Raw genomic sequence first — 71,001 nt, 5'->3', positions numbered from 1 at the left:
TGGTGGGTGAGATGTTGGCTGGTAGGTCAGGCCCAAAGGATTAGAGTCAATGGGTTCCAACAGGCTGGTAGATGGTCACTAGCAGGGTTCCCCAGAGCTCCATTTTAGGGTCACTTCTCTGTCATGTTTTTGCGAATGACTTGCATGCAAGACTTTTTGTTGATGTTCGCTGATGATACCAGATGAGGAGGTGCTGCTGCCTCCACTGAGGGTGGAGAGGACTTGCAGAGAGATGTGGACAAGTCAGAGAAGTGGGTACCAGTTGGTACTAAGCACCAAGTGAATAACGTCTAACAAGAACAAGTGCCTGATTGTGCGACTGGGTAGGGGCAAACCTGGACATAAACAGAGAATGTATAAGGGACACTGGAGAACGCTCTGACTGAAAAGGACTGGGGGTTCTGGTCAACATCAAATTGGAAGTGAGTCCGCAATGTTCCCAGGCAGCCAGGAAAGCTAACGGTCCCCTGGAGCGCATCAGGGAATTTATTGCCAACTGGGTGAGGGAAAGGGTTGTTCCTCTTTGCTCTGCATTGCTACAGCCTCACCGGGAGCACTAGGTGCACTTCTGACCAATGCAGAACATAAAGGACATCAAGCGATGGGAGGGTGTGCACAGGAGGGCACTGGAACTGAGAGATCTGAAGTTCAGAGTTTCACTGGGATTGACTGCTTGTTTAGATGGGGCCCTTCTCACACCCCACATCCTGTGATGAGACACAGGGCACACATGGGACATGAACTTGACATTATCATTGTACCCAATGCAGAGCCTGGGATCTCTGTCCCCATGTCTTTCATTTAACATCATACAGACCTCCATCCCACTGCCCCAGGAAGGGCCCTGAGCCAACATGAGAGACAGGATCTCCCTGCCAAGGGTCTTAAGACAAAAAAGGATTTTCTTAGCATCAGAGCCACCATGCCAGTGCCTTTACCTGACTGGAGTCATGGTTTACAATTATCTGCTCTAACTAGTGCCTTGGGAAGCTTGCTTGCTAATGGCCCTCAGTGGTCCCATTAATACTCCAAGAAACTTCACTGTTGCTTCTGACTTTGTCTTGCTGAGCACTTTGTTCAAACTTCTCTCTGCACTGGAGGTTGATGGATGCAGCACCAAATACTCCCTGGGGCCCATTATAACCTAAAGAGCCTCTTGTGCCTTGTACCTTCCTGTTCTCTTCTTCAGGTTTTCAGAAGTTGTTCAGCAAAATGGAGACAGCTTAAAGAGCAAGAATCCAAAATGCATTTATTATCTATTTATTTATAGTTTGTTTTATACAAGAAGTTAAAGAAGCACTTTGCAACTGATGTCAATCCAGGATGTGCCCAATGAGTTCTATTCTGTTTCTGTGTGGACAAAGTTCCTCCTCAACATCTTCAACCCAGTTCTACTCACATTGGCCCCATGGGACTTGCATCACTTTTCCTCACATCACTCTTCTCCTCTACCGTCACCCGCTCAGTGTTAAACCTCCTTTGTACCAACTCCCACTGGCTTTCCACAGAGAACCAGCTGCACACAGAGAAAGAAAGAATTCTCTTTATTTACGGCCAACAAACAGAAGGAAAGGTGATGCAATTGAATGAACAGTCAAACACAGTAATCAACTGCATGCCATGTCCAAGCTGCTTCTATTGAGGTTTATCTTTCATAGGGAATATTTGCACAATAAATGAGTTAGACACAGATAGGAGGGGATAGATAGAATCACGGTGAAGGATTTGACAACAGACTTTTGAGGAATGGAGCAAATTTCAGTAATCTCCCTGGGATAGATCAGCCAGGGAGTTGGGAGGTATCAACTTAGAATTGAACAGGACTCATGAGTATTTCACACACTGAGATGGGCTGACATGTTCTTATTGATTTCTATCTTTGTCTTCAACTCTTTTTTTCACTTTTACTGATATTAATGAACATCTTTCAAAATTCATGCTTTTTTTAAAGCATGAAAAAATAAAACAAAGGAAGAGAAAAAGAAAAAAAAAATGAAAGAGAAAGGGAAAAATGAAAAGGAAAATGAAAATGAAAAGGAAAAGGAAAAGGAAAAGGAAAGGGAGAAGGAAAAGGAAAAAGAAAGAGAAAAAGTAAACACAGGAAGGGCTAGATAGAATCACGGGGAAGGAGTTGACAGCACAGTCCATCAGACTTTGGTGAGATGGAGCAAATTTGAGGCATCCCCCTAAAAGTCAGAAATCAGACAGATAATTGGGAGGTATCTGACTGAACAAAGAGCAAGGGATGGGGAAATCTGTAGGCTGTGGCAGGAGCGTGTGTCTAAGTGGCCTGCTGAAAACATGCCCTTAACCACAGCCATTTATTTAGGAGAGCTGGAGACACCTGGAGCATGAGGGACATCAAATAGGCATCAGGGAAGAGCAGCGGCGGGCGCCAGGATTTAGTCACAGGGCATTGACACTGGCACTGCTGTCTGTGTCCCCGAACTTGGAGGTATAAGTGTCCATCAAACACAGTTCTGGAAAACATCGTAGTTTCAGAAAAAGAAAAAAAAAAAAGAAAAGACATAAAATCACCTCAAAGATTCATATTTACAACTTAAAATGGAACAAGACTCATGAGAATTTCACATGTTGAGAAGGGTTAACACATTTTCATTGATTTTGATCTTTGTCTTCAATTCTTTGTCTTAATTTTATTGACATTAATGAACATCTTTTAAGCTTGTAGCCTCAAATAAATAAATAAATAAATAAATAAATAAATAAATAAATAAATAAATAGAGATCCATTTGTGTCTTGCACTTGGCCTGATGCCCCTTTGATCTTCACAGTTCCCACCAGACCTTCATTGACGAAGAGTATGAGATCCAGCAGAGAACTTCTCTTTGGATCCTCCATGGCTTGGTCAAGAATCTGTCATCTGTGCTCTCCACGGATCTGCTAGATGGCACATGCCCTGCTGTGCTGTCCCTGCAGCAGATACTGGAGTGAAAAATGCTCCAAAAGGGGACAATACCCTGACAACATCAGGCTCCCATCTGTCTGCAGAGGGCACCTTCCACTTGCTCTCCATGATCAAGAAGCCAGGATCAGACACTGATGGTCTCCTCTGTTTGCCATTTCCATTAGCTCTGACCTGGCTGCTCTTCCATCCCCAGGCAGAGCTCAGTGCACTCTCACAGAGGGCAGTCGCCCTTCTTTGATTCTTCGCTCAACCATTGTAAAGACTCTGTATTCCCCTTCCGTTACAGTGCAGTTGTAGAAGCCATTTAACTGTGTCCCTATGGTCCAAACAGGAGCTCAGGCCCGCAGCTCATATATGGTATCAGTGTGCAGAAGTTGGCACACAGACATTAGAGCGATCATGGGTCTTGGAGTTGACAAAGCAACATGGACACTCCTAGGGCATGGCTTTCCTGAAGGTCCTGTGCTGCTCCTGCAGCTGCGAGTGAATTCACCGGACAGCCGGTGCTATCCCCTCTCTGGCCCCCAGCCGATGCCCAGGAAGGAGGTGTCTATCTCAGGGATTTCCCACACGGTTTACAAGCACTGGCACACATCAGGAGCAGCCCAGGCACCTTGGGCATCACCCAGTGTCTGTGTGTAAGCATCTACGTCCCTGCTGAAGGGTCGAGGACTCAGAGCAGGAGCTCACATGCAGACAACTCCTTGTGCACTTCTGAAGTGAACCAGAGGAATCCCAGCTCCTGTGGGTGTGTAGGGAGCTAAATCCCATTTCAGCTCCAGGATTTCTGTCAACGGATGAGACTCCTGCACTGCCTCAGCTGGATCACTGTCCTGCACAGGGAAAGTCCAAACCTCCTGTCCTTGTCTGGTTGCCCTTTGTGCTTCATCAAACAAACTCTATTAGTACTCGCTGTATGTCTCCAATCAGTCACTGACCACTGGACATGTGGTGGTTAATTGAGCAGATTTCAAAGCACAGTCATGATGCTGTTGTCTTTCAGGAGCTGTTGGCCATGAGGACCCAGGGACATGTCAGGGGAGATGAGTGGGAAGGATAAAAATGACATAATCTGTAGCTGAGCTGGGCTGGGCTCCTGGGACACAGGGAGCTCATAAAAGTGGGCAGAGATGCAGAGAGACAGCTGTGCCCAGGAGCAGCTCTCGTGCACAGCACAGCCTGCAGGTGACAGAAGAAGAGAGAAACTGGAGAGAGCTTACAGGACGTGTGTGGGGTGAGAGGGCTTCGAGCTCACTGCAAGAGGTTTCCTCACAGATCATGACAGGGTAAGTCTCACTGCAGACCATGCAGATGCTTTTCATAGAGGGTTAACTTAATCTGGGACATCCCGTAGCAGATCTGGCTGCAGGCACTGCATACTCCTTTACTGTGTTAAAAGCCTTCTGCTCCAGCAGAGGTCTTCCCTGCTTCAGTGTAAGAGCACAGCCCTGAGGGCTGCGTGTCCCAGCACGGCTGCAGGCTGTGCAGCCGGGGCTGCAGGGCGGGTGCCCAGGGCTGTCCTGCAGAGCAGGGTCCCTGCTGTGCCCCAGGGGCTGTGTGCCGGGTATGGGACTCTGCCGCCTGCCAGGCTCAGCACTCAGCCTGCCCGGGGAGCTGCCCAGGGCGCTGCGGGGAGACGGGTGGGGGGGAAGGAGCCCCCGGCAGGGCTTGTGCTGCCACAGCTGCTGCCTGGGGCAGGGGATCACAGCTCCACTGCACAACAGGATGTTTGTGAGGGCCCTTTGCAAGAGGAGAACGAAGGCAGGTTTCCATTTCCTATTCTGGGGCAAAAAGGATTGGAGTCAGAAACCTAAAAGGGGCTGTCAGAGATCTGAGAATTTTTTTCAGTCATTTGCTTGTTTTGTGAACAGTCACACATGATGTGCTCTCAGTCTACGCCTTTTCTAAGAATGGAACCAATTGTAATTATCTTCAGTTTCTGCAGGCATGAATAATTTGCTTATCATAAAAACAGGCAGCATTATCTAACTGAAACTGTATGTCACTGAAGCTGGGGTAGGGGGCTCTAAGAGCACTTGGGGTAAAGATAAGACAAGAAACAGAAGGAAATATCCAGGGAGAAGGGATAAGAAAAGAAGAGGAAGGTCAGAGCTCGATATGCTGCTTCTGCTTTAGGAATGCTAAAATACATGAAATTAAATGCAAGTAATGGTGCTAAATGTACACTGTTGTAGGAGAATTAAAACATTTCATATTATAGCAGGAGGAGTGTGTCTGAGAATGGTCTGGACTTGTCATTATCTTCTGCACTCTGAACAGGACTCCAAGCACAACAACAGCAGATGCCCAACAGCAGCTCCATCAGTGAGTTCCTCCTGCTGCCGTTGGCAGACACGCGGCAGCTGCAGCTCCTGCACTTCTGGCTCTTCCTGGGCATCTACCTGGCTGCCCTCCTGGGCAACGGCCTCATCAGCACAGCCGTAGCCTGCGACCGCCGCCTGCACACCCCCATGTACTTCTTCCTCCTCAACCTGGCCCTCCTCGACCTGGGCAGCATCTCCACCACTCTCCCCAAAGCTATGGCCAACACCCTCTGGGACACCAAGACCATCTCCTATGCAGGATGTGCTGCACAGCTCTTTTTCTTTCTCTTCTTTGCCTCAGCAGAGTGTTCCCTTCTCACCATCATGTCCTATGACCGCTACGTTGCCATCTGCAAGCCCCTGCACTACGGGACCTTGATGGACAGCAGAGCTTGTGCCACCATGGCAGCAGCTGCCTGGGGCGCTGGGGTTCTCAATTCCCTGCTGCACACTGCCAGTACGTTTTCACTGCCTCTCTGCCAAGGCAATGTTGTCAACCAGTTTTTCTGTGAAATCCCCCAGATCCTCAAGCTCTCCTGCTTAGAATCAAGTCTCAGGGAAGTTGTGTTTCTCTTTTTTAGTGCCAGTTTAGCCTTTGGGTGCTTTGTTTTCATAGTGGTGTCCTATGTGCAGATCTTCGTGGCTGTGCTGAGGATGCCCTCTGAGCAGGGACGGCACAAAGCCTTCTCCACGTGCCTCCCTCACCTGGCTGTGGTCTCCTTATTTGTCAGCACTGGCATTTTTTCCTACCTGAAGCCCCCCTCCATCTCCTCCCCATCCATGGACCTGGTGGTGGCACTTTTGTACTCAGTAGTGCCTTCAACACTGAACCCTATTATCTACAGCATGAGGAACAGAGAGATCAAGCAGGCTCTCTGGAAGGTGTTGCAATAAGCACTATTCCAGCTTCAATAATGTGCACATCTTCCTCACATAGTTCCCAGTGATGGTTCTTTATGTTTTATTGATACATTGTTTGATTGTGAATGGTACAGCAATCTGTAGGAAAAAAAATTTGCAAATTATTTCACTTCTTTCCTACCCACTTTCTTTTTTCTCACTCCAAGAGCTCATATAAACAGATCTCCTGAATAGGTTAAAAGATACCTAAAAAGCTTTCAAAATTGACTATTCCTTAGCCCTTCTCTCTTGCTACCTTGTTTGGGTCTTAGGGAGGTACAGCCACAGACAGCAGAACACAGTGCTCTTTTAAATCCTGCTCTATTTACACTACCACAATGCTCTGAAGTCCTCTCATTTGTGCAGGCCTGAAGGTCCTATGCATCTCAAAACAGTCCAGTTGTCTCTACAGCAGCACTCCGGGGCTGCAGTCAGTAGCCAGCAATATGAACGACTGTGTCAGAGCTGGTCTCCTTCCTGGTACTGCCATAACAACAGGGCCCCTTCAGAGAAGGACCAGAGAACTGGAGGCCTCTTCCAATGCTGGTGTAAGGAATATATTTCAGGAGCTGCTCCCTGAGAATGCTTCGAGATGTTTTGGTGCTCTTTACTGCGTGACTAGGTCAGATTGAAGGGTCCCAAGGAGATCTGTAAGGGACTCAGGGCAGTGCTGTGGTTTAAAGTTTATGGGTTGAGATAAAGAGAAAAAGAAAATGATAATAATTATGACAAATGTATTTATATATACATAATATATTTAGAATATTTTCTCATATATACAACATATGAATTAGCAAACATATATGCACAGATAATAATACGTATGCAAAGCTGTTTGCAAGTCCAGGACTTGTTGCAGGGGTTTTAACAGCCACAGGGTTCATGTAGGAGCTGAAGCGGCTGTCGGGGTATTGCAGGAACTGGAACAAGTGCAGAGCTCATTGCCAAAGCTGCAATCACCACAGGACCTGTGACTGAATTGGAGCAGCCATTGGGCTCTTTGGAGGGGTTGGAGTGACCACAGGGCTGAACCTCCTGGCACAGTTCACCTCCCTTTGGAGGAATTTGTTTCATTTCCTTATCACAATACCTGGAACAGCTACAGGACCTGTAGCAGGAGTGACTGCAGAGCTCATTATGAGGGGTGGAGTGACAGCGGGAGCTGTCCAGAGCATGGAGCAACTGCAGAACATGTAGCAAAAACATGCATCTACTGCCTATGAATATGTAGATGAGTTCTCGTAGATTTGTTGAATATGTATGAGCTTGGTTTTGAAATATATAATGATTCTGCATGCTTGTGTGCAAGACAGGAGGAGTGATTCCCCTTTGTACCCTGCTCTGAATAAACACATCCCTGCTTTATAACCTAACTCTGGGTTTCAGAGTTTGATTCCACAAGTCAGTTTGGTGACCCAGATGGAACCTGCTCTGTTCGGCTGCTGGACCAGCTGAGAGGGGGAACACTTTCGGCTCACCCCAAGATTTCTCTGCCCAACTGGAACGAAAGCAGTGTGCAAACTGCAGTGGGACACTGGTGGAGAAATCCTACCAAGCTAAGTGAGAGGGAACCTTCTCTGATTTCAAAGTTTCCCCTAGCAGATCCACTGGTGAAATTGTAGCTAGGGAAGCAGGATAAGGTGGTTTATTTCCTGGTGGATATGGGTGCTTCTTACTATGCATAAATGGCTTTTTAACAGCAGCAGAAACTATTGCCCCAAAGTGAAAAGTCTTGCTTTCTTAAGACTTTACAATTTATTCTAGGTAAACAGGTAGGAATACACAAAGGTTTGTAGATGCCACATTCACCAAAGCCTTTGCTAGGGCAAGAATTACTAGAAAAAATGGAAGTTGAAATAAAATCACACAGAATCACACAGAATCACACAGAATTACCCGGGTTTTCATGCCAAATTTGCTTGCCTTTTCTAATCAAATATTTACAAACAGTCTCACCATGCTGTCTGGCACCATGCTGTCTGGCATCATGAGGCAGCTCTCTGAACGAAACCATTAATTTTATGCTGCTCAGCATCGGCTGATTAGATGCTTTGTGGAGGAAGAATTGATATGAAAGCACAGAAATGAAATCAACAATAGTCTTGCCAAGCACTGTAGCCTCTTGCTACATGTTGCTTTCATTCGCCAACTGGTTTTATTCATTTATCTGAGGGAACAGTGAGTGAATCTTACTAGAGAATTGCACAGGCTGTGAAGCAGCACTCAGGAGCCTGACAGTGTGTGGCTTCCTTGCTATTTTCTTTCTGCACCTCTGCTCCCATCACTGGAGGTCAGCTCTCTGCTGTTTGTTTGAAGCACATTCTGCAACAGCTGTGACACCTAGCCATTACAAAATATAAAGAAACAAACAGGAAGATCTCAATCTCCTCCAGGCCAAACATTATTTGTGAGAAAGGTTGAAATAGGAATAGCTATGGGCCAGATAACCTGCACTGCACTTCTCCTACAAGTGCTAATTTCTAGTTGCCTTTGCCTTTCTGCCTTGTGCTGCAGTTAGTTTGTTCAGACTTACTTCAAAGCCCGTGGATCTGAGGGCTTCTGGGTGGTGTCCTGGGGTTGCAGAGGGAGCAGGATCTCTGCCTGTCTGTTTTAGATGTGTAAATAGTCTTTACTGTTCTGATACCTCAGTTCTTTCTGCCTTGATAGTCCATGTCTTTCCAGATGAGGCCGAGCAACCCTGCCTACATTCTTACTGATGAAAAAGCCAAGCCTGCATGCCAAGGGACATGCAGAAGACAGCATGTATCCAGAGCTGCATTAATCTCAAAACCCACAGGGTGGTCCTGGCAGCAAAAGGCTCTATTCCTATAATTCCCATTGAGGGAGAAGTGTCTCTGGAGTCTTGTTTTTCAGAGAGGTTATTCATTGTTGAGTGCTGCTGCTCTGGGCCAGTACCCCATCACTGTGTATGTGTTTTGGAGAGCTCCTAAATAGTCCAAACCATCTTCTGTTCCTACAGAGAGCAGAAAACTCACTCACTCAGCTGTTCATCATCACTGGCTACTATCTAGCTCACGACCTGTCACAAGGCAGTTTTGAAAACGAAGTCTTATTTTGGTTTCATTTAAAACCTGCTAATTACATAGACTGAGTGTTATAATCATGTGATATCACCATTCGTGCTCTAAGATGATGATGCCATTCAAAATGAGTGGTTTTCATGCAGTTAGCAAGCACAGGGTCACAGAGTTAGAACAACAAGGGGTAAGAAGAGATGGCAGAGAGAAATAGATGAGCAGCCCATATTTGGATTGTGTTGTGTCTGTCATGAAACTGGACTTGACAATATTACAGAATCACAGAATCACACAGAATCACAGAATTACCCGGGTTGGAAGGGACCTCAAGGATCATGTAGTTCCAACCCCCCTGCCTAGCAGGGCCACCAAACATACGCCTTTACTAGATCAGGTTGCCCAGGGCCCCGTCCAACCTGGTCTTGAACACCTCCAAGGACGGGGCATCCACAACCTCACTGGGCAGCCTGTTCCAGGACCTAACCACTCTTCTAGTAAAGAACTTTCCCCTAACATCCAACCTAAATCTTCCCTCCTTCAACTTAAAACCATTTCCCCTAGTCCTGCTATTATTAGCCCTTTCGAAGAGTTTACTCCCCTCCTGGGAGTAAGTTCCCTTCAGGTACTGAAAGGCTGCAATGAGGTCACCCCGCAACCTTCTCTTCTCCAGGCTGAACAAACCCAACTCCCTCAGCCTGTCCTCATAGGGGAGGTGCTCCAGCCCCCTGATCATCTTTGTGGCCCTCCTCTGGACCCTTTCCAAAATCTCCATATCTTTTTTGTACTGAGGGCTCCACACCTGGACACAGTACTCCAGATGGGGCCTCACAAGAGCAGAGTAGAGAGGGACGATCACCTCCCTATCCCTGCTGACCACCCCTCTCCTGATGGAGCCCAGGATCCCATTTGCTTTCCGGGCTGCCAGAGCGCACTGCTGGCTCATGTTAAGTTTCTCATCTATCAGGACCCCTAGGTCTTTTTCAGCCGAGCTGCTCTCAAGGACAACTCCTCCCAGCCTGTACAGGTGCCTGGGGTTCTTCCGGCCCAAGTGCAAAACCTTGCACTTTGCCGTGTTGAACCTCATTAGGTTCACCCGAGCCCAGCTTTCCAGCCTGTCAAGGTCCCTCTGAATGGCATCTGTTCCCTCCACCGTATCGACCGCACCACTCAGCTTGGTGTCATCAGCAAACTTGCTGAGGGTGCACTCCATTCCCTCATCGATGTCATTAATAAAGATGTTAAGGAGCACCAGTCCCAAGACAGACCCTTGAGGGACGCCGCTCGTTACCGGCCTCCACCTGGACATAGAGCCATTGACCACCACCCTGTGTCTGCGGCCTTTCAACCAATTGCTTATCCATCTAGTTGTCCACCCATCAAATCCACCTCCCTCCAATTTGGAGATGAGGATGTGATGGGGGACCATGTCAAAGGCCTTGCTCAGGTCCAGGTAAATGACATCGGTCGCCTTCCCTTCATCCACCAACGCCGTCACTCCATCATAGAAGGCCACAAGATTAGTTAAGCATGACCTTCCCCTGGTGAAGCCATGCTGGCTGTCTCGGATCACATGCTTGTTCTTTATGCGATCAAGCATAAAGATGGGTTTGGGATGAGGGGTTGGGAGCGAGATTTGGAATAGGGATTGGGATGTGGGATTTAGGACGTGGGACTGAAATGCGGGATTGGGGCGTTGGATGTGGGATGTGAGATTTGGGATTGGGATGTGGGGATATGGATATGTGATGGATATGGGATGGGATATCGGGAACTGGGATATATATGGGGTGGGCTGTGCATATGGGATGGACTTGGGATGCATATGGGATCACGGAATCCTAGAATGGCTCAGGTTGGAAAAGAGCTTCAAGGTCCTGATATCCAACTGCAGCCCAACCGTAGAATCAATGCAATCAATCTCTCCAGCTGCATCTGCAGCGCCTTTCTCCCCTCCAGCAGATCAGCACTCCCTCCCAGCTCGGTGCTGTCTGTGGACTTACGGAGGGCGCACTCAATGCCCTGGATGAGATCCCTGATCAAGGTGTTCAATAGGAGCTGAGCCCTGGGGGACACCACTCGTGGCTGGCCACCAGCCAGCAAATGCTGCTCTGGGTGTCCAGGCTTGGCTGAGTGAGGACAAAACTGCCTGGCCTCAAACGAGGCAGAGGAGCCACGATGCCATGTGAGGTATCTTTATGGCTGTCTGTACATCGCACAGCAGGCCCGGCTGCCCCTGCTTCTCCCCTCCATGGGAGCTGGGGGGCTGTGACACGGCACAAATGAATGCAGGCAGAGGGATACGTCAAAGGAAACACAAAGCATTTAATGACAAATCATAGAAAACAATGAGTAACAGAAACAACAATATTCCTAAAATTGCCATCCCACAACAACTGAGTGTCCAGACAGTGTCCCATCCCACTGCAATGATGACTTTGGAGGATGGCTCTGTTCTGCAGGGGAGGGATGGGGCTGCTGCTGGTGCCCCTGGAATGCTGCCGCTGCTGCCTGGTGCTGCAGGGCCGGCGAGGAGCTCAGGGTTACAGGTAGCCGTACATGTCAGCTATGGCCATTTCTATCTCCCGCTGCACCAGGAACTGCACGGGGCCGATCTTCATCTGCTGGGCCGCCCGCTGCCGCTCCTCCTGGGCCAGCCTCTTCATGCGCTCCCGCTCGAGCCGCTGCTCGGCTGTGATGGGCAGCGATTCCTCCAGCACTCTGGGTAGCGCACGGCCACCTGCCCAGGGCCCCACGCAGGGCACAAAGTCCATGGGGCGCTGTGGCCGAGGCTGCTGCTGGTGCAGCTGTGGCAGTGGGTCCCTGCACAGCACGGAGCTCCTCCATGGTGTCTTCTTGGCAGCGTTCTCCTTCCGCGCCGTGCTGCCTGGAGGTGCCGGCACTGCCTTGGCTGAGCCTCTGCCTTGGGGCTGGAGGGCAGCAGGGCTGGCGCTGGGTGTGGGTTGGGGCTGCACAGAGAGTGGCTGGCGCACCGGCCCCACCGCAGTCACTCTCTGCCCCAGCGGGTGCACGGCCTGGATGGATTTACACAGGTGCACGTGCAGCTCGCTGGCAGTGCCCTTTTGCCCGCTGCTGCTGGCTCCTGTGTTGGCCCCAGGCTGCTTCACTTGATGTGGGCGTTTGCAGCCTTTTCTTTCTTTTCCTTCCTTGCTTGGCAGCAGCTTCCTTTTCTTGGCTGGAGCGCTGCTGGTGGGCTGCTCCTGCTGGGAACTCTCCCCTTTCTGGGCCATGTCAGCAGGCGCAGGGCGCTTGGCCCGCTTGGTGCTGCCCCTCTTTTTCTTATCTGCCACCCGGCAGATAGTAGAGCCCAGTGATGGTGGAAAGGGAGCATGAAGAACCTGGGGCTGCTTTGGCTGCACCTCCTCAATGAGCTGTGCGGGTTGGGCTGAGGGAGGTGTGGTGACAGCCAGCGTGGTTGGCAGCGGACTGAGCCGGGCACTCGCTGGTGGCACGACAGGGCACAGCCGTGTCATCTCATACTGCAGCTCAGACAGGAACCCAGGGGATGGTGGAAGCCCCCAGAAGGGGTCGCTGTGGGTCCCGCTGGCAGCCTGTGCCTCCGTGCTGAGCTCTGTGCTTTCCCAGGGGTTGTCAGGGAGCTCAGCGATGAAGCATCCTGGGGCAGGGCTTCTCGGCTTCTTGTGAGGCACCTCAGCAGCTCTTGACACATCTGAAAATGCAAGATGATCACCGTTTTGGGGACTTCCCACACACACTCTGTGCAAACACACACCTGTGGGCTGTGCAGCCCCCAAACTCACCACTGATCCAAGAGAGCAAACCCTGAATGCCCGTGATGTCCTCCGGCACATCCGAGCTGGTCGCCACTGCTGGGAAAAGCAAGAAAATGTCCAAGGTTCAATGCCAGCTCTCCAGTACCATGTTCATCCCGTACCAAGGGATCTCTGGTGGACGTTGTGTTCCCATTACAGATCAGGACGGCAAAGTTAAGTGTCAAGCCCGGGGATTAAGACCCCAGGAACAGACAATGAGAACAGTTCCAGGAAAGAATGGACAGAAAGCCAAAGTAGAAAGACAGTGCACCAAAGCCAGACGTCCACTGTGTGTCTGTACCTCTCTTGGGTGCTGGGCCACACTCTGTGCTCCTCCCCTGGCTTTCGGCAAGGCTGCGCTTTGATAGAATGCTGCTTGCATCAGCTTCTGACACGAAGGAGACAAGAAAGACATGAAGAGCATCTCAATGGAGGAAGATTTGAGCACAGCCAACAACAAGCTTCTGGTCTTCAACAGCAGTTTCTTCAGTTTGCCTTTCTGCTGCCACAACATTGTGCCCTTTCTGCAGTCAGCAGAGATCTGCAGAGTCCTTTCTTCTCTCTTCCATCACACACACTGCCCTTCATGCAGCCCTATTTAGAGGCAGGTACCCACACCACAGCTCACAAGAGCTTCTTACCCATGGAGGCTTTCCGTTTCCCCTCTTGTTCCGCACCGTTCCATGGATTTGCGGTCTCCGTCCCTACAACAACAGATCAGGTGTTGATTTCACAGATACCAGCGAGAAGCTGAAATACTGTCCAGTAAGCCCATGCTCCCCCAGAGAACAGAAGGATGCTACTTTGACAGCCCAAACACAATCTGTTTGATCACTTCTCGCTGCGCCTTCCTGCAAATCTTAAGGTTTCTTGACATTCCCTGCAGCACTGCCCCCGCCCAGAAGTAACAGTCAAATATCTCCACACTTCATGACAGAGGGCTGAGGACACTCACTTCTGCCTGGCAGTAAGGACAGGCCATCCCCATCGAGTCCCTCTGTGAGCTGAAAGGCGACGCTGGATCCTTGGCAGCCTGCTGGCTGCTTCTGAAGAGAGAAAGGAAGAAACATGGGAGGGAACGTGCAGCCACGGTTTGCAGAGAGGTTCCAGATGGTGCCAGAGATGGGATATCAGAGTGCTGAGACACTATTTATCACTAAGGGAAAACAGCCTGAGCCACATTCCTGCCATTAGCCCAGGCTGTCAGCAGTGAGCACAGAACCCGACCACTTATTGAGGGCACAAAGGACCAGTAGGGCTCCTCCCGCTCCGTCCCTTCCCTTAAAAATGAGACAAAGGAAGAAGAACCAAGCAAAGAAACCCAGCCATACCTTTCCACTCACAGAGCAGAAATAGGAATAGCAGTCATCTCCTGGCTGAGACATGGCTGGTGAAGTCTCAGAGGAAGCTGAAGCTCCCAGGGCTCTCTCCACAGGAACGTGCCCCGCTCTTGGAAAGAGCTGGCTTCACTCTTCCTAAGACTGCCTCGAACCCCGAAATCTCCTTTTGGACAGGAACCTTGCAGAAAGTTGCAACAAGTGAAAAACTGTCAGGAAGAAGCATTTTCCCAGCTTTCTTATGCACCCAGCCATCTGCGGGGCAGCGCAGCACAATTTGCTCTTGGTGAAGGTCGCGTTTGTCATGTCTGACATGAAGCTGGGAACCCGGCAGCAGTTTTCCAGGGCAGGAATGACATTTCATCATCCTCACCGTAAGATGGGATGGAATTTCCACAAGAACCCATTTCCCTGCAAACAGCCATGCTGAGGGGCACCGCTGGAGCTGGGAACTCCTCCCCAGCACAGCTTTTCTGCTGAGACACCTCCTGGCAACCACCCAGCACCAAACCCAGCTCACCTGCTGGGCCTGCTCAGCCCAAGCTGTGCCCAGATCACGCACACGCCGCAGCGCTGCTTCAGATGGGCTCTCACAGGGTGATCAGCTCCAAGGAGGGCCCAGAGCTCAGTCTGCGTGCAGACACTCACCAGAGCACCAGCTCTGCTCACCACCTGTGGTACAAATGCTCCCACCCGGCAACGGTTGTGACCTCAGCGAGTGTCTGCATCACTGCTGTGCTTTCATCATAGGCGAAGGGAATGGACTCCTTCTAGATCCAAATGGTAGGAAACCAATGCCAGGGTCATCCAGTGGGGTGTTTTTAAGTAAAATAACAGAGAAGTGAAGCTGAGTCTAGTGCAGCCCAATAAAAACCGGTAAAGGCCAATATGGCCTCATAGTGGTCAATGGAGTTCCAGAGGAACCTGTAGGAAACAAAACCCAAGGCCAGTGCAGCCATCTCTGGTTGGGGTTTTAAGCCCCAGGGCTGATATCGGCCTCTCAGACTGTGGCTTTAAGTCCCAGGGCAGTGCTGGCCTCCCCGGCTGTGTCTGCATCTTCAGGCTCTCAGGCTGGTGCCGGCCTCTCTCAACTGTGGCCATGGCTTCAAGGCCCTGGACTGTTTCAAGCTTTTCAAGCTGTGCCTTTAGTCTCCAGGGCCTTTTTCAGCCCGTCTGTCTGTGGCTTTGGCTTTAAGCACCATGGCTGTTGTCCAATGGGCAATACTCCCACATTTGCCAATGACCATCACTTTACAGGAGGTAGTGAATGTTGACAGTTCCCCTTTCATTTTTCCTTGGCACTTAGGTTACAGAGTTCTCCTATGCTATGTGCAGGTGCAATACCTCTGAGCAACCATTTTGATGGTTTCAGCAAAGCTCAGGGCAACAGGCTTTGGTCATCCTCAGATTTACATGATGAGAGAGACAGAAAGACAAAAGTTCAAGGTAATAATCATTTCTCTTCTTCTAGTCAGCGTGCCATAACTAAACCTGCCATACTAAGACTTTTGTCCTGATAGGGATGTTTCCTTAATCTCACACTCTTAGCACAACTATTTCTGCTGAGATTAATAGAATCATAGAATCACAAGGTTGGAAAGAATCTACACCGTCATCTAGTCCGTCCAACCACCCTTTATCATACCTACAGAAAACCACTAAACCATATCTCCTTTCTCCCTATCCAGATGTCTCTCGAACACTGCCAGGATGGCAACTCCACCACCTCCCTGGGCAGCCATTCCAGTGCCTGACCGCTCTCTGAGAGAAAAAGTTCCTTCTTATGTCCAGTCTAAACCTCATCTGATACAACTTGTGGCCATTTCCTCTTGTCCTGTTTGTTGCCTGGCCCGTCCTATCATAACCTCCCTTCAGGAAGTTGTAGAGTGCAATGAGGTCTCCCCTTGAGCCTCCTCTCCTCCAGACTGAACAATTCCAGCTCCCTCTGCCTCTCCTTATAAGACTTGTGCTCCAGACCCCTCACCAGTTTTGTTGCCCTTCTCTGAACACGCTCCAGGGCATCAATGTCTTTCTTGTAGTGAGGAGCCCAAAACTGAACACAGTACTCAAGATGTGGCCTGACCAGTGCTGAGGACAGAGGGATGATCACCTCTCTGCTCCTGCTGGCCACAATATTTCTTATACAGGCCAGGATGCTGTTGGCCTTCTTGGCCACCTGGGCACACTGTCAGCTCATGTTCAGTTGAGCATCGACCAACACCCCCAGGTCCCTTTCCTCTTCACAGCCATCCAGCTACTCTACTCCAAGCCTATAGCGCTGCATGGGGTTATTGTGGCCAAAGTGCCAGACCCAGCACTTGGTCTTGTTGAACCTCATCCCATTCACCTCAGCCCAGTGATCCAGCTTATCTAGACCCCTCTGAAGGGCCTCCCTACCCTCCGGCAGATTGAGACCACCTCCAACTGGGTGTCATCTGCAAACTTACTGAGGGTACACTCAATCTCCTCATCTAGGTCATCAATAAAAATATTAAACAATATGGGCCCCCGTACCGACCACCGGAGACACCACTGTTGCAGAACGGCGGGAGAAAAGCAAACGACCACACCTGTCATTGACATATGATCAGCTATTCTCGTTTATTCCTTGGCTGCATGTACCTTTATAATACGGATAATTAGCTCATACATATTGCAAAAGTGGAGCTCATCATTGGTTCCCAATTACATACCATCCCTGAGTATCTTAACAGCTTGTTGTTATCAACTGAAAGCTACTCCTTTGCTGAGTTCCCAGAACCATGGCTAGTTCCTCACCATCCCTGGGCATCTTGTTGTTCTCGCTGTCCTTGCAGGTGGTATGGCTGCTTGATAAACTGCACCGTGTTTACGACCCTTCTCAGCTAACTAGCTGTAAAAAACACTCTCTACATTTCCCCTGTTTTCTTTCTGGCTGAAAAAGGGTTTGATTTAACGACTGATTAATCATATTTAACAAGCAGTTCAGTTCATTTGTTCAATCAGTTCTCATGTAGTTTTATCCTGCTTCGTAGCTGCTCTTTGAACTCCTCATCTCGATCCATGGCTGCTGCTCCGTAGAATTCTTCTTGTATTACAACAATTTCAAGATACTGCCTATAGAGTAACAACACTATTTAAATTAATAACATAAGTATTATAACTCAATCAAAGCCTCAATTGACAATACTCTAAAAGTGAAAAAAGAGACAAGTCAAATACAACATAACAACATTACTGTTAAACCCACTAAAAAGAACAAATATGTTTGTACTGCAACCTAAGTTTCTGCAACCTGAAAATAAATCCGTGAGGGTCCCATTGTGTTAATCTGTAACTGATTTGGAAAATTCTTCAATTTTCATATACTCTGATACATTGATTTTTAATGACCACTAAAATTTGTGCAATAAATGCTTTTAGGATGCTCATAACCATGCTCTACCAACTGAGTTATCTGGTCTAATAATTGATTAATGATCGCACAATTTAATGGAATAGCATGTCAAATAGAACCAATTTTAGAGGACAAATGTACTAGAGTATCACTAGGGGCATTAATACTTACTGACCCTTAAGAAACAGCAAGCCATGTTGGTGGTGGATGCGACAGGTAGTGCCAGCAGGGAGTCCCCTGCTTCAAGGTGCACATTTCCTCTCTCACCCATCACAGATTCTCTCCTGCATTCAGGGTCTGAAGGATTTCTTCCAGTTGTACACCATATCCGCATGGCCAGTGTGTGATACAGAGCCCAAGTGGAACACCTGCTTGGAAAACAGAATAAACTATCAAATTTAGTTCTATTAGCGTGCACTTTTGTCTAAAATGATGCATGGTTATATTTTAAAAATCCCAATTAGTTGGATGTAAGAGAGGTATCTATTCTATGATACAGGGTCTTCTCTTTGACTGGGATTCCTTTCCAGGTTTTGTCTTTGCAAATTAAGAAAAGCTAATTAATAGGCTAATAACATCATAACCAAACAGTACTAAAACATTGAAAGAGCTATTCTGGTAGATTCTAGCATTGATTACATCACAGAATCACAGAATCACAGAATTACCCGGGTTGGAAGGGACCTCAAGGATCATGTAGTTCCAACCCCCCTGCCTAGCAGGGCCACCAAACATACACATTTACTAGATCAGGTTGCCCAGGGCCCTGTCCAACCTGGTCTTGAACACCTCCAAGGACGGGGCATCCACAACCTCACTGGGCAGCCTGTTCCAGGACCTAACCACCCTTCTAGTAAAGAACTTTCCCCTAACATCCAACCTAAATCTTCCCTCCTTCAACTTAAAACCATTTCCCCTAGTCCTGCTATTATCAGCCCTTTCGAAGAGTTTACTCCCCTCCTGGGAGTAAGTTCCCTTCAGGTACTGAAAGGCTGCAATGAGGTCACCCCGCAACCTTCTCTTCTCCAGGCTGAACAAACCCAACTCCCTCAGCCTGTCCTCATAGGGGAGGTGCTCCAGCCCCCTGGTCATCTTTGTGGCCCTCCTCTGGACCCTTTCCAAAATCTCCATATCTTTTTTGTACTGAGGGCTCCACACCTGGACACAGTACTCCAGATGGGGCCTCACAAGAGCAGAGTAGAGAGGGACGATCACCTCCCTATCCCTGCTGACCACCCCTCTCCTGATGGAGCCCAGGATCCCATTTGCTTTCCGGGCTGCCAGAGCGCACTGCTGGCTCATGTTAAGTTTCTCATCTATCAGGACCCCTAGGTCTTTTTCAGCCGAGCTGCTCTCAAGGACAACTCCTCCCAGCCTGTACAGGTGCCTGGGGTTCTTCCGGCCCAAGTGCAAAACCTTGCACTTTGCCGTGTTGAACCTCATTAGGTTCACCCGAGCCCAGCTTTCCAGCCTGTCAAGGTCCCTCTGAATGGCATCTGTTCCCTCCACCGTATCGACTGCACCACTCAGCTTGGTGTCATCAGCAAACTTGCTGAGGGTGCACTCCATTCCCTCATCGATGTCATTAATAAAGATGTTAAAGAGCACCAGTCCCAAGACAGACCCTTGAGGGACGCTGCTCGTTACCAGCCTTCACCTGGACATAGAGCCATTGACCACCACCCTGTGTCTGCGGCCTTTCAACCAATTGCTTATCCATCTAGTTGTCCACCCATCAAATCCACCTCCCTCCAATTTGGAGATGAGGATGTGATGGGGGACCATGTCAAAGGCCTTGCTCAGGTCCAGGTAAATGACATCGGTCGCCTTCCCTTCATCCACCAACGCCGTCACTCCATCACAGAAGGCCACAAGATTAGTTAAGCATGACCTTCCCCTGGTGAAGCCATGCTGGCTGTCTCGGATCACATGCTCGTTCTTTATGCGATCAAGCATGTTGTCCAGGAGGATCTGTTCCATCATCTTCCCAGGCACAGAGGTGAGACTCACCGGCCTGTAGTTACCCGGGTCCTCCCTGCTCCCCTTCTTGTAAATGGGAGTGACGTGACCCTTCCTCCAATCATCCGGGACCTCACCTGACAGCCATGACTTCTCAAATATGATGGAGTGCGGCTCAGCAACCACCTCAGCCAGCTCCTTCAGGACCCTGGGATGCACGCCATCTGGCCCCATAGACTTATACTCATTCAGCCTAAGGAGGCACTCTCGGACTTGCTCTACCCTTACAGTGGGGGCTATATTCTTCTGCCTTGATGTACACTCTGAAATGGAATTCAGGGATATCAGAAAACTGGAAATGAATTGATTTTTTTAATAGCGGAAGTAAATAAGCATAGGGACATGTGCTGAATTATTTCATCACAACCATCTCTTCTGGCCTTAGAATTTACACATCTGCATAGGGCTCGTTCCATCATTAATTCTAGTGATATGTAAGTTACTTTGTAAGCTCCTGAGTTTAGATAGCTTGTCATTATTTGTAGGGCCGAATGGTACAAAGAAATTGCATAGTACTCCAATAAAGGGTTATTCTTCTAAAGCTTTTCTGTCTTTTGTTCTGGAGATGAAAGATTATCATTTTTCAACAGTGGGGATCTGTAAAACCTGAAGGAAATCTGTCTAATATAATGTTTTCATTAGAGCTGAAACTTGAGAGACATTAAAACTGTTTTTGAGCAGCCTTTTGGTTTTGCCACTCACAACAAAAATATGCATTATTCAGTATAACTTTTATCTGTACTGATCTGCAAGTTAGGGAATTAAGTCATAGTTTTAATTCTTAACTTCTTGCCTTATAGCGTTTGGCAGGCTGCTAAACCATCAGAACATGCCCAGGAATATCTGGATTTTAACCTCCACTGACTCGTATCATAGACCACCTTATGCTGTGATTCCATCAGGAACACTTAAAAAAAAATGGCCTCTGAAAAATAAGTACAGACAAAATTCTGAGGTTTTAGAAGAGAATCTTCTTCTAAATCTCTGCACTTTCTTTTTGTTTTTTCCCTATTTCAGTGAGTGCCACGTTTTGTCCTCAAGGATATCACTTTGCAGTGATATAGATGAAAGATGATAAAATGACTGTTAGGATATTGTTACATGAAGTCAACTAGAGAAGGTAGGAATGAGATTTATTCAGAGACGTTTACAGCTCTGTATCAGGGAGAAATCTAATCTGCAAAACACGTCAACAGTTTTCAGTTGTTTCTTCGATGACTGCTTTGCACTTCTGTTTTGCCAGCTACAAGACAGGAAGAACATGAATTTCCTGTGTGGAGAACTGGAGGTTTACTTTGTGCACAGAGCATCCTTATTTTTTCTAAAAGTATTACACTGGATTCAGGTCATAGTTAAATTTTAGGAATGAATTGCTGTTGGAGTCTTACTTGCCATAAAAGACAGGCTGCAGGTATAGCTCAACATGCTGTTGCCAACTTGTTCAGCCCTGAATTCATCAATTCATCAGATTCCTAAGTTTATAAGAGAAATGACTGGAGATCTGCTTCCAAATGGGATTCATTAGCATTTGTCAGCTCCTCTAACCACACGGTGCCTGATGAGCTGTTTTGCAGCACTACATAGGAGATATCTGTAGAGTGACAGTATCACCTGTTCTTACTGTTTGATGAGTACATAAAAGAGAATATAGCACAGTAGATTCTCAAGGTACTAGAACTGTGGATGCCACATGGTTTGTTGGCTGTAGTTGGCCCTGCTTTAAGCATTGACTGGTTGCTTCCTTCCAACCTCAACTATTCAGTGGTTATATGCTTCTTTCCTTTTTTCTTACCTTATTCCCATCATATCTAAATGTGAACTAAAAGTTGGCTCACGGTTTGCACAGGTGTTGGATGCTTTCTTTATGTGCCTTTCTGCCCGTTCCATTCTCTTATAACAAGTGATTGCTGTTCAGAAATTTCACTCTGAAAGATCCTCCCCTTGCTGTAACTCTCATTTTTCCCTGTCTTTTGTTACCTGATCAAAGGATTGAAAGCTGTTGATTTGTTGCCATTTACACCACAGGCTGCCTTTATTCAAGACTGACAAGTTAGTTACTTTTATTTTAAAAGTTACTTTTATTTTAACTCAGTTTTTCAGAAAACAGATTGTTTTGCTGAGAGATCTACATTTAGTACTTCTTAAAAAACACTCATACGTGTACACTAATCACCAATTAAATTCTTCACAGATCTGCTTGAGATGTACCATATTTCATGCACTAAAAATAAAAGCAAGCCAAAAAGAAATAAGTTAATGTGAGAAGAACTAAATATCTGGCCTATATTCCATCCACGTACAAACAGGAATGCTGAAAGATGCTGTCCAGAATTAATCAACAGTTGCCTTTTTCTGCACAGGACAGTGGGAGGAGGACCTTTGGGGACCTGGGGGATGCCTAATGACAAATTAATAAGGATTTAGACAGGATTCCGGAAAAAAATATCACTTCATCAATGCCTTGTTTTTATACACTTTTCTAAGTATCTGATGTCAGCTGCTGCTGAAAATAGGACAGGGACAGGTGTCTGAGCCTTAATGGCTGCTCTCATATTCACTGTTACTGAAAGTGCACGCCTGTTCAAAACAGAACACAGGTTGACCTGTGCAGACATCTCTGCCACTTCGGTGCTCCTCAGTGAAACCTAAGACTTCTGCCAAATGCCTTCAGGAAATTTCTCTGAGCTGTGGTATCATTTCTAATTGCCACCTCTGAGGTCTAGGCTGCACATGTCTGTCTCATCAGGCATCTGTCTGCTTTCAAGAGACTGCAGCACCGTCATAAAACTCTAACGTGTCTGTCCTTTAATTATAGAACACATCAGCATCTCCTGCAGCGTGTGCACCCCCTCATTGCCCATCAGGCCAGGAGTACTGATCTGCCAGCAGCCTGGCTTGTTTGCAGTAACAGCAGGCTGGTGTGATTATCGGAAAGCGGAACATTTGTAGGGGTCTGATTGTTGTGTGATCCAGGGGATTTCTGAATGATGTGCGCCTCCTCAAAGCCTCCTGCCGCTAACAAGCTCTTTGCCACTTGATGGCACTCTTAAATATTTAGTGAGTTGCAAACGCCATAAAATATGCCTTTTTTTTTTTTTTTTTTTTTTTTTTTTTTCAGAACAGGGTTAGAGGATGTAGAGCCTCGTGCATTAAATAATAAAACACTATAAAGTCTGCAGCTTAAGCTGACCAAAACAAGAAAGGCAGGAGCAAGAGTAGAGTCGGTTGTTCAGTGGCTGCCAGCTGTGTGCCAGCTGGTTCAGCACTAGTCTGACTTCCCAGCTCTGGAGTGCTCTGCAGAGATGAGTGCCCTGTTGAGTTTTGGGGTATGGAATGTCCTTCACCACCTGGTTTCTGAGGAGCTATGTGTTGTGTGAGACTGGTAACTTGTCTGTCTGAGGGTCATGAATATATTCCTGTAAACAGCAGGAGTGTTGCTCTTGACATTACTGATAGATATTACATAGCCCCCATCAGTCATCCTTTTCTTCTCTCTTCTGAGGTGTATATCCTCAGGAGTCTATGAGAAGTATGGAGAAGAAAGAGCCTAGACCACATTAGCTGGTCTGGAATACAAATCTCCCAGTTGCTGCTCTTCATTGTGTGGACTCTTTCTCCCTTTTATTTGAGTATCTTCAGTGTGTATGTTAGTATTCACAACAATAGGTTGCACTGTTTACATTGCAAAACCAAATCTGCTAAACCTATAATGCAAAGCTCTTTCTCATCAGTATGAGAAAAGTCTGGCACTACTTATAGCTCTGTGAATTCAGCTCAGTTATGTACTTCTTTTCTTTCCACTGCTCACCTGCTCTCCTTCATGTGAACCAGAGGAGTGCTGAGCTGCAAGTCAAATACTCCTGCTGCTTTCAGGAAGGCACGGTATCTTTTCATCCTGTTTTCTGTTGTTCTTGTCTGCCTCTGAGACTCTCCAGTAGCATGCAGCAACAAATGTTGCCTTACTTGAACTTGTTTGCACTGGTGTTTCCAAATCTATTTTTTGTTGTACCAGTTGACTGCAGTGTCTCTAGTATTTCTTTGCTGGACTGTGTTTTAGAGTAAGATGCAAACATGCGTGTCAGCTTGTTTCCATACCGGCTGTTTGAATCTATCAGTCTGGGTTTCTGGAGTCTGAGTCTTGATTCTGACATGTGTGGAGCCCATAGCAGTAATTATGGCTGTGGCATGGCCTCAGGTCATGTGTAAATTACAGCCTTCCTTGTTGCCTGTCAATTTTGTCTTTTCTAAAATTTCCAAAAGACTTTAAAATCCTATTTTTTGTCTCTCTCCAATCGGAACTGCAAGTTCTGTGCTTCCCAAACAGAGCCACAACTAATAACATTAACTTGATCAGGAGTACCAGGAGTTAGTCCAGCAGTTGGTGGAAGGTGTCAGGCAGAATACTAAATGTGACATTCCAACATCTGAATCAGCACAAACCAAAGTGGTCTGCAATTTGCCAGTGCTGGACTGAGGGGATTGCCCCAAGCTTGCAGAGCTTGCTGCTGACCAGAGGGCATCTGCTTATCCCTGGAGCTGGGAAATGCTCACTGAGCTCAGCCCAGCACAGGTGGTTTTAACAGCGGGATTCAATTTCCACTGACAGATGGCAGAAAACAAATACTGGTGGAGTTATCAGCTCAGACAGCATCTTGGAGGGGATGCTGTTGAGTTCAGTGGTGGCCCTGGAGCTAGGCTTTATTTTTGTTGGTCCTCAAGATGGAAATACAAAGTCACAACAGAAGGAATGTGTGACTGATGAAAAGACAGGTGGAGTTGCAAATGCTGGGAACAGGGCTGTCAGTGATTAATTCTGTGGTCAACGGGAGTTACTCAAACCAAATGCATTTTAATGCATCCAAATATAACATTATACCTCTCTAAACAAGGAGGAGTGCTGTGTCTTGGAAGGCAGCAACTCTGAAAAAATAAAAAGTAGGCTTTTGTGGACAAGCAATAAATCTGAGTTTCCAGTGTGAAACTTTGACAAGGAGGGTGGACATGATCTTGGAGCGCAAACAGTGAAGCCTGAGTGGCAGCAGAGAGATTACTTAAGCATTACTGAGACGGATACTGGAATACCACATTTGGTTCTGGAGCCAGTGCTTTTCAAAGAATGCATAAAAACCAGCAGATAGCTCAGAAAGAGCCCCAAGCTGTTTCAAGAGGTAGAGAAGTTGCTATAAAGGTGGAGAGAGAACAATATATCCAGTTGAAATCCAGGCTGAATGTGAATTTTGTCTGACCTGAGCACAAGTCCTGCCCACTTGAACGACTCCGCATCATTGGAAAATTCCTTAATATTCTACAGTTCCCCACATAACTGAGAAGCAGATTTCTCTTTGCAGCTCTGAAGGCAGCACTTTTGGCTGGTATTCTGTGCCAATCTGGTGAAAATAAATCAACTTTTTTTAACTTGAGACTGAGAAAGTTATCAAATACGCACTGAACGCTGACTTACATTCAGTTTTAAGTAACTTAATGAATAGAAATGCCAGGTATGAAAGAACTCCTCCATCCAACCAAGATAAAGAGAGTGAGAATTAATAGTGGCAAGACAGACAAGTCCAATAAGGAGTTAGGTGTGACTTCTTAATCACTTCACATTATTATGCATTCAAACTATAAAATGATTTGGCTTCTCTGTATCTCAAGATTTTCAAGTGAAGAATGCATGTGCAGACAAAAACAAGTCATAGGGTTCAAAACAGGATATACCTGTAACACCAGTGAGCTATGAAATAGAAAAGGCCAGGCTTTCTGACCCCGAGCTACAAATCAAGGAATTCTCAAAACATTTTCTTTTCTGAGAAGGGACTGTTTGGGTTGTTTGGTGTAAGTTGAATTTCCCCTGCCCACAGTGAGTTTCATGGCCACATCCACAGAGATAAATGTTTGTGTCAAAACAGCAATATACTTGGTGGCTGTTATAAGGAGTAGAAGCAGAGTGAGCTTCACTGATTCCAGTTGAAATCTCTCAGGGGTCCTGGGCTGAGGCAACCTTGAGCAGAGCCCTGTGATGTCCTGGTTCTACTCCCAGTTCTACTCCCAGCTTGCTGTGATGTCTTGGGCAGTCCCTCCATTCACCTTTCTCTTTCCCTTGGCTATGAGAAGTAGTGCTGCAGATGCTTAAAGAACTCTGATGTGCTATAAAATTTCCAGTTATTATTGTTAGTCCTTGTCAGCCTACTCAGATTCTCTGAGCTGCACAGAAAAATGTGCTCTTTCCTGATTTTTCTGAAGATTTGGCATACAGTAATGCTCGACTTGCCAGCCGTTTCACTTCTTACAAGCATGCCCATTCTGCAACTGCAGGGAAGTGTGGAGTTGTCAGAGCTATTTAAGTGAGTGAGGAGAGAGCCTTGCTGAAGCAGCACAAGCTCACCCAGTGTGTTTTGCAGCAGGGTAGATGAACCTGTGCTCAGTGCCACACTGCACAGGTTTTGTTCACTGATAGAAGAAAAATGTATTGAGAATTCATTAATTTGTGACTTGCTCAGTCATCTGTGCTGTGCAGGTTGTAGCATGGGGATACGCTTAGACTATGCACAGGGTTTTATAACACTGAGAGATAATAATAATTTACTTAGGGACATTCAGTGGACTGCAGATAACCTTTTTTGTCCTCTACTGTTTAAACAGTTGAAAGGCAAGTAAGCAGCTGAGCTGCTTCTTTGGGTACCAAAACTTTTGTCATTGAAACTGATCTCTGCTCATTGGGGGATATCACATAGCTGGGTGAAAAGCACAGCCAGCCACGGCCCTTGGCTTCTCCAAAATCCACCCCTAAATGAGAGAGCCCCAGCCAGCAAGCTCATCACAGTGTGGGCATATCTAGGAAAGGAATGTAGATGTGCTTCTGCAGCTGCGATGCTCAGATACAAGCAGCTGTTCGCAGCCGTTCTTCCCCGTCTTGCTTCTTTTTATAGATGGGCAGATTTTAAGCAATGGTGTTTCCTTTTAGCGTGGTGATTTCTTGGTACAAGCTGTATCTGTGAGTCAGCTGGTGGTCTTGGTTTATAAAAAGACATGTATCTTAGGATTTAAGATAGAAGGCAGTGCTGTTTGGGGTTTTAAGCCCTCCAGAGATGAAATAGTTTGCAAGATTAAGACACAAGAAACTGTAGCATTGCCTTCTTCTGTAGTAAAAAATCTCTACTTTAACTCTTGCTTCTTTTTATAGATGGGCAGATTTTAAGCAATGGTGTTTCCTTTTAGCGTGGTGATTTCTTGGTACAAGCTGTATCTGTGAGTCAGCTGGTGGTCTTGGTTTATAAAAAGACATGTATCTTAGGATTTAAGATAGAAGGCAGTGCTGTTTGGGGTTTTAAGCCCTCCAGAGATGAAATAGTTTGCAAGATTAAGACACAAGAAACTGTAGCATTGCCTTCTTCTGTAGTAAAAAATCTCTACTTTAACTCATGACCATTGAAGATTAAATTTTGATGAATACGGGATTTACCCCAAGCATTGTTACTGGCACCACTCTCTGGCTGTTGTGTTGAGCTTCCAGGTTTGGCCAACAAGTATGTAATAAGAAGTGGAGGAGAAACATGGATGGCTCATGAGTTTTTTGGTGATCCGAAAGGGAAAGATGAAAAAAAATGATTCTGTCCAATGAACATAATGTCTTCATCTGATACTGAACAAATAGTGATGATGATTTTAAGTTCAGCTATGGAATACTATAAATGAAAAAAATCTGTTAATGCAGACAGATTTATAAACAGAGGTTTGTAAACCTCAGAACAAAGGATTTATATGCATGAGCCATGGGGTGATGGCAGATAGCAGGATGATATTTCAAGGTACTGTTCTCCCTCTAAATCAGTATTTTTCTGAAAAGGCTTTGGGTCGAATCTGCCCAACTATATATGCAAATGCAGATTAATATTTTAGATTGCATTAATGGTTGGTTTGAAACCTATTTCCGATTGCATGTGATACTTTCAGGCTCAGTTCTCCCGGTTTAGACCAGTAATAATGCCGTTTGCATCTGTCATTAGCAAAGCTTCTCTTCCAAAAAGGACTTGTTATGTGTCAGGCTCTTATATGTAACCTCTGCTCAGTTGAACACTGAGGATCCTCATCACATACAGCTCTTCCTCATTACAGCAAGAGTCTGTTCACTTTTCTCTTTTTGCTGCACTGCTTTGTGTCTTCCTGTAAAGTGGAATACAACTCCTGCTGGCATGCTTGTCAGAATAACTGTCCAGTATCTCTAGTGTCTCCAGCCCTTATATCTCTGAAAAAGAGCCACATTTCAAGTTGCACTTTATGGGTCTGCAAAAGGTAGATGCTTTAACCTCTTCCAGTGTGTGATGGCGTATCCATGCAGTGCAGAGCAGCACAGTGCAGCTGCTTCTGATCTGAAGCTGCTGCTTTTGACTCTATCTGGGGTGCAGCAACTACTGCCAGTTCTTGAGTTTGCACCCTTTGCTTCGCTGTGTTCTTACAACATTATCTCAGTAAGCTGCCTGCATCCACAGTGGTGGCCTGGACAAGATTAATTCAAATCTTTGGTGGGCTGAATCACTCTCTGAAGCAGTGTCTCTCTGCTCTCTGCATAGAGAACACAGGAAACAGCCATCCAAAACACCTCAACTCAGTGCCAACAGGTAGAAAATGAACACGCATCATGGAGATGTTGGAAATATGCCTGGTTGTTCAGCATACCTCAGGAGAAGTAAGAGCACAATTCAGCTTGAGCTCAAAGGCTGTCCAACAGATGTGACTTTCTAGTCCATTTAATGTGAGTCACTGCTAGTAGGACATCTTTACAGCCTCCTGGGTGTCTTTGCTTCTGAGGAGAGGAAGGATTCTACTTGTCAGGACTGGACCTCAACCTAATCCCATTTCAGTGACATTACTTGGCAAAGTCAAGTCTGTGGATTCTGAGGACAGGGAAAATCTCTGAAGGGGAAAGCAAGTTTGTTTCCTTTTCATCTAGAATTCTAGGAAGTTTCTCCCTCTTCCAAAAAAAATATGCTAATAATGCTGTTTGTGGTCAAATACATTTGAAGTGATGCTAGTTTTGGAATCTTGTCTTTCTGCAAAATAAGGAAACCCTTTTCCCTGCCTGGCTGTAGTGTACAGAAGGACCCATGAGAAGCATTGCAGCATACTTGGAAAGTCGACCATCCAAACACAATGCAGAAACAGTAGTTTTACTGACGTGTGAGTTAGTAAAGTAACTCTTTGGATGTTCTATGTGGGCATGATAAACTTGAGGTCAGCAGTGCCTGTACCTACCTGTATGTTGATTTGGGTTCAGCCTCCTGACAAGGAGAGTACTCTGAAGTTAGTGTTATCACTACGGCACACATTTACCACAGTCCTTATCCTACAGGGTGGTCAAAATGTTAGGCAAGGCAAGAAGCTCTGTTCTGGAAATAAGATGAGTATAGTGTACCTACAGTACAGAGAACAGTTAATTTGTTTCCTATATACAGTCTCTCAGAAGGCATTTGACCATAAAAATAAAATGTTTGTAGAGATGGCTAGGATGCCCTGAGAGAGAGTACTTGGCTGATAGATTAGGAAAGCTCCTCTTTTGCTTCTGGAGAGGTTATCTACATCAGCAGCTTCTCTTCCCTGTTAGAAGAATTTAGAAATTGGTTTTTAGACAAGCAGAAAAACCTGTAGAGGACAGTCAGGACAGAATAGAAAAAGAAAACAAAAGAAAGATCATCCTATTTAGAAGAGAGAATTTCAGGCAGCGCAGAGGAGAGGTAAAAGTAGGCAGGAAAGGAAAAAAATGGAAAGTCTTATCTAGGAAGAACTTCTGTGCCACACAAAGAGATGTAGGACATAAGCTGAACATAAAGGTGCAGTGACTTGTGCATTGTACAGTTCTCTGTATCGGCAGTAGATTTGATGCTTTACACATACTTCAGTGAAATGCTCTTAATGAAAATGGGGAGATTTAGATTTCTAAAGGGCAGTGAGGCACTGGAACAGATTGCCCAGAGACGTGATGGATGCCTTATCCATGGAGTCACCCAAGGTCAGGCTGGAGGGGCTCTGAGGACCTGATGGAGCCGTGGGTGCCCCTGCTTATTGCAGGGGAGTTGGACCAGCTGACCTTTAAAAGTCCCTTCCAACTTAAATGAGACTATGATTCTAAGAAAGAGTGCGAGCTTTAACATCACATATTGGCAGTGCAGAACTGGAAATATATCTATCCTTGATTCTGCCTGAATGTGTGCAGTGTTAATGAAATCCAAACCTACAGAAAGAATTGTCATGGACATTGAAATGTGCTTTTCCTCCAAGGCCTCTCAAATTTCCATCCTAGAAAGAAAAGTTGCTAGAACAAGTAATTTCTCTTCATACACACATTGTCCCTACATCTCTGACATATCAGTGGCGGAAAGGATGTTCAGATGCAGGCACCTCAACATGATCATTTGGTCCCACCAGCAGTATGTTTCTCATAACCTTGCATGCAGGTTGGTTTGGGGCATAGGTGTTGTCAGATCATATATCTCAATAGCAGAGAATCTTAGGAATGGACTTAACAGCAAAACTCTTTTCTGTTTAGATGACTTCATGAAGCAAAGTCGTGGCATGCTTGTGCTCTACACTATGAAGAACCCTTCCTTCCCAGAGTATGTCTTCAGCAGTGAGAGTGGCATCATGTGCCTGGATATCCATAATGACCACCCCCACTTCATGGCAGTGGGCTTCTATGATGGCAATGTGGCCATCTACAACCTTAAGAAGGCAACTTCCCAGCCGAGCTACATGAGCAGAGCTAAGTCAGGAAAGCACTCAGATCCAGTGTGGCAGGTGAGTGTTCTTTCCCCAAACTGAACGTTTAATTGAGCTGAGTGCAGGCACAGCAGGAAAATACGCTGTATGGGCAGAAGTGTTGGCTTAATTCATGCATTAGTGTATGATACTTAAGTTGTATTTAAAGCTTGTTTTGAAATGCACAGGAAGGCAAGGAAATTGCTTGAATCCTTGGTCCTCAACAGAAACTGAACACATTTACAAAATGTACTTACAGAATTATTTCTCCTTAGTTTTCATTATTACAAATTATTTACATTTGGGGAGAAACTGAACACCTCTGAATATACCAGCATACAGTGCTTTCTGTGCTCCAAACACAGAATCCAATGGCAATAAGTAATGAGAACCATCTAAAACACATACCTCAGCCTTGAAAACAACTTCTTTTGAGCACAACAAACCCAAGGACAGCTGTCTGCAGAAATGACTGTCACTGAGATTCAAAACACAGCACCCTGTGGTTGACTGAGAAGTTTTCTAGTGAGCTAAGCATTGCAGTGTGCAGGTAATGCTCTTAAAGTAATGCCTTTTAAAATGCCTCCATAGCATCTGTCCTCCAAAGAGAGGATATTGTAAAGGACTGGAGTGAATATATCGCTACATCCAGATAGCTTTGTAGTTATGTCTACAGTATAATCTGAGTTAGGACTGGAGCACTAAAAGGAATATATGGGTCTGATCTTGTTCATAGCAGTGAAAGTGTGGCAGCACAGACTTTAGCACAGTCTGCATGGGTCTGCTGAGGTGCAGTTGTGCATATTGTGGTCTGGACTACAGGTTTTGCTGGCACCTGATTTAGGCTTTGCTGCCTAATGTAGACATACCTCTATGCACACGGTCAGTATTCACTGTACTTTGTCACATAATGTATGATTTGTCCCCTAATCACAGGTCCTTGTCATTTCATCTTTCAATTAAAAAATAAATAAATAAATCAAGGCATCCCAATGGGGCTTGCAGGTAAATGTGGGACCTGCCAGAAGCAACAGTGGTGTTTGTGATAAACAGATAAGTGATGCAAAAGTAACATGTTGGAGGACATCTAAATTTTGTATTTGCTGCCTATCTGGACAAAGCTTTTCTTCCAGCAGACATTTTCAGCTCTTCTTACAGGTTTATGTGATACCCCAACATTGGATTGTTCTCACTGTACAGTGTGTCGTACTTCCACATACACAGAATCTATCTTTGCACATGCACACCCCCAAAGGCAGAAAACTCCAAGCTTCTCCAATTGCCATTCAGGCTTCCAGTACAAAATAAATAAAATCAAAGTAGTAGATCCTACATGGAGCTTTCCATGACCTTGCTGCAGCATGCTAGAGGTGGTCATGGTTGCTACTGCACTTTAGAGACGCCAGAATCACAGATCATTTGTGCCCTTGATAAAATGGGGAAAGACAGAGCATTCTCAAGTTGGCCTCATGCATACAGAAAAGCAGCAGCTACATGCAGCAGTAGATGCAATCTGTAAGGAGCTTTTAGAAGTTGTAGTGTACTGCCTGACAGCTCAGAGGTGAAGAAAACTATTAGGCACTCCGGGGAGATATCTCTGCAAAGGAAAGAAACCACATATTGGATATGGACAGAAGTAGGTATGAGTAAGCCTGAAGTTCCCATTTGTTTGTTTTATTTCCAGAGGTTGAGTGCTGAGAATTATTATCCTTATTTTTTCTCTTCAGTAAAGTACCTGTATTTTTAGTAAACTTTGGAGTGTCTGGCTTACCTTGCTGTAAAATGAGTGTGCAAAGTTAGTAATAAGGAGATAGCACGGCAATCAGGAAAAGAGCTTGTACACCTTGTTGGAATGATCTGAACTGTAGCTATTTGTCAATATTAGGCAAAAGGATTATAGAGAGTTTTCTCTCTTTCTGTTGGGAGAAAATCAGTCCTGGAGGATGATTTGTCATGTTGAGACACTGTATTGTTCTTCCTCATCTAACATTTAATGGTTCTAGAAAGTGATGTCTTGTTTCTCAGATTTGGCTCAAAGAAGATGCTCTGTTCTACCCACACCAATACCCCCACCAGTCTAAAGCCTATTCTATGTCTAGACTATCCTCTGCAATCCTCACTGATATAGAGACTGCAAGCCCATGCCTACGAAGACTAATTAGAAAAGTAATAAAATTCTCCAGAACAATTAAAAACCTTTGTTCTCTGGACTGCCTGGCTCCTTTGTTTTGAAACAGTGCATTGTTTTTGCAGTGAAAGCAAAATAGGAAGTGAGTAAAACAGCCTGACGGCTCTTTTCTTTAGCCATTTCATCTTCAGTAATTTAGTAGTATATCAGAAAGTTCGGATTTAAAAAAGCCAATGAAATAACCCATTATTAAGATAAAAAATAATCTAATGTAGAATTTATAATTCTGTTACCTATTAGTGAGTTCATACATCTGATGCTGGCTCCTGTATTTTTAAAGATCCTAACAGTGGTTTCTTCTGGATTTGGCAAATGTCTTCTTTATATTTAGCTGTACTGCAATATAAAAGGAGGAAAATTTTGGCTTGTTTTAAAGAAGATATTTCTCACTCTTCACTACCAATTAAGTTCCAAAGTCAGAACTATGAAGAAAGAAAATAAAGGAATAAGCAATTACAAAGGCATACAAATGTATATGCATACAGCGCAGTGTGGCTATCACAGTCACCAAAGCTTTAGCTTTTATGGGAACATAAAATTGGAAATGATCTTGCAGATCAGTGAGCTAAAAGCTGTCATATCCTGGGATGCTGTGCCAAACATACCATGTTCTGCTGGGCAAGAGTTTTTGTAGGGCTAGACTAAACCCCATTTTAATCGAAACAGTGCACTGAACAAGCAGCACGCACCTCAAACCCATCATCTCCATCACTGAGTACTCCTATAAAGCGTGCCCCTAGACAGGATATCTCCATCATTCAGACAGTGTCTCAGTCACAGAGCTTGGCTTTGGATCTTAACTAGGGTAGCCAAAGCGGCACAACTTGACTAGACTTTGGCATGCGGGACCCACAAGAGCAATCTCTTCCAGGTAGAAGAATCAACCTGCTGGGAAGAGACTTTCAGCATTGAGATCCCCTCCCATTGTCAGCCTTTGAGCTTTGTTTTCACTTCTCAACTTTTAAAAAAAAGAAAGGCCTTTTGTTTTTTTCTTCACAGCTTAAAAGAGTGCTTTTCTTCTTACTCCTCATTATTTGAATATTTGAAATATTTTAGGTTTGAAGCATTTGGAAGCTGGAACAGTTCAGAAACAGGGATTGGGTGATAAAGTATTTGCTGTGTCAAAGTTCTTCTGCTCACTTTCCCTTTTAAAGCACATCTTATTCAACAGATCTGTTTCTGCCACGTGATTCTTGTCCACCTTCCCATAGGACTTTATTTCTGCTTGCTTCTGGGATTTGTACAGTGCCAGCACTGCTGCAGAGGACTGACATATTCTTTTTCACCTTTTTTTCCAGTCAGCAGTACTGACCAAACTCTCAGTGCAGAGCGCTGACCCTAAGGTCTGTAAAGGGAATATTTATTTTGGCTGCGCTTGGAGCAAGTCTTAGCAGTGGCAGGCCAACCCACGAGCACAGCTTGGTTTGGGATTGCTATGGAGAGATCACCAGTCTGAAAAACAACCCGGTTCTTTGTGCATGTACTGTATCTGATCTGGCCTGCCGTGGTGCTGGCGCCATGGAGCTTGAGATGGCATCCTGAAAGAATTGTTTTCTGCGTTCTGCTTGTACATGGGAGGAGAAAAGGCTGGCTGCTGCCTACTAACTCTTTGCCAAATGCCATTCAGGTTAAACGTGATGCTCGTGGTTAGAACAAAATGGGCAAGGCAGCACAGTAGGAGCCTGCGAACTCCTGAAGGAAACCTGAGTGAATGCCAGCTTGCACGTTGCTTTACCAGTTGAATGTATGGAGTTGCAGCTCCTCACAGCGGAGGGCAGCGCTGATCTCTGCTCTGTATGACAGTGATGGGCTGAGGGAACAGCGTGGAGCTGTGCCAGGGGAGGGCAGGGGTTTGGGAAAGGCTCTGCACCAGGGGGCGGTGGGCATGGAATGGGCTGCACAGGGCAGCGGGCACAGCCAGGGCTCCAGGAGTGTTTTGTCGGTGCTTTCAGATACAGAGTTTGAATGTGGGTTGTCCTGCGTGGAGCCAGGAGTTGGAGTGGTTGAGCCTTACAGGTCCCTCTGAATATTTAGTGATTCTGAGTCTCTCTCACTGGAGCTTACTCTGTAATTCTGTAATTGATTGATCTCTTCTCCATCTCTGCTTTCTGTGGTAATAAATCCTTAAATAACTGCAGTGAATCATAGCAGTTCATGAAGCCACCCCAGGCTCACCTGGTGAGGTTTTGGCTTGCTGAAGAAAGTAAATGAGATCAGTTGCAGAGCTCCTTTAAAGCCAGTATGGCTTGCTGTTCTCCAGGCTGCTGGGCACAGCTTCACATGCAAACAAAAAAGGCCCCTCTAGGAAGCAGATTGTATTTGCTGCACTTACTTAGAAGCAAAATCATTTTGTTCATAACCCACTGTCACACCAGCACATTTCTGATGGCCAGTCTCCTAAATCTGTCATCTGCAGTCAGACAAACAACTTTTGTGGCTTGCTTTGCTTCTAAGATGTTACTGCTTCGCATAATATTTTGTTTCTTTGGCTTCAGGCAAACAAAGAGTTTGTTGCAAAGAAAATAAAAGAAAAAGAAGAGGCAGAAGGTTGTTATCAAGGTCCGAATAAAGATCATCTATCTCAGAAAAAGCTCGATTCTTCTGCTGTCACTCTCACTGCTAAGAAGCACAAACTATGTGTTTGTTGTGGGCAGTGCCATGGGAAAACATTATTCAGCTCCATGGAGATACTGTTAGGGGATAAGTTCAGTGGAGAAACAGAAATTTGGAGAAGGAAGAGCATCATAGACCTTAGACCAAGAAGTCTGGGCTGGAAATAGGGATTAAGAGAAGCAGGATGGCTTGGCATGTGAGCTGGCAAGTGAGAGAGTGTAGGGGATAAGGGAGATGAAACCTGATGGCAAGGGTCATTTAACACAAAACTTATAGGATAATACAAGCAAACTGCATCTCATACTGGGTCAGTTCAGTGTCTTCACCTGCATGTTTCTCCTACTTTTATTCTGCTGCTAGCCTTGCTTTGCATTCCTGGCCCAACACAAACACTACATGTTTTGCTAACCTCTTATGTCCCAAGAGTTAAAGAGGCCCCTGTATCCTCACATGAGAATGGCAGCTTGACTTCAGTCACTGAGTGCATGCACAGAAGTACAGAGGTTTGAGAAGAGTGTCCATGGAGCAAACGGGGGCTTTGAGGATCACGTCTGTCACAGTCTTCCTTGCTGGGGCAGCTGTTAACTGCACTTCTGTTCCCAGCAGTTAACTCAAATACCAGGGGCAGGCTGGGATTGCCATTTGCTTGCTGTAGAAAATGGTAAAGAACGGCAGTTTTGTGGTCATTGTTAGAGCTGGGAGAACTTACTGCGGTCATGGTTTTGCTGTAAGAAATCTTGTCCCCATGTTGACAATTTTCAGTGCCCTTCAGGGAATGCTCTGCTGAACCACAGGAGTCTGTCTCAAAGTTTTACGCTCATTTAGAGTGATGGTGAAGGTGGTAGAAACTGCAAGGCAGCGCTGTGGTGGAAATGCTAGATAAAATCTTTTACATCATGTTTATACCTTGTTGAAATCCTTTTTGACACTTTGTGAGGCACTCTCAAGTTAGAAAAGTTAATGCCCAAATGCTTCTTTCTAAGTATCTTTGACAATAATAGACCAAGTCCTTTGTTTTTTAACTTCAATGTTATATGTTTTGGGATGATATCAGACTGTATCTGCAAGAGATTTCGTTTCTTTAACTATTCTTCTAAACTGCACCATGAGTGGGGATTCTTGCAGGTTAGAAATTCTCTTGTAAAGCATTGCAGATCATGTAACATTTGTCTGAGAAGAAATTTTTTTTCCCCTTTGATGCTGCTTTTCCCTCTGTACTTCATACAGACGCTGAATTTATTTTCTTTCTTTTGCTCTGACTGCTGCTTGCTAAAAAGATTATTCTTTAGTGCTGTGTTGTTCTTTTCTCTCCCCATCCATTTTACTCAAGAACCAGATCACTTCACCGTGGATTGCCAAGTTGCTTATTTCTTTTCAGTAACAGCAAGCAAAGTGTATGTAATTTGCTTTCTGCATGGGTTGTACTGGTGCTAGTTCACAGAGAAATCTTCACTCATGGAACATAAAGTCAGTTCGTGGGATGTTGTAAAATGTTAGCCTGAGGCTTCAAAGTCCGGAGAAGTTGTAATGCATTTGTTTGGTTACATGGATCTCTGAATCTTCCTCTGCTGCTTTATGGCCATCACAAACGTTAACTAAATATTTAAAAGAAACTGAGAAGCTCCGTTGGGTCTCTGTGGAAAAAACGTGGCCTGTAATACATGACTGCTGATAGCAGGATTTTCAGACTAGGTGTAGAAAGCACATGTGGGTCTTAACAACAGTGACACAGCCTGCAAAACAACAAGGAAGATGATGTAGAGGTAAGGGCAGGGTAATGGTAGAGCAGGCTGAGCAGGTATGGTGAGGTCAAAGTCATGGTCTGCAGGGGGCAGGGGATGCCACAGCTCCCACCCCTCTCATGCTGCAGTGAGCATCTCAACTTGGTGTGCTTGGGGACAGGGCCCCAGCCCTGCAATGATGGGCACCTTCTGTCAGTAACACTGCAGATGCTGTCTCTGATTTAGCAGCGTCAGAAAGCTTGGGGATTTGGATGTGAGCCTGCCTGCCATGTGCTCTCCCTGCGCAAGGCGTGGGGAACTTCTTATTTTGTCTGTAAATTGAATATCTTGCCCAGTGAGCAGAGTCAGAATTGAAACCAGGAGCTGTGAATTCCAATTGGTCAAAATGCCTGAGTTTTCTGGCCTCTGGCACCCATCATTCAGCTGTGTTCTGTTTGACATGAAAACTCTACCACTGACAGGACAAACAGGAGAGAGTCTGATGACTGGGTCCGTGCTCCTCAGCTGCTGGTGTACCAGCCTAATAAATGCAGCAAGGAGTGCTGTGAGGGGAATAAGCAAGCAGATCCCTGGTACAAAGCAGAGCAACCGCCTCCCAGCAGGAGGAAAACAAACTGAAAGTAGGGCCAGCCCTTATCCAGTGCTATTTATAACTGAACTCTGCTTCCTCCAGATAAATCTGAGGCTGTGAAGCATGAGCAATGCACAAGCCCCAGGCTGGGCCTTTGCCCTGTATCAGCGTCACTTCCATGCCATGCTTGCTGCTCAGCTTGGTGCTGAGTCCCTCTATCACCAAGTACTCTCTTTGCTAGAGCTTTCTCTATCCTCTTTCTGCATCCCAGATTCATGTGTGGTGTTTGAAGGCACTGTGGTACAGTGGGTCTGATTCTTTACTACTGTAAGCTGATCTTGCACCCCTGGGTTCATGGGCTTCCAAAATGTAGCGATTTCCAAGATAAAGGCATAAAGGTGGAAGGCAGTTGGTCCAGCTGTGGGGGAGAAGTGATTTTCCAAAGAGGAGCGTTTATGGGGTTAAATCAGACGTGGAAGTTTGTTTTACAAGGAGTCCTCAGTGTTGGTAAACATATCTGAAAGTTTTCTCTCAGCTATCAATAAGCTTTCAAGTACTAAAAAGACAAAAAAAAACAAAACCAACCATCATCAACAAAAAGGCTTTCAGAAAAGCTTGGTTCTTGCTATTGCCTCCAGCAAGTTCTGTTTCATCAGATAAGCCTGTTGTTAGCTTGTACCTGTGAAATAGCCTACACCAACCTCACACTCATGGTGCAGGTGACGGATGGTCTTTGGGAGCACCCAGATGCACCTGTGCTGTGCTTTCCTTTCCAGATGCTGAGGAATTCTTCCTTCCAGTTCTTTGCTTGGAGAAATGCAGTCCTGCCAGACTGGCTCAGGTGATGCCCAACTTCTTTGTAGGTGAAGAAGCTACCTTCATTTCAGTACCTGCTTACTGTTTTCCAGCCTGTGAGCCACTCTAACCATTGTGATTGGCATATTTATTATCAGGAAAGCTGTGTTACACAAAATGATGGTAGGTAGAGTTAGGAGGCGGCCAATTAAATCTCTGTTCTGCTTCCAGTGGGCAGTACCATAGACCAGAACTGCTCACTACAAATGCAAGAGAAAAGAAGGAAGCCCAAATTAGACTGAAGGGTATTGGGATCTCTGAACATTTTTACATTCATCAGCTGTCTAAACCATTTTCTCTCTAATACAATTGGTACATCCAAATGTTAAATATTACTCACCTTTAGGAATAGGTACTAATTACAAACCTTGTCTCTTAACAGCTGATGTCATGGGGACAAGTTTGCTTCCACTGCTCTCTGATCTGATCCATTCTGCCCTGTTGCATAATTTTACAGCAAAGTATTGACATATTTTTCTACAGTGGAAGGAAGAGCGCCAAGGACTCTCTTCTGCTTAGCAGCTCCCATATCTCTAGTTTGCTGTCATAGCCAAAACATTTGCATTTAAAAGAAAATCCAGATTCCAAATAGGAACATTCTTCACTGGGTTTATTTTTAAGTGTTTATTTATATGAATGTAAATCAAAGTAGTTTTTATTTATATCTTTCCATCAACTTTTTCTTACACTCAAAAGACTTGTCTGCTGTACAAAGCAGTCTCATCTATTGCAGTGGATGAAGCAGTCACAGTATGGTTGAACTCGACGTGCAGTACACTCGTGAGAAGTGAGACTGAATTTAGAATCAGAGTGAGCCTTCATTTCTGGAAAAAGGAGACTGTTCCTGATTCACAGAAATGAGAACTGGCAGAGCCCTTGAGAGTGTCCTCTTCTTCTGCTTATGGTGTCATGGATTCTACAGTATCATTCCTGAAGTGCTTTCATCAAAATGAGTTAGTCTGGATGTCTTCACCAGTACTGATGGACTGAAGCCATTATCTGGAAAGTCTTAGATGTAACATACCTGTTAATCCCTTTAAAAAAGATTTCTGTAATCCCCCTGACCTGGCAGTGTCACTTTGCTGATTCCTGCACCATCCTCTGATCCTTTTCTGCACTACTGCCACTTAGCTAGAAATTCCCTAATTTCCACTTACTTATGTGCTTTCTTCTTCCTGTGTACCTCCGTACTTGTCTTTATCAAATTTAGTCTTATTGTTTTCAGACTGAGTCTCCAATTTGTCAAGTTATCTTTGAGTTCTGATAATAATAACAGAAACCTTTGTCTTGTGTATTTTGCCATCCATTATGCAACTTACTAATGAAAATATTGAATAGAACAAGACCTGGGATGGTCCCTTGTGGGAACCATCTACTGTTGTTCTCAACTGGTCAGGAAGTCACTGGTCATTACTCTTGCAGATTCATTTTTTCAATCACTCATCCACTTCACTGTAATTACATCTAGACTTAATTTTCTTAGCTTGCTTCTAAAACATTGCAAGGAGTATGCCAAAAGCCTTACTAAATTAAAGGTAAATCACATCTGCTCCTTTCCTCTAATCCTGTAGACCCATTACCCTGTCAGAGAAGGTAATCAATTTTGTTTGAAAAGATCTTTCCTTGACAAGCCCATACTCACTGCTCCCTATCTTCTTGGACAATAGATGCATACTGATGACTTAATACTTTGCTCCAGCTCTCAAGGTTCTGAGGTAGGCTTACAGGTCCACGGTCTTTTAACATAATCTTTCATGCTAGCTTTTGTTTGGGGGTTTCTGGGGACATTTTTGCCTTGTTCCTATCCTCCAGGACCTCTCCTAGCTTCCATAGATAATTATGTATGATTTAGAGATTGTTTCACCTGCTGCTTGAGCACCTTAGGGTGAATATCATCTGGTCTTGCTCAGCTGGGTATATCTGTCTTCGCATTCCAGCTGTGCTGCTTAAAGATCATTTTGTTAAGTATCTAGTCACAATATATTTTTGTATGGCAGTGACAGAAGGAGGGCTTTATTTGTGGCTCTTGGTGGCACCTGCCTTAATCTTTGTAAATGACAAACATGGTCTTAGAGTTAGAGGCTCAGATGGATATTCCTGGGATATCTGATACAGGCTCCTGGCAGGCACCGGTCTCCTGGCCCAGAAAGTCACATCCCTTGTGAAAGAGTCTCCAGCTTCTTCCCCACACAGACATCTCAGGCAGTAGTAGAAAGGTATTATTAGTGGCACTGCACTCTTGACAGTTGCTTTCTTCTTGAGGTTTCTGGGTATGCAAAGACTCTTCAGCCTGAAAGAGGCAGCCCAACTTTCCCCATTCAGCAGACATGATTCTTCCTCTTGGGAGCAGCTGTTCCTCTTTAATTGCACCTGGATTCACCCATCTGCTCTGCTTTTACCAGTACCATGTCTAGAGATCAGGGATGGGGATGATGTTTTTACTGCAAGTCTTTTGAGAACAAAATCAAGTGCTAATGTATTTTGAGGTAATGTTGACGAAACCTATTATTTTGTCACATTCTTTCTCAATGTACCACAGCAGAAATGCTGTCGGGTTCCCAGTGTAATAGTCAAGAATGGTAAAAAGCCTCGATACAGCCCAGTGATCCCTTTGGCCAAGTGAGCACCTTGGGGCAGGAGCTCATTATGCTGTACCCAGACACTTCGGCTCCAAGATGGGCAAGCTGGCCGCCTCATTGTTCAGATCTTCTTCACTTAGAGACTGGCTGGAGCCGACCATGGCTGCTTCCTTCCTGCCTGGTGTATTTACATCAAGCAGGAAGCTTAGACCCACAAGAAGCTATGGCACAGCCAGATCTTCTCCCAGCATAGTGATATCATATAGTCAAAGTACATTCTGGACCCAGGAGCAGCTTTTGCATGAAGACTTGGTGAAAAACATTGACTGGGCTCCTTTGACCTATATCATGGAGTAAGCAGTCTGCATGACGTTATCACAGCTCATTAAAATTGTCATTTTTGTTGCAAGTTGAGGTGAGTCATCTGGATTTAGCTCACTCTTTGCCTTTATCCCAACTAACCGTGGGAAGGAATCCTTTTGTCCTTTTGTGTTTTGACTAACACTGGAGTTACTTTGCATGTGAGTGAAGTAACCTGTGTTTTCTAGGTCAGACATTTTGGAGGGTCTCTTGTGACCAGTTTCAGGAGAGCAGCCTTGTTTCTTGCATGCTTTCCTCCAGGTGCCTGGCCTTGGCTTCACTTTTAATAGCTAGCAAGAGATTCTCAGTGAGGCAGCAAGGGCTATGAATGGGGCCAGGCTGGGAAGTCTGGTAAGCGGTAAATGAAGAATAGCTGGCAGTGCTTTGATGGAGGATACTTGGGGAAGTTGTTATAGAGGTGCTACCTTGTCTTAGCAGCAAGGGGGGGACAAGCTGTTCGCTCCAAGAAAACCAGAAGTCAACATACTTGGTCAGCTGATGGTCAGAAGAGACTTCCACCACAGCAGATCCCAGGACATTGGAGGAGAGTGATACAGGGAGAGAAATAAAAAATAAAGGCAGCTTGTTATTAGCAGGAGGAGATTGTGAAAGATTTCTTCTCTGCTGGTAATGAGCTGGTGTTTCTGGATGCCAGGAACCAACAAGAAACACATTTCTTGTGATGGTGGAAAGAAATGAGAACTGCTTCCTGGCTCAAACTAAAGGTTGCTGTAGCGAAATCCAAGGAGTATTCACACCAGAACACACGAGAGATCAGCCTGGCTCCAGAAGGTGTGACCTACAGAGCAATTTATTGCAGATCAGCCTGCAGCAGGCTGCTTTGGAAGGCTGAAAATAGGATAGCAATAAAATGGAAGAAGTCTCTTGTATGCAGACCAAATGTGGCATGAAGACAAAGAAAATTAAAGGAGATGAAGGTACAAAATGAGCTGTAATTATCCAGGGTCATAAAAAGGAAAGGATGATATTTGGGAAGTGTACTGGAAGTTGGAGGAATGAAGAATATACGTTCATTACTAAAACCAGCTTTCAGCTAATACTGAGTAGTATAGAGAAGAATGCACTATTTGATGCTATGTTGTTTAATCTTAAAATAAGTGTATAAGGCTGACTGTTTAATGTGATTAATGTAAAAAGGGAGTGAAAGCACAGTTCAGAATAGGGAAGTGCAAGTTGAATAATGTTTTGATGAGACAGGTATGTGCTCATCATCAGGATCAGCTTAAATATACCCTGCAGTATTTGAAGAATTAGCCAGAGCAATTTTAGACCATTAGTGAGAATTTTAGGAAGTCTTTGTACTATATACATCCTTGATTTTAAGCAGAGACTAGTGATTTTTTGTGCAAGCCCATACGCAGCTTCCAATCTAATTGAATACAAGCCTCTACTCAAAGGCAGAACTCCTGAGGCATGGACAGAGGGAAGTGTTGTCCTGCTTTTTTCTGTGGATGGGGGCACATTCATGTATTTGTAGTGTGAACTGACCAAAATAACAATAAATGTCATCAGCAGATTTTCAGCAATGCCACAGAACCAGTGTCTGGCAAAAGACATTTCTGCATGTGATTTTCTTGAAGGTTGTATTCTTGAATGTAGAGGGGACATGGTATGGACAAGGTACCACAGACCAGAAACCAGTATCTGAACAATTTACCCATGCTGCAGGCATCCGTAGTGACTTGCAAAGTGTATATTATAACATAGCAGTGCATTAGTTGCACTAAAATGCTTGGCCTGTAGGACAAACATGGCTATGAAAAGGAGGAGAGGTCACAATGGACTGGAAGAATTTAAAAAAATCTAGGTTAAAATGTTAGGTTTGGACCAAGAAAATTATTGACCAGGCAGACCAATTTCAGTCACTGGAAAAACACTTAGACAAATGGCAGAGTGGTTTGTAAATGTCTAGATAATAAGGTAATTCAGAGAAGCCAACATGGATTTGTCCAGAATAAATTGTTAAGCTACTGTAATTTCTTTTTTTCTTTTGTCTCAGAGAAATGGACATCATGAAGAAGGGAAAGGCAGTCAACATTATCATCTCAATCCATCTTGACTTGACTAAAGCATTTGATCCAAGCTCCCACAGTGACATTCTTATTACCACTGTGTAGAAATATGAATTGGATAAAATCTCTGTAAAGAGTTTGTTTAGGTGGCTCAGCCCATGTGCTCCAAGAGCAGTATCCAGGGCTTGCTGTCACACCCTGAAGATGCTTCAAGTGAGACCCACCAGCTATCAGCCCTGGTCTTCTTTTGATCAATACTTTCATTAACAACTCAGATTAAGAATAAGGAAGCCCTCTTGGGAGGCCCAGGGACTTTGCAGAACATGATTATGTTCAAAACCATCTTGATAATTGGAAGAACGGTCCAAAAATCAATGTGATGAAATTCAATAAAGACATGAGTAAATACTGCATTTAGAAAGGGAAAATTAAATGCACAGATAGAAAAGAGGGAATGAGCAGTTAGGCAGCTGGGTGCCAGAAGGGGTAATAGCGGATCATCAGTGGTCAGCAATGCCATCCTGTTGCACAGAGGCACATAATTCTGATTTATTTGCAGGAATACAAGGTAGAGGAGATTGTAAATCCTGCTTGCTTGTGCCTAAGAGAGGAGGCCCTGTACTGTATATTTCCAGCTGCATAGAAGGGCTGAAAGAGAAGAACTGGAATGCTTAGAGAGCATGAACTGGAAGGAGTTTATGGTAAAGGAGATTTCCTCTATAAGGCCAGTTAAGTCCTGATGCTTGTGTAGGTGGCAGCTGTTGAGTGCCTGTTTTTGGAGGCTGGAGAAAACAGCAATGTGAACCACCACCAGTGGTCATGTGTATCCAACCCCACCTCAGAAGAGATGTCCTCTTTTGTTCCCCCAAACCCTTTGCTGCCACGACAGTTTTGCTTAGGACTATACTGCTTGCCAGGTTGGTGCAGGAAGGATTTTGTCTCTGGGTCACATTGGCAGGGATTTTCTTCAGCAGCCTGGGGGCTCACTCACTGATCTGTGTGTGTATGACTCAGCTCCTCAGGGTTTCATAAGGCTTGTGTCATTCCCACTTCCTACCTCTGACAGACCTTATTCTATTTTTTAACTTTGAATGACCCAAACTCCTTTGCTTCACCTTGTGCAGGAGTCAGCAGGGCGCAACATCCCAGTGTTGGCTAAGAGATTCATGGAGTATAATTAATAGGAAGGAAAGGAATTGCTTGTTGTTTACTGTGTATGTGCCACATGTGGCACCCCACAGCTGAGTCTTGGCAAGCCAGCAACCAGCCAAAGGGGCTGGTGCTTGCAGTAGCGTGTGTCCCCTTAGAAGAAAGGAAGGCAGATCCTGCCTGTGGCTGTCTGCGAAGTGCTCAGGTCAGCTTCATGGCCAGGGTGGCTTTGACCAATTTTATTTGTCAGCATGAATGACTAACAGCCTCCATGCCAGGAAAAAAATGATCAAGCACTATTTCTGTTCTAGGAATGACATTAGAAACATGGGAGTTTTCAAATCAGATTGGATAGATGGTCTAATCTTCTGCTGGACAGGAGCCACTGCCGGCTGCTATAGACAAAGATGATATTATTCTCTTGCTAAGAGTTGATAGATTATTGCCCTGCTAACCTGCTGTACGTAGCAGTGAACATGCAGCGTTTTACCTTTATTTTTCTGTGAACAAATAGTAGTTTTGAATATCTTACATTTCTCTATGAATAACCAGGCTTTGCGAAATAAAACTTAAGAAATGATAGGCTTTTCTCACAGGTACCCCACAGCAATGTTTCACAAATTGACTTTGTACTGAAGGAGCAGTCAGGCTGAAGATAACTATAAAGATAACGGTATTATTTTTTATTTTATAGAACCCATCAGGATCAGTCATTTGCAGTACTGTCTTTACCTGTCTCCTTTCCACTGTTGACATACACTTTTCTTTCTTGTGTGATGCTTTGCTTTTACTATATCCTAATTGAACTTTTGCTTTAAGCCATCTCAGGCAGCCAAAATCCTGGGATCATTCTCACATGCTTCAGAAAAGAAAACCTTATTTCAGTCGCCTTCTTTTCTTGTCAAATGTGCCACTTCTCAGAGCACGGATACTGCTAATGGTTGGAGGCCATGCCACATTTGTGGGCCTCTGGGAGCAGGAAAAAAGGCCAGTTCTAAGCAGATGCCTAATTTGATTGCAGTATCATGAAGGCTAATTACCTTAATAAGTGTTTGTGGAATTCAGTGATCAGGAGAAAAAATATCATAAACAATATTAAGGCATCAGAGGTGTTGACAGCAAATTAAAAGTATCAAGTGCCTATTTCTGTTTCCTGAAATTCGGGCTAATGCCATGGAGAGCTGCTGACAGTCACGTGAGGGCAGATCTTGATGCCCCTGAGAGCCTGAGTTCAAACCACCTACATTATGTGCCTAACTCAGATGCTGTTAATGGTTTCAGGTTTAGGAGCAAGAGTACCCAAGAGAATCAGCCTACTTGCTTTTGACTCCACCATATAACAGATGAAGAGAAATAGTTGTGACGCTTAACTGATAACAGAAAACCTGCATAGATAACAGTCAGAGAGATGGTATTTGGAGTGAGCAAACCCTGAGTAAAGCTCTCCGGCTGGGAAATGCTGGAAGGAATTGGATTATGTAATAATCCCATAAGGTTGTTGAAGTGCTTGCCCTGTTGGATGCCTCCAGATGAGGTTTCTTCAACACACTGTGTGAGGATTCTAGAGCTGTCTGCAGTGTGATTAGAGGTGGACTCCAGCTGTTTTATTTGCACATTTTCCATTGATGTAACAGGCTGTTGCTTGGCTCTAGTTTGGGTGCAAAACATCTGCACTGTGCTTAGCCAGAGCAGAGCAGGGAACTCAGCTGCAGAGCTCTAGCGAAGCTCACTAGGGAGCACCTGGATGTGTGCTCTGGTAGTAGTCAGACTTGGGCTGTTCCCTTAGAGAAGTCTGGACCAGTTCAGCTCTTAGCATGTGCAGTGTTTAAACTCCAAGCCTAATCTCAGACCCATGCTGCCTTCAGCACAGAGGTGTCTCTTGCATTTCCCTTCCCTGTGCAAATCAAGGTGTTGCCGGGTTCAACCTGCAGATGTCAGATTCTGGAGAACCCCTTTTCTTGACTTGTGACCCTTTCCTGATAGGAGATATTTAAGTTGCTTGTGTAAACTGCTTCCAGGTTTAAATGGATTTTTTCTTTTCCACAGAAACCTACCTCAAGCTAAGCAACTTTGCCATAGAGGAAGATTGGGAAGTGTGACTGATTTTTCCATATATTTTGGAAAGTAGAAAGTGCCTGAGTTAGAGGAGAGTCAAGTTAGACATACAAATAAGTGCACCTTATTATTGGACAAGTTTAGAGTGGCATTTTAAAAGGCTCTGATTTGAAGCACATCTCTTTTCCTGTGCCCTTCATGAGACAAATAAGCCAACATGTTTGTTAACCAGTTCCTCAGAAGCCTGCATTTTTCTCTTTGAATTAAAATTCCTTACTACACCAACCTCATTATCTGAAGCAGCTGCTCATGGCCACCATGATCAGCAGCAGCTCATGATACTGGGGAGATGTTCCTGGAACAGATATATGCAGCACAAATGTGTGCAGTGGCCACCACTGGAAATCACTGTTCTCTGTGTGTTACACTGGACCTGTTCTTTCATCACTAGCCATTTATTCTGAGCAATACTGGATTATGCCATTACTTAATGTCAAACAGAAGTGGTTCCACTTGGAGTCTTTTGATTTCTGCAATGTGAGGATGGATGCTCAAAACTACTCAAGACTCTTTGGTCACATATTATGGCCTTGAAACTGTCATTGTGTGAGCATTCCCTTCCATTTTATTTTTCTTTCTGCAGAACAGTGTGTTCTAGGTAGGAAACAGGTTCACTAGAGAATTAATTACTCTTTAGTGAGTCTCTTGCTGAATTTTCATGCTCCAGAGAACTTCACGGTACAAACAATTTTGTAAAACAGAATTAACAGTTTTTCCAAGGAAGTAACATCAGGATACCCAATCCTGTGTAATTAAAGTATTGAGAACGCTTGCTTGCATTCTGGAATAGGTACCAGATAAATAGCTGTTCACAGATTGAGTATTTGATAAGCTCTGGGATTCTTGTGCCCATTTATCATAGATGATGTTCAGGGAAATGTGTCTGCTGCACTGCTTGGACAGGAACAAATATGCCTTTGAAAACCAAAGCAGAACCTGCCGAAGTGCTTGTCCCTCTCCTGAACTGACAGATGCCCACAGGAGTTTATGCTGACAGGCCCAGTGGCAAGTCATCCTTTTCCCTTCAGTCTGATTGAATTCCAGATCTGAAAATCGAGCGTTCTTAATGCTTTTCGTCTAACTGATATGTCTCTTCTAAACTGTAAGCCATTTATCTGAGTTCTAATCTCTCCTGCTGAGCTGTCACAGTCAAAAGGCAAATCTCCTTACTAGGCACACAGATGCTCTGAAGGTGTAGGGAGGATTTCAGTTTTAATGGAGATCTTTTGATCCCCCTAAAACAAAGTGCCCCAAAGACCCATGTCGCACTTTGCTTGCAAGGGCTCATCTGTGTCCCACACAGGCACAGAAAGCTAATTTGAGGTGAGCTGGCTGAAGGGTAGACATATAACGCTGTATTTGCAGTAATTAGCCAAATGGGAAGGGGTTCATTTGCACAGGGCAGTGATATGTCATCTGCAGCTTCCCTGTGGTACTGTGAGAGATGGGAGTTGTGGGGGCACTTGTGAAATTGCCTGTGAGGAATGGGGAATGTGTTCATACATACTGTGAGCCAGCATCAGGACTCCAGGGTGGAAACCGGGTGCTCTTTACGAAGGGTGGGAAAGAACCCTGCTGAGGGCCAGTGGCTCTGCTGCTAGTTTAGAGTGCTCCGTACTAACTGGGGTTATCTGCTTGTTTGAAGGTGAAGTGGCAGAAAGATGACATGGACAACAATTTGAATTTCTTCTCTGTCTCCTCGGATGGACGGATTGTGTCATGGACTTTAGTTAAGGTAAACAGTAAGTGGCAATTTTCTTTCCTGTCCAAATTATAACCACTTTTTTTTCCAAAGTTCAATGATGTATTAATTGTATTATTTATGATGAGCAAGATCTGAAAAGAAGTGAACATTTCTGGTTCAATCACAGCTTGCTGATATCAACCTTCAGCTGAATGTGGAGCACTGTGTTAAACTCTGAACTGAGCAGAATTAGCCTACTTCTTGCTCAGGGCCCAACCATCCTACGTGCACCTGCAGCATCCCATTGGCTTGATTATGAGAGAACATTTTTCTGCTTCACAGATGCTGAAACTCAAGTCTTATCCTTGCTCTGAAACCTTCCTTGTTCCGGGAGGATCATACAGAGACAAGGTGGAATAATCTGCATTGATCTATAGTTTCATAATTCCTGCTCCCAAAATGCTGCCTTACAGACTGCAATTCAGAAAGGGAAAGGAGAATACATAAACACTGATCAAGTGGGTGACCAAAGTGGTACAGAGTAATTCGGGTTGCAAGACAGGAACTGGTAGCTGCTGCCCAGCTCCCCAGAGCAGCTGGTACAAGGAATATCAAGTTGAAATACTATGGCCATGGAGCAGGGAGAAAGCTTGTGTTTGCAGTGGGACAACAATGCACAACTGGACAGGCAGAGGGTTTCCCATTGCCAAGACACTGCCTGCTAACACCCTAGAAAATCTGTTAACTCATTTGTGTTCCCCTCCTTTGATTACTTTTTCTTTTGCAGTACATGCATTGGCAGAAATGTTCGTAAACAACCCTTAGATTTAATTCTCTCAGTCTTAACGTGTGCTTTCTGTACTGGGTACTTGATTTTACACTTTGAAGAGTTCAATTACTATTACTATTATTTATTTTTTATACTTGGGAAATAATCAAATTACACTGAATGGGAGTTTGAAGCAGCTGTCCCATTATTTCCCAGCTAGCAAAGAAATTTCTTTATATCCTTAGATACTCATTTCTTTAACCTTTCAAAGCCATTCAAAGCTTGTCTGTTCTGAGATTGTCAGGCCTTGCTGCCATGGGAAGGGTTTCATATCTAACATTATGTTTATTTTTTAAGTCTCATGTTCACCTCAGGACTTGGAGCCCCTTCTAATGAACACAGTAGGAATGTGCAGAGGGCATTGACAATTAGGTTCTTTCATAAACTCCTCCAGATTCATTCACACAGCTTTAGGTACAAAAATCCCTCCGCTAAGCGTGTCCCAAGTCCTTTTCTGAAAAGAGTGCTCAGAGCTCCCCAGATAGAGACAGATGAATACTGCTGCAGCATTCAACTCCTGTTTTATCCCCTGTATAGAAAAGCCAAAGGGATTTACGCTGGGTAGTACCCTCTTAGAGCTGAACACAGCCAGGTAAGGTGACTTGGATGTTAACACCTATTGCCTGGGTCCCAGTGACTGGCTGTGGTCACATAACTGAGTGATCCAGTTTCACACAGGAGGTGGGACACGCTGGATTAAATCTTTTACTTTAAACTTCCGAGAAGTGCTACAGCTTGGATAACTAAGAATCTGCAGATTGGTTCTACTGACAACTCCCCTCTGAAGGGCTTTATGCAATGTTTCTGTGATTCAGCAGTGCTTAATTATGTTCCCACATCATAAGGCTGTTTTTTTCTCCTGTCCCTTGAACGTGTTGGTGTAGCTAGTTAAGAGTCACCTGGTATGACTTCTAAGACCAGGTTAGCACAGTGTTATTTCTACTTACTACTTGCACTTCTTGGCTACACCCCTGCATGAAATTGAGTTGAAGTTACCTCTGAAATTGCCAGAACTGATATGTGCTTAGCAGGCAGGGTGAAATACAAGTTTTACATACATTCTTGTTTCTTTCTTCCAAGAGAAATTCCAAAGAGCAAGCAAGAAATAGAACAAAAAGGGTGCTTTGTAACAATCCATGGCTTTATGCACAGCAAGGAAGAATGAATGATTTGCTTGAAGTCCAGTCTTACAAGAGACTGATCTCTGAGTTTTATTTAGAATATAATTAATGACACCGCAGAGATTTTCTGTTTTGCAAATCCACTGTGCAAATATAGAATAAATGAAAGGAGCTCAATTAATCTTTTTGACAGGACTATCCAGAAGTAAAGCTTCTTCAGACAGTGATAACTTTGACACTAACAAAGCTGAGAGCACAAAGTGAATAAATGAATTCTTACTTCCAGCTGGACAACTGGCAAGCACCACTCAAAAACTGGGTAAAAGTAATCGAATTTTAGCTAAGGATGGTTGAGCTGCCTTGGCTGTAGTTCTCATCTCTGTTAAAAACAGGCACGATCATTTTGGATGAGCTTTCTGAAATGTTCATGTGTCAGTGTTGTCATCTTGGCTTGGTTTTGGGTCATTGGGACGGTGTAAAACTGAGGAAGAATGTGGAAATTCTGCAGCTTGGAAGCTGTGCTCTCCTTCCTTATATTCATGCAGTGACTTTTGAGGAGAGCTGTTGGAATGATGGCAGGAATGTTTTGGCTGGGATGCAGTCTGGCACTGCTTCTTGGGGTGATCCTCATTGCTCCTGGGTTTGACTAGCAGCCACAACCCACCTTTCTTTTGTGACCTGGAGCTGAATTGCTGAATAGGTCCAGGTGGGCCACCTTTGCCACTTGGGATTAGTAACAACAACTAAAGGGAAATGGGCAGCTGCAAGACCTAATTCTCTAATGCTTTCAAAATGCTTTACAGTTGTTCAGCAGAAGTAGCATATTATTGTTCAGTATTCCTGGAAGGCCAGGCTGTCAACAGTCTGTTTACTCAGAGGAATATGTGAATGGTTCTGTCGGTAAACAGCCCCAGGAACAGATGCATTTTACAGACTGCAAGGCTGTGTACTAAATAAATAAATAAATAAAAAGCAGCACAATGGGGATCACAGCATATATAAGATCCTTTGTGAAGGCAAAAGCCTACAGAAGCTGCCTACAGTGTGGGCCTTGGCCTGGTGGAGGTGCTGGGAGGCATCTTCAAAGAAAGGCTGCAAAAGAACTTGTGCTTTCTCTTTCCAGTTCTTGCACACACATACCAGCATATACGACTTCTTTCTTAATATTATTTCTGCCTATACTCACTGAATCTGTCTGGTTTTATCCCATGTGCTGCAAGAAGAGTTACTAACTTCATAGGCTGCAGAAGACTTCTTGCTGCAGTCTCATATAAAAGTTACTCCCATCAGTAGGCAAAGGTATGTGGTTAGTCAGCAGTGCAAGCTAATGAGAAGAAAGTTAATTATGTTACGGATTTTGACCTTTCTTGGACCTTCTGACAATATGTCCCCTTAAAATATGATTAAAACGTCTTAGAAAACTGTCTCCTCTGAATGGTACTGAATAAATACTCTGAAGGCCTTCTCACCCATTCCTAACGCAAATCCCTGGGACTGACTTTTCCAGGCAAAATCTCTTTTTTCACACAAGTCCTGCTCTGGGTTTAAGAATCTCCAACTAAAGCTTGATTCAGTGAGCTAAGAAGTTATGTTTTGTTCTCGCAGTGCTCCAGTGGGAAATCTGCAGATTCATGAAAACATCCAGTCCTCAGCCCACACTTCTCACTAATTCAATCTTTAGTTCTTTGTTCTTTTTATTAGCCCCAGGGTATTCTTATATTCACAACCAACTCCAATCTGCAGAGGTATTTTAATTCCCAGAGCTAATCTAAGGATGAATCTTTGGCCTCTCTTTGTTTCCTCAGACTCACCCACATGGTGTCTATTTTCATCTGTCTTCTGCCTCCTACCTTGAGTGTAAACTCTTTGGGACAGAGCCTTTTTGCCCTATGTTCACACAAAACCCTGCACTGCAGTGCTGTGCCCTGCGATGCACTCCTTAGAGCTCTGTTGATAACAACATGGTGCACTCTAGCTGTTTGCTGGATATTCTTGTTGGCTGAATCTCAGAGTCTGAGAAGCTGTGAGTGTTAGAACCTGAGTCTGCTCTAGGGACAACAGGGAGATGGTAAGAAGAGAAACCTGGTGAGGTGGTTTGTTATTAACCCCAAGTGTGGGTTTTAGCTGTTGTACACAATACCCATCTTCCACTATGTAGAGGAATTTCACTTGTCACAATTCACACTGACAGTGTCACCCTACACTTGAAAGTACTGACCTATAAACCCAAAGTTGTCCAGGTCAGATGCCTGTGCCTGTGAGATGTACAAGTGGCTCTCAGCACCAGTGCACCAAAGCATCAGTTTCCTGGAGGTCTTATGTAAAGCAGCATGTTAGCAAGTTGCCAGCTGTGGGCATGAAACATTAAACAATTTTTGGAAAGCTTTTTAAAATTCCTTCATAAAATTTGCCATTTGAAAGTACTGAATGTCTCTGTATTGTTGCTGTTGCTGTAAAGCCTGTTATTCATGTGGAATCTCCTCTGCCTGCAGAATGAGCTGGTTCATACAGATGTCATCAAGCTGTCAGCAGAGAGAACAACGACGCAGGGGCCAGAGGGTCTGCAGCTGCAAACAATTGGTAGGAGCCCAAGTCCTTGCCATGCTGATTAACCACTGACTCAAAACCTCTTATCAGGCATTCTGGGGAATTAAATTGGGAATGGGATATTGAGGAAGAGAAGAGCAAAAGAAGGGTGACTCCTCCTGGCTTTGAACATGTAGTAGGATAAAGGCTGTCTGTAGCAATGGCCACTGTTTGAGTCAAGGTTTGCTGCTTGCCTCTACTTGCAGAATAAGATAAATATTAATTCTAAAAATAGGACTATAGGGAATGGCCTCAATTTGCACCAGGGGAGATTCAGGCTGGATGTTGGGAAATGCTTCTTCTCTGAAGGAGTGGTCAGGGGTTGGGGTAGGCTGCCCAGGGAAGTGGTGGAGTCACCGACTCTAGAGGTGTTCAAGAAATGTTTGGAGATTGTTGTTGAGGGATATGCTTTAGTGGGAGCTATTGGTGATAGGTGGACAGTTGGATGGATGATCTTGTAGGTCTTTTCCAACCTTGGTGTTTCTATGATTCTATGACATCTCGGTGCAGACATGGCAAGGGGATTACCTGTAGTACAGGATTAAATCAATTGTATTCCTCCTACCAGATGCTGATCTGAACTGGCCAAATCAAAATGAAAGGCAGCCTCTCCTGAGTGCACAGCTTACCCAACCTACAGTGTGATGTGCCGCGTATGGCTTTGGCTCTCTAAAAGCACAATGCCTATTCTGAGCTACTGTGTTAGACTCCCTCCATGCAAGGTAGAGACTGCAGTTCTCTACGTTGAATCCCCTTATCCTTACTATACTTACACTATCCTGTGTTTGGTATAGGATGAGATGAGTCAGCTGTGGAAGTCCCAGACTACACAGGGAGCCCTGAGGATTCCACTAATGATCCTACTGTACCTGCTTCTTGCTTTGAAGCTGTGGTCTTGGTTTGCAGAAGGCACTTGCTCTGCATTTAGAAATGTTTCTAGGCTAGTAATTCCTGAATGTGTGTTTGTGGAAAGTTTTGCATTGCCACACAGATTGTAAGAGACCAGCTAAAGCTGAACACTGCAGAACTCCCAGAGGCACTGGGATTATTTGTTAGTGTTGCTGGGAAATGGATTTTTCTAAGGCTTGCATTGAATATTTAACAATCTATTTAAATGTTAAAAAATGCTGACAGTATTACAGGGTTGAAACAACCTTAGCAATTCCTTTGAGGTCTACATTTTTTTAACGTTTAAGACATAAAGCTATTTTCAGCTGCCTTTGCAGAAAGTTCTCTGTAATGATGTACTTCTGGACCTTCTTTGCTTGTTCTGATTCCTCCTCTGATGATTTCTGTGCATTTCCCTGATGGTCAGCAGACCCAGATTGCTCTGGCACTAAGCAGACATCCCATCTTCTGCTCAAGAACCTTACTGAAATTTTCTTTCACCACCACAAGAGTTTAGTTTCTTGGATGATGTTGCATCTGTTAGGGGAGCAGAAGCCAGAGGATATCAAGGAACCACATCCTGTTGTGATGGATGCTTGTTTTATTTATGGGTAACAGTGCTGCTTGATTTGGGGCTTTTGAAATAAGAAGAATCCTTGTGTGACTGCCAAAAGATTTGTTCTCAAATCACATCCTTTACTGTTGGGTTTACTGAAGTGAGCCTGCTAAGTGGCTTCTGAGCCAAAGACAAGATAGGGTACAAGGAATTATTGTGTTTCCTCTCCGGACCCTTTAACACTTCAGAAAACGTTTATGTGGTTGTCAAAACCAACTGAACAGAAGAGATTTGTTTTCTCTAACAGGAGGCAGACCAGGTACTCACCACTCTTACATTTGTAAACTATTTGCTACTCCCTCTATTGTGCTAGAGGATACTGATTTGCTGGAGGTCCAGATGTAACTGGAGTCTTGGTCACCTTAGAGATGTTTGGAATCAAAGACAGATACTAGACACAATAATGGGCTTGGTAGGACCAAAGAGCAGCAGTGACTGAGTGCAGAGTGCAATGCTGATCTGTGTTCTGTGTCTGGCAACGTCCTTGAAGTTATATCTGAGAGAGGAGACTGAAACAGAAGCTGCAGTCTCTGATGGGGGCTGAAGTTGATCCCAAAGAGAACAATGGAGACTCCCTTGGGTGCCCTTGCCTTTAGAGGCCATCTGGCAGGCACTGCTAATCACAGGTCTGTGTCAGTTCTTCTTGGATCACAGAGTTATTTTTTGTACAGACAGAATTCTCAGAGGCAGTCTTAAGGCATTTGTTGCTTTAGAAAGCAAATGGCATCCAGGGGTTGTTGTTATGCAAGGCTTTGGATCTCCTCACCAAGCGATCTTTGTGGCCAGCTTAGGGGAGACCCAGTGTGGGTAGAGCACAGGGCAACTGCTCCAAGAGCTAAATTTGCCACTGACCTACTGTGTGTTTTACTCCAAGTCTGTTCACCCTTCTTTCAATTCCCTTTCCCCTTTGTGTATGTTGTTTCGTCATATGGAAGGTCCTGGAGAAAGGTGCAGCTTGGAAAGGCTTTTAAGAAGGGGTGGCTCTAGCATTTTTGAGGAGCTTCTGGCTAATCAGTCGCTTTTGGAAACTTTGGCAGTGTGCATGTATAATGGGCAGGGAGCTGCACAGGTGAACAAATTTTCTGTATGACTCCTGTCTTTTTTTTCACAGGCTGTGGGACATCATTTGATTTTCACAAAACGATAGACTATTTGTTTCTTGTTGGTACTGAAGAGGGGAAGATCTATAAGGTAAGAATGGCTCCTTTGTCCCTTGTCCTTTGTCCCACGCTTGTCTTTCTGGTTCATCATCTGAGCTGTTTGCACAGGCAGCAAAAAAGTACAACTTCAGAGGCTCGTCCTGCCCTCAGATCACTGTGGTGAGCCTGACAGAAGCACAGAGCCCCATAGGGCCACAGGGAGCTCTCTGCACAGACCCAATTAAAGCATTATTTTGCAGAAACGTTTTTCATGCAAACTGTGTCCCAGAATGCTTTGCAGATTGCAGCTGTGCAAGTGAGGCACAAACCATGATCAGAGCAGAAGTTAAAAGGCATCGATCATCTGTCCTTACGACTGGTGGGGAAATGGCAGAAAAAAATCTCATCTCTTTTCCTTTTTAGGCCTGTTGTGAGCAGTGAAACAAATGATTTATTTTTTTTTTTCCTGCAGATTAATGTCCCCAAACCCTCCCTTTCCACAATTACATCCCAGCTCCTTTCTCATTGCCCTCCTATCTCCATTTTCTCACTGCCTCCTCTTATCCTTCCTCTCTCTTACCACCTCGATGCTGTATGAACTCAATGACTATGTCCCACCTCTATGCTGTAGCCCTCCTCCTGTTTGGTGCCTTCCTGCAGCCCAGTGCCAAAAAGCTCCAGCCATGTGGTGAGGACAGGGGGTGAGATTTGATCGCCTTTCCCTGATAGGGGCATTGTCCAGATGTTTGCATTCTGCAGCCATCCGTTCTTATGAAATGCATAAGGCTTTAATGTTACCAAGTCCTCTGTGCAGCCAAGTTTGGCTAAAATTGCTGGTGAGGTCAAAAATTGTTTGAGATGAGAGAAACGGACAACAGGAGACAGACATTTTTCTTAAGAAAACAAGATAAAAATAGGAAGTTTTGATCTCTGCTATGTTTAGCTCTGAAAATTAAGCTTGTTACTGTTTGTGTTACTCATATAACTTTTGTTTGGCTTGCATTCCTCCAAGCTGGCTTTTTGGCTTTGTTAACATCATAGTCACTGCCCTTCAGAGGTAGTAATGGACCATCACTTGGAGGCTGGGATGCAGAGCAGAGCCATCCAGCCATCCCTTGAGGATGCTGCAAGCTCCCTGTGTGTTTCCTGCAAAATGGAAACAAAACAGAGAAAAAAAATCCAAATGGATTTGTATTCTGAAATGAATCTCAGTCATGTAGGCAAAACAAATAACAAACAAGTATTCCTTCCAGAGGGATGATGAAGAAAATTTGTTCCTCTTCCAGTTAATATCTGGGGAAGGTTTCTTTTGACAAGACAGATGCAGAAGGGAGCTGGGAGCAGTGGGGTGCTGAACTGATGGGTAATGGACAGTGGTGTAGGTGCACTGGCTTTCCATTGATGCTTTCAAAGTACAAAGCGTCTGTTCATTTACAGGCAGATGTTCTGAGCTGGCTGATTGCCCACAGTAGTTGGTACCCTGGGTATTTGTCACGGGTTACTTAGATTTACCTATGCCTGTGACAGGGGAAGCCACCCCGTGGGCCCCCACCCCCTCGGGGCCCGGAAAGGAGGGGGAAAAGGGGAGTGGGATAAAACAGCGACAGTCTAAGGAGGAAAAACTTATTTTACTAAATATGATATCGAAATACAAGATAACACAATATAATATAAATGACGCTAACAAATCGAACGAAACAGAGAGAGAGAGAGAGTCCCCGAAAACCGAGAGGCCTACTGTGAACTTTAGGCGACACGGCTGGAACGCTTCCCACTCTCCGAGAAGTTCGAGAGAAGAAGGAGGGCACTCCAGCCTGGGAACGAGATTATATAGAGTCCTGGTCCCGTGACTTATTGTTACTCCTGTTGTTCTCTGGGATATGTAGTCTTCTTCTGTGGACTGCACATTCAATAGAAGTATCCATACTTTACATGATGTTATGATGTGGAATACTGATAGCAAAATTACAAAATTACAAAACCATGACATTCCACCCCTTATTCTACATTATTACATCATGGTTAATATATATACATATATATATACACGTATGTAAAATTGTGATAGCTAAATAGTAGAATTGCATGTAACATAACTAAATGTACAACTATAATAACTAAAATACACTACACATGCAAACATATATATATATAGAGATACATAATACATACATAAAATATATATAGATACATAAAATATATAGATACAAAAATTATGCACTCCCCCAGCATCAAATTCCCTTGTGGCACACATTGAACATCCCCATCCTTCTGCATTACCCACCAAGTGCACCCAGGTCCCTGAGCAAAGACAGTTCCACGGATAGGTTTGCCCTTTCCAGAAGCTGGAAGGACCCAAACAGCTTTTCCCAACATGTTCTTTACATGTATAACAGGGACCTTATCTCCTTCTATAGTGTGTAGGGGGCTAGATTGACTAGGACCATCACGATTGACAGATCCTCTAGTATTGACCAACCAAGTGGCTTCTGCCAGATTCTTCTCCCAGTGCTTAAATGTTCCACCACCCATTGCTTTCAACATAGTTTTCAACAACCCATTATATCGTTCAATTTTACCAGAAGCTGGTGCATGGTAGGGAATATGATAAATCCACTCAATGCCATGATCTTTGGCCCAAGTATTTATAAGAGAATTTTTGAAATGTGTCCCATTATCAGATTCAATTCTTTCTGGGGTGCCATGTCGCCACAGGACTTGTTTCTCAAGACCTAATATGGTGTTTCGAGCAGTAGCATGGGGTACTGCGTATGTTTCAAGCCACCCAGTGGTTGCCTCTACCATAGTGAGTACATAACACTTACCACTGCGAGATCGTGGCAAGGTGATATAATCAACCTGCCACGCCTCCCCATATTTATACTTTTGCCATCGCCCTTCCTCCCAGAGAGGTTTCATCCTTCTGGCTTGTTTAATTATGGCACATGTTTCACAATCATGAATAATCTGCGCAATAGCGTCCATGGTTAAGTCCACCCCTCGGTCTCTGGCCCACTTATATGTTGCATCTCTTCCTTGATGGCCTGAGGTCTCATGAGCCCATCGAGCTAGAAATAATTTGCCCTTATTCTGCCAATCCAAGTCGATTTGAGCCACCTCAATTCTGGCAGCTTTATCTACCTGATGGTTGTTTTGTTGTTCTTCAGTAGCCCGACTTTTGGGCACATGTGCATCCACGTGACGCACCTTTACAACCATATTCTTTGTTCGGGCAGCAATGTCCTTCCATAGTTCAGCGGCCCAAACAGATTTACCCCTCCGTTGCCAGTTATTTTGTTCCCACCACTGTAACCACCCCCATAAGGCATTTGCCACCATCCATGAGTCAGTATAAAGATACAGCATTGGCCACCTCTCCCGTTCAGCAACATCTAAGGCCAGCTGGACAGCTTTTACCTCTGCGAACTGACTTGATTCTCCCTTACCTTCAGTGGCCTCTGCAACCTGTCGTGTGGGGCTCCACACAGCAGCTTTCCATTTGCGATGCTTCCCTACAATGTGACATGATCCGTCTGTGAATAGGGCATATTTCTTTTCATTTTCTGGTAATTCGTTGTATGGTGGGGCCTCTTTAGCATGTGATACCTCTTCTGCTGGTGATGTTCCAAACCTTTTATCTTCAGGCCAGTCCATGATTACCTCTAGGATTCCTGGACGATTGAGGTTTCCCATTCGCGCTCGCTGTGTAATCAGCGTAATCCACTTGCTCCAAGTGACATCGGTAGCATGATGGGTGGAGGGAACCTGTCCTTTGAACATCCAGTTCAGCACTGGCAGTCGAGGTGCCAAAAGGAGCTGTGTTTCAGTCCCGACTACTTCGGAAGCAGCCCGAACCCCCTCATACGCGGCTAAGATCTCCTTCTCAGTTGGAGTGTAGCACTCTTCAGACCTCTTATATGATCGACTCCAGAACCCCAGGGGTCGGCCTCGGGTCTCTCCTGAGGCTCTTTGTCACAAACTCCAAGTGGGGCCTTTCTCTCCAGCAGCAGTGTAGAGGATGTTCTTTACATCCTGTCCAGTCCGTACTGGCCCCAGAGCTACAGCTCGGGCTATCTCTTGTTTAATCTGTTCAAAAGCCTGCTGCTGCTCAGGGCCCCATGCAAAATCGTTCTTCTTCCGCGTCACCTGATAAAGGGGGCTTACAATGAGGCTGTAGTTTGGAATGTGCATCCTCCAAAAGCCCACTGCACCCAGGAAAGATTGTGTCTCTTTCTTGCTAGTTGGTGGAGACATGGCAGTGATTTTGTCAATCACATCTGTTGGAATGTGACGACGTCCATCCTGCCACTTTATACCTAAGAACTGAATTTCCTGGGCAGGTCCTTATACTTTGCTTCGCTTAATAGCAAAGCCGGCTTGTAGAAGAATCTGGATTATCTGCTCTCCTTTTGTGAAAACTTCTTCTGCTGTATCGCCCCACACAACTATGTCATCAATGTACTGCAGGTGTTCAGGAGCACCACCCTGTTCCAGTACAGTTTGGACCAACCCATGGCAAATGGTTGGGCTGTGTTTCCACCCCTGGGGCAAACGGTTCCAAGTATACTGAATGCCCCTCCAGGTGAAGGCAAACTGTGGCTTACATTCTGCAGCCAAAGGAATAGAGAAGAAGGCATTGGCAGTGTCAATGGTGGCATACCATATGGCTGCTTTTGACTCCAGCTCGTACTGGAGTTCCAACATGTCCGGCACAGCAGCGCTCAATGGGGGTGTGACCTCATTCAGGCCACGGTAGTCTACTGTCAGCCTCCATTCTCCACTGGCTTTACGCACTGGCCATATGGGACTGTTAAAAGGTGAGTGAGTTTTACTGATCACTCCCTGATTCTCCAACTGGCGAATCAAATCATGAATGGGGAGCAAGGAATCCCTGTTGGTGCGATACTGCCGTCTGTGCACTGTCTTTGTAGCAATCGGTACCTGCTGCTCTTTTATTTTTACTCGTAGCAGCCTCACAACAGACGGGTCCTCTGACAGGCCAGGCAAAACAGACAGCTGCTTAATGTTGTCCATATCTACAGCAGCGATTCCAAAGGCCCAGTGATACCCCTTAGTATCCTTGAAATGCCCTCTTCTGAGGTATCCTCAATACCAAGTATGAACGGAAACCCTGGGCCACTCACATAGGATGTTTTTTCCAGTCTTTACCAGTGAGGCTTATTTCAGCCTCCAACACAGTCAATTCTTGAGAGATATCCAGAAATATGGATTGATTCTGTCCCTTCATGACTGGAGGGCATTAGGGTGCACTGTGCACCGGTATCCACCAGCGCCTTATATTTCTGTGGTTCTGATGTGCCAGGCCATCAAATCCACACAGTCCAATAAACTCTATTATCCCTTCCACTCCCTTGACTGAGGGCAGGGCCCCTCTATTGGTTACCTGTGATAACTGGAGCAGCCGTACTGGTGGTTGGACTGTTTTGTAGTTCCCTCACCCGTGCTCATAGTACAGGAGTAGGCTGGTCATGCCACTTCCTCATGTCTTCTCTGTGGTCACGTAGGTAACACCACAAGGAAACACGTGGTGCAATTGTACTGTTGTTCCTTGCTCGAGCTGGAAAGCGCGTATGTCTAATAGCTGAGTTTTTTGATGATACACGTGAAGGCTTTACGATTGTTAATGGCTTTACGATCTCTCACCTTCAACTGAAGCAGCAGCTAGGCCAATTACCAAGTGACACCAAGGTGATGAAGTGGCAAAATGGCAATTTATTGAAACAGACACATCCTTATATAACCTACGCCTTTTTGTCTACACCCACTGTATTACACTAAGATTCTTCCAGAATATGGGGAAGGGCCTGTCACGTCACAACAAGCTACCGTCCCAGCTGTCCCAACAGCGAAGCAACCAGGTAACAAGAGATTCATTCTGGTGCCGTGTGAACTCCTTTCTTACGCCTTGGATTTCAGTCATCTTCAGGGGTCGACAAACAGTAATAGAGATTTCTTCCTCGTCACTCTCTTCTTCATGCCTCTTAACTTTTCCTTTTGCCTTTCTCGGTGCTGATCCAAACCTGTCAGCTGGATCTTCTGTTGCCTCCTCCTCCACTTCTTTTTTCCGTTCTAGACGTGAGGACATCCATTTCCATTTCTTGCCTTCCACAGAGGCAACTGATATTGTTACTGGTGCCTCCTGTGACTGATCAAAATCGACTTGGGGATTTCCCTTTTTGGCTTGAACCTCAACTCGGAAACTCTCTCTTTTCGGAACAGTGTTATATAGAGCACGGTAAGCACAAGCCAAGCCCCAAATAAGTCATACCCCCTTAGATCTATCTAGGCTGCACCATCCCTGACTCAAATACTGGCTTAGTTTCTCGGAATCCCACAGGTGTTCAAGAGTTAAATCCCATGACATTGTGGGCCCCCACGTCTTGGCAAACCTGAAGGCAAAAGGTCAGTGTTCTAGGACAAACAACCACACACCAATATAGTTAATTATAGCTGTGTCCATCTATTGCCTGAAAAGCCGTACTTTTATAGCAAACAAACAATGGTGTACAAAAATCACACGTACTAATTGGAAGAAAGCTTCTGCAATAAGAACCCTAAAACCCCGCTTCAAAGCCACAAGCCTTTCATTCTTTTGCTAGAGGTGTCCTTGGTTCTCATGCTGTTTATCCTGCTCCGCAGCTGCTGCTCTGCAAAGTGCTTATCTTGATCCATGGCTGCTGCTCTGTAAAGTTCTTCTTGTATTACAACAGAATGGCAGTTCCCTGGGGTCTCCAACACACCCCCAGCCAGCTGGCAAATGCCGCTGAGGACCTTCAGGAAAGACATGCCCAGGGTAGTGACAATGTCCACTGGACAACTGTGAGCCCCACAATGGGTCTCGTACCTGTGTGCCATCTTCTGAACACCAGTAGCACGGTGTAGATGCAAGGCCCAGCCAGGCAAAATCAAAACATGCTTCTGGAAGGGGATGCTTTCTGAAGAGTCGTTACACTAATGAGAGGGCCACAAACATTCACTCAGCGAACTCCAAATCTCTGTGACTTTGCAGGCCTAGGGTCTTGTTTGGTTCACAGAGACATGGTGGGTTGATTCTCAGCTCTGTACTGTAGAAAATGGGGTACAGATTCTGCATGACGGATGGGCAAGGAAGAAGAGGAAAGGCTGCTGCCATCCATGAGAGGGCACTGAGCTCTGCCTGGGGATGGCAGAGGAGCCAGCTGAGAATTGATGGAAAGGGCTCAGAGAGGAGAGCGGCAGATTCTGTTCCTTGCTTCCTGATCAGGAAGAACAAGAAGAGGGGACAGGCAGGAATCTGAGTTACAGCTGGGATGGAATTGTTTTCTTCAGACTGCCTGCTATGGTGCAGTGTTTTGGTTCTTGGAGAAAACCATTGATAACACTCTGATGTTTACAGCTGCTGCTAAGCAGTGTTCTACAGAGCCAAGGCCATGGTCAGTGGAGGGCACATGGAGCTGGGAGGGAACAGAGTGAGGACAGCTGACTGATAGTGGCCAAAGGGACGTTCTCTATCAGCTGACAGCAAGCAGAAATTGTATTGAAAGGGGTGGGAGTTCATCTCAGTCTCTTCACTGCCCAGGGTCCAGCTGAGCATCAGTCTGGTGGTGCTGAGCAAGTGCTTGTGCATCAGTTGTTACATACGATTCCATATCAACGGATATATAGTGATAACTATTACATGTCTGCTTTTATCTCTCTTAGTAAACTGTTTTGTTACAACCCAGAAGTTGTATTTTTTTTCCCAGTTCTCATCCCCATCCCACTGGGAATTGGGCAGTGCACAAAGCACTGTGTGCTGCTGAGCCACATGTTGGGTTCAACAACCACTGTCATTTTGGTGCCTGATGTGAGACTCCAAGGGTTGAGATAACGGCACATCTGTCCTGAGCGAGATAACTCAGGGCTTTGTGGGAGCTGGAGAAGTGCAGGCCATGGTGCTGATATGTGTGGATGTGCTCCCTATGTGTGGAGCTTGTTGAGTCTTCTCATGAAGCTTCACTGCACAGCTCCTTACTTGGTGCTTGGATGCTTGATTAGGGTATTTATTTTGCTATGCTGTTTGACCTCAGTTTGTACCACGATAAAATTGGCAGCTGACAAAGTGAAGTTTTGTGCACATTCAGCTCTGCGGTCATCTTTGGGTTTTGGAAGTAACATTGTCCATAGGATTAGGAATTACACAATTTACATTGTCGCCTCTGTGAGTCTGGGGGTGTACTGGATATTGTGTTGAGGGACATGGTTTACTGGGAGCTATAGGTAATAGGTGAACGGTTGGACTGGATGATCTTTTATGCCTTTTCCAACCTTGGTGATTCTATGATTCTAGGATTGAGGTTAAACAATTATTCAGGAATATCACTGAGAGATCTGCCCCAAGGTGAGAAGGCTCTGCATGGCAGAGGGTGTGGGATGGTCTGGGCAGCTGCCTGGAGCGGTGGGCACCCCCAGGGCTTTGGAACTTCATCTCCGAGCAACTGCAGGATCCTGCGAAACTGGTAGAATATTGGGGGCAGGTCTGCTGTGGCCCTGGTAACCCCCAAGAGGCACAAATGACTGCAGTGTGCCAGATCCAGAGAGCTGGATCTGCTGACAGTGCTGCAGCCTCTGCAACTCCTGGCACAGACCCTGCAGCAGCTCCAAGGTTTTGCTACACGTCCTGCAGTTGCTCCAAGCTCTGGGACAGATCCCGCTGTCACTCCATCCCTCATAATGAGCTCTGCAGTCACTCCTGCTATGGGTCCTGTAGCTGTTCCAAGTATGGTAATAAGAAAATGCAAAAAATTCCTCCCAAGGGAGGAAGTACAGCCCTGCGGTGGCTCCAACCCCTCCAATGAGCCCAGTGGCTGCTCCAACATAGTCACAGTTCCTGTGGTGGTTCCAGCTCTGGCAATGAACTCTGAGGTCACTTCAACTCCAGCAACAGCCCAACAGCCACTTCAGCTCCTACAGTGAACCCTGTGGCTGTTAAAACCCCTGCAACTAGTCCTGGACTTGCAAACAGATATGCATATGTATTAGTATCTGTGCATATGTGTTTGCAACTGCATATGTTGTATATGTGTGAAAATATACAAAATATATGTGTATAAATACATTTGTCATAATTATTATCCTTTTCTTTTTCTCTTTGTCTCAACCCATAAACCTTAAACCACAGCACTGCCCTGAGATGCTTACGGATCTCCTTGGGACTATTCAATCTGATCCGGTCACACACTGAAGAGCACCAGAAGATCTCGAGGTTTTCTCAGGGAGCAGCTCCTGAGGTATATTCCTTACACCAGCTTTGGAAGAGGCCTCCCTCATATTCTCTGGTCCTGCTCTAAAGGGGCCCTCTTGTTATGGCAGTGCCAGCAAGGAGACCAGCTCTGACACAGCTGTTCGTATTGCCGGATACTGACTGCAGCCCTGGAGTGCTGCTGTAGAGGCAACAAGACTGTCGTGAGACACAGAAGACCTTCAGGACTGCACAAATGAGAGGACTTGAGAGCACTGTGGCGGAGTAAGGAGATCAGAAATGAAAAGAACACGTTGAGCTGCTGTCTGTGGCTGTACCTCCCCAAATCCAGACAAAGTAGGAAGGAAGAAAAGCTAAGCAAATGTCTATTTTAAAACCTTTTTAGGTTCCTTAAAATGTATTCAGGTAATCTGGTTAAATGTTTCCATGAGCTCTTGGATAGAGAAAATGAAAATTAGGTAGGAAAGAAGTGAAATATATTTTTATTTATAAGTTCAATAATATTTTATACTTTTTTTTTTGCACGTTGCTATATCTCACACAATCAAACAACAAAAGAGGCATAAACCTAAAGAACCATCACTGGGAATCCAATGAGGACGTTGTGCATTTTATGGAAGCTGGAATAGTGTGTACTGCAGCAACTTCCTGAGAGCGTGCTTGATCTCCCTGTTCCTCGTGCTGTAGATAACAGGGTTCAGGGTTGGAGGAACCACTGCGTACAGAAGTGCCATTGTGAGATCCAGGAGTGGGGAGGAAGTGGACGGGGGCTTCAGGTAGGCAAAAGCGGCAGTGCTGACAAACAGGGAGACCACGGCCAGGTGAGGGAGGCACGTGGAGAAGGCTTTGTGCCGTCCCTGCTCAGAGGGCATCCTCAGCACAGCCATGAAGATCTGCACAATAGGACACCACTATGAAAACAAAGCAACCAAAGAATAAATTGGCACTAAAAATGAGAAACACGACTTCCCTGAGATTTGATTCTGAGCAGGAGAGTTTGAGGATCTGGGGGATTTCACAGAAAAACTGGTTGACAACATTGCCTTGGCAGAGAGGCAGTGAAAACGTACTGGCAGTGTGCAGCAGGGAATTGAGAACCCCAGCGCCCCAGGCAGCTGCTGCCATGGTGGCACAAGCTCTGCTGTCCAGGAGGGTCCCATAGTGCAGGGGCTTGCAGATGGCAACGTAGCGGTCATAGCACATGATGGTGAGAAGGGAATACTCTGCTGAGAGGAAGAAGGTAAAGAAAAAGAGCTGTGCAGCACATCCTGTGTAGGAGATGGCCCTTGTGTCCCAGAGGGCGTTGGCCATGGCTTTGGGGAGAGTGGTGGAGATGCAGCCCAGGTCGAGGAGGGCCAGGTTGAGGAGGAAGAAGTACATGGGGGTGTGCAGGCGGCGGTCGCAGGCTACGGCTGTGCTGATGAGGCCGTTGCCCAGGAGGGCAGCCAGGTAGATGCCCAGGAAGAGCCAGAAGTGCAGGAGCTGCAGCTGCCGCGTGTCTGCCAACGGCAGCAGGAGGAACTCGCTGATGGAGCTGCTGTTGGGCATCTGCTGTTGTTGGGCTTGGAGTCCTGCTCAGAGTGCAGAAGATAACGACAAGTCCAGACCATTCTCAGAGACACTCCTCCTGCTATAATAAGAAATGTTTTAATTCTCCTACAACAGTGTACATTTAGCACCATTACTTGCATTTAATTTCATGTATTTCAGCATTCCTAAAGCAGAAGCAGCATATGGAGCTCTGACTTTCCTCTTCTTATTATCTTATCCCTTCTCCCTGGATATTTTCATCTGTTTCATGTCTCATATCTTTACTCCAGGTGCTCTTAGAGCCCCCAAAACAGCCTCTGTGCCATTCAGTGTGAATTCTAAAAGACTGCCTGTTTGCATTTTAAGTGAATTATTCATGTCTACTGAAAATGAGGATATTTTCTGTTGGTTCCATCCTTCAGGAAATAGGAGACTGAGAGCACATCATGTGTGACTGTTCTGAAAACAATCATTTGAGTGAAGAAAAATTCTCAGAGCTGTGACAGCCCCTTTTACATTTCTGCCTCCAATCCTTTCTACGTTCCCCCAGAACAGGAAATGGAAACCCTCTGCTTGGCTCTCCTCCGGCAAAGCAACCTCAGAATCATACTGTTGTGCAGTGAAGCTGTGATCCCCTGCCCCAGGCAGCAGCTGTGGCAGCACAAGCCCTGCCGGGGGGTTCCTTCCCCCCACATGTCTCCCCGCAGCGCCCTGGGCAGCTCCCCGGGCAGGCTGAGTGCTGAGCCTGGCAGGCGGCTGAGTCCCATACCCGGCACACAGCCCCTGGGGCACAGCAGGGACCCTGCTCTGCAGCACAGCCCTGGGCACCTGCCTGCAGCCCTGGCTGCACAGCCTGCAGCCATGCTGGGACATGCAGCTCTGCCCCCCAGCTCTTATGCTGCAGCACAGAAGCCCTCAGGTGAAGCAGAAGTCTTTTTTCCACTGTAACGAACATGCATTACCTGCAGCCAATCTGCTATGGAATGTCCCAGATTTAGTTAACCCTCAATTAAAAGCAGCTACATTGCCTACTGCATGAGACTTACCGTGTTGTGGTCTGTGAGCAATGCTCCTGCAGAGAGCTCGCAGCCCACTCACACAGTACATATCTTGTAAGCTCTCTCCAATTTCTCTCCTCTCCTTCTGTCACCTGCAGGCTGTGCTGTGCACAAGAGCTGCTCCTGGGCACAGCTGTCTCTGTGCAGCACTGCCCACTTTTATGAGCTCCCTGTGTCCCAGGAGCCCGGACAAGCAAGCAGCAGGTGATGACATTTTTGACCTTCTTACTCATCTCCCCTGACATGTCCCTGGGTCCTCATGGCCAACAGCACCTGAAATACAACAGCGTCATGACTGTGCTTTGAAATTCGCTCAATTAACCACCACATGTCCAGTGGTCAGTGACTGATTGGAGACATATAGAGAGTGCTACCAGAGTTCATTTGATGAAGCACAAAGGGCACCCAGACAAGGACGAGGAGGTTTGGAATTTCCCTGTGCAGGGCAGTGATCCAGTTGAGGCAGTGCTGGAGTGTCATCTGTTGACAGAAATCCTGGAGCTGAAATGGGATTCAGCTCCCTACACACCCACAGGAGCTGGGATTCCTCTGGTTCAGTTCAGAAGTGCACAAGGAGTTGCCTGCATGTGAGCTCCTGCTCTGAGTCCTCGGTCCTTCAGTGGGGAGACAGTTGCTCACACACAGACACTGGGTGATGCCCAAGGTGCCTGGGCTGCTCCTGATGTGTGCCAGAGCTTATAAAATGTGTGGGAAATCCCTGGGACAGAAACCTCTTTCCTGAACATCAGCTGCGGGGCAGAGAGGGAACAGAGGTATTATCGACCATCCGGAATGACAACAGACCCCAGCGTTTAGGGCACTTCATGGTGCCTTTGTCTCCAACTCCACTGAGAATGCAGAGTTACACAGCTGACTAAATGGATGAGCTCACAAAAGAAGAGCCAGATCTTTTTCTGTTCTCCATCTGAGGCATATTCTGGAGCCGAAGGCAATACAAAGAAAACATACGTCTTTATTCTTCAACAGATATAACCTCAGTTTTCGGTAGGCTCTCAAGTGAATGGCTTCAGAAGCAGCCTAGTGTCTCTGGGCTCTCCCACACACTGACATGCAGCTGTAAATGCAGCACAGGGCCTTCAGGAAAGCCATGCCCATGGTGTATCTGTGCTGCTGTGTCAACTCCAAGATCCACAATGGATCTAAAGCCTGTGTGCCACCTTCTTCACAGTAATACCATAGATGAGCTATCCAGTCAGGCTCTGTCCAGTGATGCTTTCCAGTGAGGATGTTTACTTCTGTATTATTGCACTAATGAGAACAGCAAGACTTGAGGAGATAGAAATCTTTGTAGAGTTACATGCCTGAGCTCTTGTTTGGACCACAGTGACACAGTTTAATGGCTTCCACAACTGCACTGTAGCACAAGGGGGATACAGATTCTTTATGATGGGTTGGCGAGGAGACAAGGAAGGGCGACTGTCCTCTGTGAGAGTGCACTGAGCTCTGCCTGGGGATGGCAGAGCAGCCAGGTCAGAGCTAATGGAAATGGCAAACAGAGGAGACCATCAGTGTCTGTACCTGTCTTCCTGATCAGGGAGAGCAAGTAGAAAGTGCCCTCTGCAAACAGATGGGAGTCTCATGTTGTCTGGCCATTGTCCCCTTTGGGAGCCTTTTTCACTCCAGTATGTGCTGCAGGGACAGCACAGCAGGGCATGTGCCATCCAGCAGATCCATGGAGAGCACAGATGGCAGCTTCTTGACCAAGCCATGGAGGAACCAAAGAGGAGAGGTGCTCTGCTGGATCTCATACTCTCCAGCATGGAAGGTCTGGTGGGAATTGTGAAGGTGAAAGGGGCATCAGGCCACGTGCAAAAGACAAATGGATCTAATTTTATTTATTTATTTGTTTGTTTGTTTGTTTGTTTTGAGGCTGTAAGCTTAAAAGATGAACATATATGTCAATAAAACTGAAACAAAGAATTGAAGACGAAGAAATCAATGAAAATGTGTTAACCCTTTTTATCATGAGAAATTCTCATGAGTCTTGATCCATTTTTAGTTGTAAATATGAGAATTTGTAGGGATTTTGTGTCTTTTTTTTTCTTTTTTTTTTTTTTCCTATAATTCAAATGCCTTCGGGTACAGAGACACAGACAGTGGTGCCATTGCCATTGCCCTGTGACTAAAGCCTGGCGTCCACCGCTGCTCTTCCCTGCTGCCTATTTGATGTCCCTCATTTTTCAGGTGTCTCCAGCTGTCCTAAATAAATGGCCGTGGTTAAGGGCATGTTTTCAGCAGACCATTTGGACACACACTCCTCCCACTACCTGCCATATTTCCCCATCCTTGTTCAGTCAGATACCTCCCAATTATCTGTCTGATTTCTGACTTTCAAGGAGATTACTTGAATTCGCTCTCTCTCCAAAGTCTGATTGACTGTGTTGTCAAATCCTTCACCGTAATTCTATCTATCCCTTCCTATCTTTTCTTTTTCTTTCTCTCTTTCTCTTTCTATTTTTCTCTTTCTTTTTCTTTCTTTTTCCTTTACTTTTTCTCTTTATTTTTCTCTTTCTTTTTCCTTTTCCTCTTCCTTTCTCTTTTTCTTTTTTTTCTGTTTCTTTTACTTTTTTATTTTTCTTTATCTTCTTTTTTCTTTTCCTTCTTTTACTTCTTTTTCTTATTGTTTTTCTTTTTCATTTTTTAAAGCACAATGTCTAAAAGAAGTTCATTAATGTCAGTAAAAGTAAAAAAAAAATGAGTTCAAGACAAAGATATAAATCAATGAGAATGTGTTAAGCATTCTCAGTGTGTGAAATACTCACAAGTCCTGTTCAGTTTTAAGTTGATACCTCTCAACTACCTGGCTGATCTATCCCAGGAAGATTACTGGAATTTGCTCCATCTCCCAGAGTCTGATGGCCTCTGTTGTCAACTACTCCACTCTGATTCAATCTATCCTATCCTACCTAGGTCTAAATCATTTCTTTTAAAAATATTCCATATGAAAGACAAACTTCAATAGATGCAGCTTGAACATGGCATGCAGTTGATCACTGTGTTTTACTGTTCATTCAATTGCATCACCTTTCCTTCCATTTGCTGGCCAGATAAAAAAGAGAAATCTTTCCTTTTCCATGTGCAGCTGGTTCTCTGAGGAAAGCCAGTGGGAGTTGGTGCAAAGAAGTTTTAACACTGAGCAGATGAATGCAGAGGAGAAGAGTGATGTGAAGAAAAGTGATGCAAGTCCCATAGGTCCATTGTGAGCAGAAATTGGGTGGGGAGGTTGAGAAGGACCTTTGTCAACACAGTAACAGTACAGAACTCATTGGGACATCCTGGATTGGTATCAGTTGCACAGTGCTGCTTTAATGTCTTCTTTAAACCCAACTATAAATAAATAGACAATAAATTTATAATGGATTCTTTCTCTTTAATCTCTCTCCAGATATCCCTCCTTTTTGCTGAACAAGTTCTGATAACCTGAAGAAGAGAACAAGATGGCACGAGGCACAGGAGACTCTTTGATTATAATGGGCCCCAGGGCGCATTTGATGCTGAGTCCATCAATCTCCAGTGCAGAGAGAAGTTTGCACAAAGTACTCAGCAAGACAAAGTCAGAAGTAACAGTGAAGTATCTTGCAGTACTAATGGGCCCACTGAGGGCCATGATCAAGCA

The 71,001-nt window shown here is 45.2% G+C and overlaps 2 protein-coding genes and 1 long non-coding RNA gene across 4 annotated transcripts; 1 reads left to right on the top strand and 2 right to left on the bottom strand.

Moving 5' to 3' along the window:
- Positions 1-11,058: 11,058 nt before the first annotated feature.
- LOC146753036 (uncharacterized) lies at positions 11,059-13,780 on the bottom strand. Its single transcript, XM_085531074.1, has 5 exons — positions 13,625-13,780; positions 13,285-13,371; positions 12,972-13,040; positions 11,749-12,880; positions 11,059-11,254 (listed from the first exon to the last, which is right to left on the bottom strand). Exons 1-5 carry the CDS (start codon positions 13,626-13,628, stop codon positions 11,059-11,061), a joined length of 1,488 nt encoding a protein of 495 aa, XP_085387200.1. The 5' UTR covers positions 13,629-13,780.
- Positions 13,781-13,941: 161 nt separating this feature from the next.
- On the bottom strand, positions 13,942-14,928 carry LOC146753035 (uncharacterized). Its single transcript, XR_014940350.1, has 3 exons — positions 14,841-14,928; positions 14,315-14,501; positions 13,942-14,029 (listed from the first exon to the last, which is right to left on the bottom strand). It is a non-coding gene; the product is annotated as an uncharacterized LOC146753035 (long non-coding RNA).
- Positions 14,929-30,227: 15,299 nt separating this feature from the next.
- Positions 30,228-65,154, top strand: LOC146753034 (dynein axonemal intermediate chain 1-like). 2 transcript variants are annotated; one of them, XM_085531016.1, is made up of 5 exons: positions 30,229-30,506; positions 48,318-48,407; positions 52,799-52,886; positions 55,508-55,587; positions 64,696-65,154. In XM_085531016.1, the coding sequence occupies exons 1-5, from the start codon at positions 30,267-30,269 to the stop codon at positions 64,756-64,758; spliced, it is 561 nt and encodes a 186-aa protein (XP_085387142.1). In that variant the 5' UTR covers positions 30,229-30,266; the 3' UTR covers positions 64,759-65,154. The 2 variants fall into 2 exon arrangements, with proteins under 2 accessions (XP_085387143.1, XP_085387142.1); XM_085531017.1 differs by lacking the exons at positions 48,318-48,407; positions 52,799-52,886; positions 55,508-55,587; positions 64,696-65,154 and adding an exon at positions 32,493-32,781 and having other exon boundaries at positions 30,228-30,506.
- Positions 65,155-71,001: the final 5,847 nt, after the last annotated feature.

Source organism: Coturnix japonica, unplaced genomic scaffold (assembly GCF_054131305.1).
Source record: "Coturnix japonica strain WE unplaced genomic scaffold, WE-NBRP24 Scf040, whole genome shotgun sequence".
NCBI lineage: Eukaryota > Metazoa > Chordata > Aves > Galliformes > Phasianidae > Coturnix > Coturnix japonica.
This window is presented reverse-complemented; position numbering and strand designations above follow the sequence as displayed.

Excerpts from the sequence above, each read along its gene's own strand:
- LOC146753036 (XM_085531074.1), bottom strand. Across the intron at positions 13,041-13,284 it reads TGGCCCAGCACCCAAGAGAG|CAGTGGCGACCAGCTCGGAT; the intron begins GTACAGACACAC and ends TGCTTTTCCCAG. Across the intron at positions 12,881-12,971 it reads TTTGCTCTCTTGGATCAGTG|ATGTGTCAAGAGCTGCTGAG; the intron begins GTGAGTTTGGGG and ends TTGCATTTTCAG.
- LOC146753034 (XM_085531016.1), top strand. The coding sequence starts at position 30,267 with ATGAAGCAAAGTCGTGGCATGCTTGTGCTCTACACTATGAAGAACCCT. Across the intron at positions 30,507-48,317 it reads ACTCAGATCCAGTGTGGCAG|GTGAAGTGGCAGAAAGATGA; the intron begins GTGAGTGTTCTT and ends GCTTGTTTGAAG. Across the intron at positions 55,588-64,695 it reads AAGAGGGGAAGATCTATAAG|CACTGCCCTGAGATGCTTAC; the intron begins GTAAGAATGGCT and ends CTTAAACCACAG.